Here is a 72,089-nt window from a genome sequence, read left to right on the forward strand (position 1 = left end):
TCCGACAGGCGTAAGTCTCTTACGCCGTCGGATCTTAACTGCATTTTTTTTTTGATCGCTAGGTGGCGCTTCCGTCTAATTCCGCGTCGAGTATGCAAATTAGCTAGATACGCAAATTCCCGAACGTACGCGCGGCCGACGCCGCAAAGTTACGACGTTTACATTAGGCTTTTACCGGCGTAAAGTTGCCCCTGCTATATGAGGCGCAGCCAATGTCAAGTATGGCCGTCGTTCCCACGGCATGCGCCGTTCCACAAAAATGTCAATCACGTCGGGTGACAGTAGTTTTACATAAAACACGACCCCATGATACAAATTTTAATTAGACAGGCTTACGCTGGCCAATTTACGCTACGCCGCCGCAACTTACGGAGCAAGTGCTTTGAGAATACAGCACTTGCCCGTCTAAGTTGCAGCGGCGTAACGTAAATCGGATACGTTACGCCGCCGCAGAGATACGCCGCTGGACGTGAATCTGGGCCTAAGTGTATATCTGATGAGAGTTCCACTTTAGGGCAAACAACTACTTTCCCTTTAACGACACCAATCAGTAGGTAAGGTCCACCATCCTGCCGGCATTCATACAAAAGGTGCCAATTAACTCCTCGTTTGTTTTTCTGGAAACTTCTTGGAGACTTCTCTGCTGATTTTGCCATTTTGGCCAGATACTCTAATGACAATTTATTTTTTTTCCCCAAGGTTAACGAGCTGATCCCTTCATCCAATATTTATTTAACCGAGATGACGGAAGCTTCAACATCTTCTTTGCCTTCTTATCCCTGTAAAGTCATTTTCTTCATCAAAGTGACAAGGACGCCGTCCGATCGGATAGCGGCCTGATTCATCAGGAATTAAAAACGAGCATTATTAATCAGGAGGTGCTCATTAATTATTATTAAACTTTGCTTATACATTATAGAACGTTTTCATAATTCCTGCGCCAAGCCAACATTGTCTTCCGTACACTTTTTATTTTTTTTACAAAAAAAAAAAAATTCTTGCAAAGTCACAATAACTCTTGCAAGGATAGTCCTGTTTTTTTTTTTTCTATCAATCTGTCAGAGAAGGAAAAGCGTCTTCCCCCCCCCCGCCCCAGAATTTCTCATTTATAATTTATCATTTGCATACAAAGTAAGGAAGAGGAATTGGCAGGCTCATCAGTTTTCAGAATACCAGGGGACCCCAGTGTGATTAATAGCAGCTTGTGTTATCTAGTTCATAAAAGTGAGGAAGAGAGATTTATTAAGCAGCAATTGTTTGGTCTTGGAAATTTCAGCTGCTGCGACTCCAGCTCCCGCCCCCCCGACAACGCACAGCGAGGATAAAGGAAGCATAGCCCACGGAGGAGCGAGGCATCTTTGCTTTGCCACACGTGTGTACTTTAGGTGGCCCGGCGTGCTAGGATTGGCTTGCCTGGTTGGTTTTGGGTCTCGTACAGTCCAACCCAATCCTTTGGGATGGGGACTTTCATCTTTCAACTAGATTTTTTTATTCCGCCACTTGCACAAATGAATGGATATTGGGCAATGAAGCTGATTTCACCCCATACATATGTAGATTACCAACATGTAAAAGCAACCCTATCAGTCACATATGAAAATCCAATTGGAAGTTCCCTGCGGTAGAAGAGGTGTTCTACTCATCTCTCTTGTGTCCATTCCAGCATGGCAGCTCCCACTAGACTCTTGGACATTCAACACTTCCGGAGGTGTCAGATGCCACTGGAACCTTCTTTTAACCCCTAGACCAGTGGTTTCCAAAATGTGGCCCTTTGCTTTCCTTTATCTGGCCCTCCCACTGACACCAATGATGGGCACTATTCCTCCCACTGACGCCAATAATAGGGCACTATTCCTCCCACTGACACCAACGATTGGGCACTATTTCTCACTGACACCGATGACGGGGCACTATTCCTCCCACTGATACAATAATTAGGGCACTGACACCAATGATGGGGAACAATTCCTCCCACTATAACCAACAATGGGGCTACTGGAGACCACGGTGAGTAAGCTGAAGCCAGTACCAGAGCAGACTTCTCGCCAACCGGGGACAGTGAATAGGTGGGAAAGCATCAGTGAGTGCCAGCGGGACAGCAGAGGTGACGCTTGTGGAGTGCCAAGCTAAGGACCTAATGTGTCAGCAGGGGTGAAGCTTGAGAAGTATCCGTGACTGCCAAGCCAGGGATCCAGCGGGGAAGCAGGGGTGACGCTTGAACAAGATACTGAGTGCTACAGTGGAAGAGCTCAGGGGATCTAGTGGCTATTGGATTTGAAGTCTAATGAGAGAGAATGGGAGCTCATTGAGTGAAGACCCACAGAGAGCGAGTGTGGGGTAAAAAGAGAACTGTTCGTGTTGCAGAAAGTTGAATACTTTTACCGTTAATAACATCAAGATTGTTACCAAAGGAGACAGCGATCCTACCTATACAGAAGTGGTGTCCAGCTGGAGGCCTTCACCTGTATAGCTGTCTACCTATAGAAGTCTCAGAGTCTGACAATTAACATTGCATCTCCCTAAGGGTGTCCTGGCCCTAATCCTCTCTCCCACAGTTCTGTTTAAGAGACAATAAATCTCTTTGCATTCAAAAAGTGTCTGGCGCAAAGCTATTCATCTTGCATTACACCCACCATGCCTTGTAACCCACTCTACACTGAAGGATGTCAGCTCTCCTCAACTCTGGAGGTCACCATTGGGCTTCAGGGGCCCCGGGACTTGGCTACATAAAGTATTTAAATATTCTAATGTCCTAATTTTATTATTTTTTATTTTGACTTGTGCTTGACTGCTGTAAGGTGTCTTGCTTAGCTAATACTGGTGTCTTTTTTTTTTTTTTTTAAATGCACTGAACCTACTCTATGTGGCCAGTTTAGACGCAAACAACACTCAGCGCCTTTCTTAAAGTCATCCTTTTGTTCAGTCATCTGGTGGTAGCCTCGCCATCTTCTAAAATAGAAAACCCGTAATGAGGATTAGAAAGTGGTGGGAAACATTCAGAATTCAGATAGCTGGAATCATCCTAAAAAAATAAAATTTAACTTCGAAGTGGGGGGGGGGGGGGGGTCTCTCGGTTCTGGGGAAATCGCTAGCGCTCCAGGTAAACAGCTAATGAGACGCCTGCCAGCTTCGTTCATATCAGGAGACCTTGGAGACCGTTCCAAGCCATTTCATAAAATATGCAGATGATTGTAGAAGGAGAATGGCAAGGGCTTTGAAAATGATTCGCACAACCTGAAAATGATGTTGAAAAGGAGGGAATTAAATATTCACAAAGTGAGAGAAATTAAGGCATGTTAACCGTTTGAATGTGGTGATCTGAGGAGCTTGGTTGGGAAGGCGATGATTAGAGAGGGCACCGAGTGCTCGGAGTCAAGGTGCTAAGCCGGGGTAGGAAAGGGGCGTATAGGCGGTGTATACATGGCACAGGCCGCGCAGGATCAGAGCCGGTGCCAGGGAGGCAGTGTAGTCATTATCCCCGGGTCCTCGTGATGCTGGCTAGGTGAACGCACGTTTCATTCCGAATGTTAATCCAGGCGGCTTCGGAAAACAGGGAGAGGAGGGCGCAATTCCTGAGTGCATTCTATGAGAATGCAGCAATTACTGTGTGCCAGCTATTATTCTCATCTTCATTTTTCCCGGGCAGAGAACACGGAGGGAGACGGTAATATGCTGCACGGGTAACAATCGTCAGGAGTGCGATTCAACTTCCCCCGTCTTACCGTGGGCTGAGAGTCTTGCTAATTATATTACACGGAAAATGCAATTATGGGGGATTTCTGAGAATTCTTGTTGCTCCTCAATAATCGGAAGACTGTTCGTCGCTCTCTGTGGTGTCTGATATCATTCGAAACAACATTCCAGTATCTGCCAAACAATTTTATATTAACTTAGGCATTCGATCTCTGTCTTTCTTGGCGCATGAAAACAACATATAATCTATGTTCCTATACCTGTACTCTCTTGCCAGTACCACTTATTGTGCCCGTATCCCTTGACCTTGAGCATGTTCCAGTCCAATATGAATATATTAACTCAAATATCTACCAATATTCTGTATATAAGATTTATTCATTGGTAAAGTACTTCTAATCCACCAGAATAACCCTGAAGTGCTTGTACTACTGGTTGGGCGTCTTGCTTGTAGCACCTGAGACAAATACCAGTAGCAGAATGAATCACCCTATAAGTGCGGTCATTGCTGTATGCTGTAGTGGTTGTCTCCAGTTATGGCACCTCCAGCAGTGAATGTATGTGTTGGCAAGGGGCACTTGGTCTATTAATGCCGACTACTGGGGGATATATTGTTGCTAGGGAAGATCTACTGTTGTGGGAGGGGGACCTACGGTTTAGGAAGGGGGCCTATTGATCTGTTGCTGGTGTGGATCTATTGTTGCTGGTGGGGGGATCAATTACTGCTGGGGGAGAATGTTATTCCTAGGGGGGTGGTGTCATTTTGCTGGGGGCGTCTACTGTTCAGGAAAGGGGTCTTGCTTCTGGTGGAGGATCGACTATTGCTGGGGCTAATGTTAAGAGCTTCTAGCTTCTGCTCCTCATTCCAGCATCCTGGTTATCGCTGTGGCATTCTCCTTGTCTGTCTGTCCACCTGCAAGCTGATTAATGTGGCCAGTCTCTGGGTAAAGACCAAACCTGATTTAAGCCAGCCATACCTGCAGTCTCATGCTTATGGTAGTGTTTGTTACACGTGTTGCAAGCTCCCCGTTTGTCTGCACTGCTAGACTGGATTCCCTCGTTGAAGACCTCTGATCGGATATCGACTATCCTCTAAACTCTGCCTGCCTTTTGATTATGGATTGACCCCGACTATTCTGAACCTTGCCTGCGTTGTACCTGCACTGTCATTAAACGCCTTTGCCTGTCTGCCAACCGCAAGTACCTGTTTGCTTTGCTCAGTTTGCGCCTGCCCCAGCATGGTGGCCAGGCACTATACCATTGTGCATAAGTCCTGGGGGAAACCGCGTACCAGTAGGCCTGCTGGCCTTATGGGAAAGGGGGCTGCTATAGGTGAAGAACACAGAAGCTAGCCATAGTGTCTGACCACCTGCATTAGGGGAAAGCATTACAGTGGGTACCGCATTTATCGGGGTATATGGCACGCCGGTGTATAACGAGCACCCCAAACTTTGGAAGGTATTTTTAGGGAAAAAAAAACAACTTACATTTTTGTCCTGCGTCCATCGGCGGCCTTGTCCGTGACGTAATGCATAAGGTTAGATGTGACCGGAAGTGACGTGACACCCTGACCGTCCACCGGAAGTGCCGCTGTTTGGCGTTTTATTCGTTTTTTCAATGTAAGCACATTTTTACCTTTATTAAATTTTAAAGTGCTTGCATACTTCACCATGAGAGCTTTTTATTTCTACATTTGCTCCTGATACACCTTGTGGCTATCCTGTGGAGTCGACTTCGCTGCGCCTGGACCTATACTGGTATTGGATACAGAGAACGCCCCTCGATTCTATCTCAGCACTGGGAAGATTCCGTGCAACACGTGTTACCCACTGTTTGGATTCTGTTCCAGTTTTGGGAGGATTTCATTGACACGCATGACCTAGTGTCTGGAGGTAAGCGCACTGTGAGCCCAGGCTAAGCAAAGAGTTATCAAGATTGTCCACATTGATGCCCGAAGTGCAGAAGTTTTGTTTATCACTGGCACACTAGATTGATTTATCCAAACTTTGATTTATATATTTGGACTTTTATTTTTGGATTTATTATCAGTTTTGGGTTATTTCACTAATTTTTTTAATTCACTGCATATCTTTATTGATTGTTATCAGTCCCCTATGGACTGTCTTTATATTCACTTTTAGATTTTCAGTTTGCGCTCATCATTCTTTATTCAGACCTGTTTGCTTTGCTCAGTTTGCGCCTGCCCCAGCATGGTGGCCAGGCACTATACCATTGTGCATAAGTCCTGGGGGAAACCGCGTACTAGTAGGCCTGCTGGCCTTATGGGAAAGGGGGCTGCTATAGGTGAAGAACACAGAAGCTAGCCATAGTGTCTGACCACCTGCATTAGGGGAAAGCATTACAGTGGGTACCGTATTTATCGGGGTATATGGCACGCCGGTGTATAACGAGCACCCCAAACTTTGGAAGGTATTTTTAGGGGAAAAAAAACAACTTACATTTTTGTCCTGCGTCCATCGGTGGCCTTGTCCGGCGGCCTTGTCCGGCGTCCGTCTGCGGCTTTGCGCGGGGTCCTGTTCAGCCTTGTGGGTGTCCGTCTGCGGCTTCCTTGCGCGGGGTCCGTCCAGCCTTGTGGGTGTCCGTCTGCGGCTTTGGAGGTGTCCGTCTGCGGCTTCCTCGTGGGGTCCATCCAGTCCATCTGCACCTTGCCCGGGGTTGCAGCGGTGTTTGTTTTTGGATTTGGCGCCGAGAGGAGCCGGATTTCCTGTGTGTTTGGCTCCTCTTGCATGGCTGCGCTCGGCTCTCTGCTGCGGCGCGTGGCTGCAGGCGTGGCTCGGTATATTTCGGCGGCGCCCAGGAACAGCAGTATCGCCGTATATCGCGCACCCGCGATTTCCCCCTGATTTTTAGGGGAAAAAAGTGCGCGTATACGCCGATAAATACGGTATATTGTTTCATGGGGGTGGTCTATTTTTGCCATGGGGGGGGTTATTGTTGCTGGCTGCAGGGGATCTATTTTATTCTTGTAATTACCAAATTCCATACTACCTAGCAACACCAAATTAATTCTTGCTTCTATGTTCTGTAAAGGGGGTGGTACTGGGAGATGGGTAGGGAACGGAGAAAAGGGATGGTGCTCAGAGGTGGGTGGGAACAAGGGGGTGACTCTGGGAAATACCTGCACATATTCTCTGAGAAAAAAGCCTTAGTTGTATGTCTACAATCCTGATGGCACCTGCACCACCCCACAGAAAACCAACCTTCTGAATCTGGTTTCCCCGGAACCCAAATTAGACAGGATGTTGTAGCACACTTTCCCGTATTTACAGCTGGATTTTGTGTTTTACCCGGGGGTTGCCCACTAATGATAAGAAAAAAATTCCAGCGTTAAAGCCTGCAGCAGCTGAAGGTTTTCCTCTGCTACTCCAACATTTTAATCTGAGCTGTTACTAACAGGCTAACATGTTAACCATCCCGCCAGCAGGTTTAATCCCTGGATAGATTACTAGGCTGTACGGATGAGACAGAAAGGCAAATCCAGGCTAAAATTACATGCAATTATTATGTGATACGTAATTACAGTGCTGAATGGGAGATGCCTTCTCTGGGCTCGTATCATTTAGAGATGGCATGAATTAAGAAGCTGAATTAATCTTCTTGCAGGCGGCTAAATGTAGTCACGTGACTAAGCCTGACAAAGTCATCAAGCCTTTGGAATTGAAACAAAAGTTGAGCATGCATTCTAGGTTGGGCGGAAGGTGCAGCTTGGTGAATAGCATGTATAGCCATAGCAGTACAAAAGGCTAATCGTTTTTGTACCCGGTAATGAACAATTCGTACCAAATAATGGGCACCTGTGGATGTCAAGTACACATCACCACATTTCTGAGAACAGATTAGATCTGATGGGTTGGATGATAAATGAGCAGTTACTGCCGCTTTAAGAAAGGGCACAACTCGCCCCCCAGTAATGGCACAGCTTTCGCAATGATGAGACAACTTACCCCAATGATGGCAAATCTCCCCCCCAATGACGGAACATCTTACACAAGTGATGGATCGGCTCTCCCATCAACAATGGCACCACTTTCCCCGATAACGACACAACTTTCCCCAAAATGGTACTTGCACTGTCCCCTCTCCACCAGAACCTTTTCCTATGGTACGCACACTGTCCCTCATCAGCAGGTTCCTGTTCCTGACTTTGCCGCTTCGCAAACGCAAGCCAACTACAGTGGGGCGGTGCTATTTATTAACACTGCCCTCACTAAAGATGGCCACGGAGGTCATTCAGCACACCAAAATCCATCCAACAGGTTTATTGAAAGACTGCCACCAGGACTACATGGTTTGAAGAAGCACTTGGGGCCAGATTCACAGAAGAAATACGCCGGAGTATCTGCTGATACTCTGGCGTATTTTCAAATTTGCCGCGTCGTATCTTTATTTGTGATTCACAAACAAGATACGACGGCATTTGGCTAGGATCCGACAAGCTTCCGGCTTCGTACGCCTTCGGATCTTAGGCTGCAATACTTCGGCCGCCGCTGGGTGGAGTTTGCGTCCTTTTCCAGCGACGGGTATGCAAATGAGATTTTACGGCGATCCACGAAGCTACTCACGTGCGTTACGTCGTCGCTCGTCGTTTTTTCCCGTCGCAAAGTTAAGCCTGCTTTTTCATGGCTTAAGTTTAGACGAGCCATGTTAAAGTATGGCCGTCGTTCCCGCGTCGAATTTGAATTTTTTTTTTTGCGCAAGTACGTTACGCACGTCGCCATTCACAAACACGTCGGGGCGCCGTAATTTTGCGCAAAGCACGGCGGGAAATTTCCAAACGGAGCATGCTCAGAACGTTCAGCGTGGGAACACGCCTAATTTAAATGGTACATGCCCCATTTGAATTAGGCGGGCTTGCGCCGGACAGCTTTACGCTACGCCGCAGAAAGTTTACTCGCAAGTGCTTGGTGAATCAGGCACTTGCGCTGAAAACTTGCGGCGGTGTAACGTAAAGACGATACGTTACGCCGCCGCATTTGTACCTGAATCTGGCCCTATGTATGTGTAAAACGTTGTCATCCCTTGGTCCATTGTCATAGTCCTAGTGGCAGTCTTTCAATAAACCTGTTGGACGGATGTTGGTGTGCTGAATGACCTCCGTGGCCATCTTTAGCGAGGGCAGTGCTAATAAATAGCACCATCCCACTGTAGTTGGCTTGCGTTTGCGAAGCGGCTAGGTCAGGAACAGGAACCTGCTGGTGAGGGACAGTGTGTGTACCATAGGAAAAGGTTCTGGTGGAGGGGGGACAGTGCAGGGACCTGTGGGTGTGCAGTTAATTTTTTCCAATTTTGTCTACATGTTCATGGTTGCAAGACAGTGCTAGCACCCTGCCCTTCCTTTCTGGTGGATCATCATACTCACCTGGAGCAGCGATTCATTCCATTGTTCCATTCTGCACAGCAGCGTCCAATTTGACCTTTGCTCCGCTAATGACGCCTAGAGGCCTCAGGAGGTCCTCTTCGCCTCCATTCTCTCCATATAGCGGTTGCCGTAACAGCGCCACCTGTGCACGGAGGCTGAACTACACCTGCTTAGACATCAGGAGTCTGTAAGCCACATTTTTTAAGACTGCTGGGGTATTATGGGAAAACCTACATTATTCACCAACCAGAAGCAATTGATGCCAAATAATGCAACATTAAATTGTATTTTCAGCACAAGGATGCCCTTGGTTTTCGATGGGGGATTTCACTTTTTTATACGGTTTATATTGCCCCGATGTTGATCGGAATAAAAGGGGTCAATCATTTTTTCTTTTTGGGGCTCCCAGAGCTCACCCATGTATGCATTTACTCGACTTGACCTACTTTCCTAAACCGGCGGTACCTTCTGGGGGTAAACCAGGACAACAGATTCTTGGCTCATTCTTACAGCAAAGTAAGTCTCTTTAACATCTCCGACTGGCAATTTAGCCGACTCTGCATTTTCCCAAGGCTTCAATTTCTGTGCGTTTCCACCTGCATTTCACTCACTTTTGTTTTAACCCGGAGACATGAACCCTCAGTGTACGACGTATTTGTCACACCGCCTTTTTTTTTTTATTATTATTTTTTTTTGGATTTAAGGCGCATGTAGCGAACGCTATTAAAATAGCCATGCAAATAGGTGTAATCTCCACTTTCCTAAACAATCTATCAAAAGGCGATCATCTTCTCAGCGATGAGTAATGATGCCGCTTGCTCCAATTCCCAGTAACATATGCTCGGCGTGGTCTGATCTGTATTAACAAGGCGTTTGGTGTACTTTTCTGACCGATTTCAGACACCGCTTTACCATAATTGTATGGGCGGCATCTGCTTTGCTGCGGATTGTCCTGTTTTTTTTTTTTTACAAGGCTCCGGAACAATCTGTACGTCCACAGCGGATGGTTTAAACTCTTTTAACCACTTCAACCCCAAGAAGGATTTACCCACTTTCTAAACAAGGCCATTTTTTGCGATACGGCACTGCCTCTCTTTAACCGAATTGCGCGGTCGTGCGTCAATTTATCCAAACAAAATGTATCCCCACAAATAGAGATTTATTTTGGTGGTATTTGATCACCTCTGTGGTTTTTACTTTTTGCGCTATAAACAAAAAAAGACAGGACAATTTCTGAAAAAAAATAAAACAAAAATATCCCAAAAAATAAATAAAATTAGGTAGATTCAGTAAGAGTTAGGCCGACTTATCAGTAGATAAGCCGGCCTAACTCAGAATCTACGCCGACTTATGTTTAAGTGTATTCTCAATCAGAGATACGCTTAAACATATCTAAGATAAGACGGCTTGCGCCGTCCTATCTTAGATTGCAATTTTTTGGATTGCCGCTAGGTGCCGCTTCCATTCCGGTCGGCGTAGAATATGTAAATGAGTTGGTACGCCGATTCACGAACGTACGTCCGGCCGGCGCAGTAGTTTAACGCCGTTTCCGTAAGGCATTAGCAGGCCTAAAGTTATTCCACCTATTAGGTGGAATAACAATGTTAAAGTATGGCCGCCGTTCCCGCCGCGAGATTCCAATTTTTTACGCCGTTTGCATAATTCGTCCGCGAATCGGGATTTACGTCGTTTACGTCCACGTCGAAATCAATAGGCCCGCGTGGCGTACTTAGCCGCAATGCACACTGGGAAATGTAGGCGCCCAGCGCATGCGCATTAAAAAAAAAACTTGAGGACAAGCCTCATTACCATCAAACACACCCCCTCCAACACATTTGAATTCGGCGCCCTTACGCCCGTCCACTTTAGGCTACGCCGCCGTATATTAGCAGGCAAGTACATTGAGAATCATGTACTTGCCTAGCTAACTTACGGCGGCGTAGCCTAAACAGGCTAAGCTACGCCGCCGCAAGTTTAAGCCTTCGTACCTGAATCTACCTAAATGTCTTCCTCAGTTTAGGCCAATATATATTCTGCTACATATTTTTGGTAAAAAAATAAAATAAAAATTGCAATAAATGAATATTGATTGATTTGCGCAAAAGTTATAGCATCTACAAAACAGGGAATAGATTAATGGCATTTTTATTATTATTTTTTTTTTTTACTAGTAATGGCAGGGATCAGCGATTTTTGGCGGGACTGCGACATTGCGGCAGACAGATCATACACCTTTTTGGGACCAGTGACATTTATACAGTGATCAGTGCTATAAAAATGCAATGATCACTGTATAGATGACACTGACAGGGAAGGGGATAACACTAGGGGGCGATCAAGGGGTTAAATGTGTTCCCTAGGGAGTGTTTCTAACTGTGGGGGGAGGGAACTGCCTGGAGGAGGAGAGAGATCGCTGTTCCTAAGCATTGCTGTCTCCTCACCCCTGATAGAATGAAGATCTGTCTGTTTACATTGACTGATCTCTGTTCTGTCTCTGTCAGGAGCAATCACAGTCGCCGGGCACACACAGTAGCTCCTACGTCACGCGGCAGGTGCTTTATGGAGGTATAGGCTACAGCGATAGAGGAGATCTCCCGAACAATTGTGGGTCTTAGCAGACATTGCGTCCACCAGATCCGCTGACTGTCCAATCACAGCAGGAGCGGGTCACCGGCGGCGCACTTGCGCGCTTCAGACCTGGAAGTGCAGAATCAAGTACAGGTATGTGATTCTGCCCATTGCGGCCGCACTGCCGCAGTAAATGTACGTGGGGAGGTCATCATCTGGCTAGATGCCTAAATGAGCCATGATTAAGCACCAACTCCAGTGTGAAACGCGTAGGCTGCTATCTCCATTTTTTTGCTGTACCTTCTAGTGCATTTGACATCGGTTTTAAAATAAAAACAACCCAAGTTTTTTTTAAATGCGTCTCTCCATTCTTCTAGCCTCTACTAGTTGCTGCCATGTGATTGGCAGTTAAACATCAGGGGCGATCAAAGAGTTAAATGTGTTCCTAGGGAGTGCTTGCTAACTGCGTGTGTGTGTGTGGGGGGGGGGGTTTGCTTGTACTGTGGAAAGGTCAGAGATCCAGAAACACAGGATCACAGCTTTCCCTTGTCACAGAACGGCGATCTGCTTTGTTTACATAGACAAATTGCGGTTCTGCCTGTCTCTCGAATGATCTGTGGGTCTTGGTGGATTGGCTCCTGCTGTGTTCAATCACAGCAAGATCGGAGCGCCGGTGGTGCGCAGGTGCGCGCCCCAGACCCCAAAGTGCAGAATCACGTACAGGTACATGATCCTGCCCAGAGCTGCAATAAATGTACGGGGGGGGGGAGCCCTCAGCATCTGGCTAGCATACCTCCCAACATTTTGAGATGGGAATGAGGGACACCTACATGCAAAACGTATGTAGGCATAGGACACCCCCCCTCGACACACCCCCTTAAAGGAGAATTAACCCAGAAAAGTAAATAAAATCCATAAGCATTTTTGTTTTTTACCACTACTATTCCTTTTTATTGATTTTTAAAATTTACAAATGCAGCAATTTATAAATTTGGATGAAAGGTTTAGCTCTGGGAAACATTTTTTGATAGATAAAAAGGGCATTTTATATACAACTATATAGATCAGACCAAAATGAGGGACAAATGAGGGGGGGAAAGGGACGTTGCTCCAAATCAGGGACAGTCCCTCGAAGTCAGGGACAGTTGGGAGCTATGGTGTCAGGTCACCTGTGGCCAGGTGACAAGTGCACCCCGTTGGGGTCAGGGATGCGCCACAGGGTAGTGAAACCTATGACCGACTGCTGCGATAAGAGAGGAAGTGTGAACCCAAGATCGCCCAGGGCGCGGAGTCCAAGACCCAGGTTTGTGTTCACCAGAGCCTCTAGTGGTGAGGATGGCCATAAGAAACGCCATAAGTTTGAGCCGCAGGTCCTGTATTCACAAAGAACTTGCGCTGAAACTTACGGCGGCGCAGTGTAACTGGGCCAGCGTAAGCCTGCCTAATTCAAAATAGGCTGGTTGGGGGCGTGTTCTATGTAAAATACTAGTGACCCCATGTATTTTAAGTTTTTAACGAACGGCGCATCCCAGTGCGCATGCTCCAAATGATGTCGGCAAATCGTCATGCTTTCGACGTGAACGTAAATTACAGCCAGCCCCATTCACGGACGAGTTACGCAAACGACGTAAAATTTGACGCGGTTCCGACGTCTATACTTAACATTGGCTGCGCCATGTTTTTGGTGGTTTATCTTTACGCCGGAAAAAGCCTAACGTAAACGGCGTATCTGTACTGTGACGGCCGGGCGTACGTTCGTGAATAGGCGTATCTAGCTGATTTACATATTCTAGGCGTAAATCAGCGTACGCGCCCCTAGCGGCCAGCGTAAATATGCAGTTAAGATACGACGGCGTAGGAGACTTACGCCGGTCGTATCTTAGCAATATTTAATCGTATCTCAGTTTGAGAATACGCTTAAATATACGACGGCGGGGATTCGGACTTACGACGCCCGTCGCGAGTCTTAGTGAATCTACCCCACAGTGCTTAAAATGTTATTTTCAGAGTGGAAATGAACCTTCTCCTCTCCCACCAGAAAGGCCTTTTAATTTGAATCTGAGTCTTTAATTGGAGACGCCTCGTCTCTCTCGCGAGTCACGCCGCGGCACAGAAAAAAAAAAAAAAAAACGCCACAAACTCTCTCCAGGAAAACAAAAGCTTCTCCTGTGATGTTGATAAGAAACAGGACAGTCACTCTTCCTTGACATATCTGTTCTTTAAAAAAAAAAAAGAAAAAAGAAAAAACAAATCAATAGTCGTGCGGTCTGGCACCTGCATACAGAACAACGGCTGATGGAGCAAAGATTGTCTTCATTAAATTCATTAATATTCATAGAGAGTAGAAAATCTGACACCGTCGAGGACTCACTAACCTTTCCTCATATTAGATTTTTACTTCTTAACACAATTACAGTCCGGCAATGACTTAATTAATGCTGCTTTTCGTCAGCTGCTTTAAAGAGCTGTCAATTCGCTCGTGCCGCGGCTGTCATTGAAAGAGAAAGACAGTCATCCGGGCTAAAGAGAAACAGGACGGAATTCAAACACTTAATAAGATTCAAAGTGCCATGAAACCACATATCAAATCGCATTAGGTGCCCCCCTCCCTTCTCCGCTTTATAAATACATTGCTGCCACAATGAGTATGTTTCCTGTACCGGAGAGGTAAAACTGTTATTAGTTGTATGGAGGGAGGGGGTGGGGGTGGGGGGGGGCCCTTCTCTGGGGATACATTGTGGAAGAATGTGATCAACCCAAAACACCGACAACTCAACATGCCGTTACACACGTTCCCGTAATGTCAAAAACGTGTTGAAAAACCCCCATGTTTACCTTTTTTCCTGCAAACCAGTCCAGTAAGGTCACAGGTTTTCATAGGCATTCACACAGGGCAAGCACTGAAACGCGTTGCGTCCTGACGTCACTCCGCCTCAAGCTGCGTCCCAGCATAGACCTGCCGCTTGCGTCCCGGCCCTCTGTCCGGTAGCCGCAGTGACACCCGGAAACCATCGCTTGGATAGTGTACCGGTGACTTGTCGGTATGGTTCCCCTATCGAGATGATTCCTGTAAGGAATCAACATGCCGTTACACACGTTCCCGTAATGTCAAAAACGTGTTGAAAAACCCCCATGTTTACCTTTTTTTTCCTGCAAACCAGTCCGGTAAGGTCACAGGTTTTAATAGGCATTCACACAGGGCAAGCACTGAAACACGTTGCGTCCTGACGTCACCCCCCCTCACAACGCGTCCCAGCATAGACCTGCCGCTTGCGTTCCAACAGCCCAAACCATGGCTTGGATAGTGTACCGGTGACTTGACGGTATGGTTGCCCTATCGAGATGATTCCTGTAAGGACTGCGCAGGCGCAATCCTTGCCGACGGAAATCTCCGAACCTAGTCCGGCATCCAGGCTCATTCCTTAACATCCCCGTGGATTGGAGGATGCGAGGACGTGAGGCCGACTGGCCACTTACCTCAAATTCCTGGAGGTTCGGTGATCTCCGTCGGCAAGGATTGCGCCTGAGCAGTCCTTACAGCATGGGTGCTCAACCTGTGGCCCTCCAGCTGTTGCAAAACTACAATTCCCATCATGCCTCTGCCTTTAAGAGTCATGCTTGTAACTGTCAGTGACTTGCAATGCATCATGGGACTTGTAGTTTCGCAACAGCTGGAGGGCCACAGGTTGAGCACCCATGCCTTACAGGAACCATCTCGATAGCCGGAACCATATCGTCAGATCACCGGCACACCCACATGCAGCGGAGCAAGCATCTACACCTACAGGGACCATCCACACGAGCTGAGGACTGACTTCCACACATGCCTGCATACAGAAACCAATATGTGAGTGCTTTAATACTATTTTATTATTAAAGTGTACAGTTTTATCTAAGTGGCATCCGCTCTTTGTTTTTCTCTTGTTACACAGGGTGTGCCGGCTGTGCCTGGGCACCCCCCTAATCATCCTGTGCAGTGCCCATTTCCCCTACTTCCTGGCACCCCCCCCCCCCCCCGTCTCTCCCCTGCACTGCTGCCAGCTTCAGGGATGTTTCAGGACAGAGAATGGGGGAAGGGGCCGGTAAATGTTTAATTTACCGGTACCTTCCTTTTCTGAACGAACACAGTGAGTGATCTTTACCATTCTGTTCATTCTTAAAGGGGTTGTAAAAGGTACAATTTTATTTTTCCTAAATAGCTTCCTTTACCTTAGTGCTGTCCTCCTTCACTTACCTCATCCTTCCATTTTGCTTTTAAATGTCCTTATTTCTTCTGAGAAATCCTCACTTCCTGTTCTTCTGTCTGTAACTCCACACCGTAATGCGAGGCTTTCTCCCTGGTGTGGAGTGTCGTGCTCGCCCCCCTCCCTTGGACTACAGGAGAGAGTCAGGACGCCCACTAACACAGCTCCTTTCTCTATCTGCAATGTAGAGAGCGTCCTGACTCTCCTTCAGTCCAAGGGAGGGGGCGAGCACGACACTCCACACCAGGGAGAAAGCATTACTGTGTGGAGTTACAGACAGAAGGACAGGAAGTGAGGATTTCTCAGAAGAAATAAGGACATTTAAAAGCTGGTCAAGCTTCACCATGTTCCAGTTCCTGGGTCCTGTCTGGTGATTCACAGTCATCCGTTTCCTGCAAACCTCAGCTTGTGCTACCTGTCATACCGGCCCCTTGTGCCACTCTGTGTCCTCACACCTCCTGTCATCACTACCAGGGGTGTTGGACAAGAGGTGCAAGAGAACCCCCCTCTACAGCTCAATCTCCATTAGGTATGTGACAACTATGCTTCAGTTTGTGAATGAACAGGAAGCCTCTCGGCACAGAGCACTTTGCATTAGTTCACTGTCCAGTGCAGCTGAGGCTGCGGAGAAAGGGACTGGGGAAGCTCTATCCTCAATCCCTTGATCTGTCTCAAAAGTGAGATATCAAAGAGGTCTGTTTAGACTCTTGCTGTTTCAGGAAAGCCCCCAAATGGGGCTCCCAATTAAAAAATAAAAAAAAAACTAAAAAAAATGTAATTGTAAAAAATATTTCAAAAACTACTGGTCAGTGGTCACCAATCTCTGCTCTACTGACACCGTTCACTGCTCTGCTGATATGCACACCCCAATGCAACAGGCTGCGCACACCAATGCTGGTCCTTCAGCTTCTTCCTGGGTGGCAGCAGTAGGCAGGACTTCTGGGAGCCCTGGGTCCTGGGCTTGTGATGATCAAATTGAGAACCACAGCAATGCTAGCCAATTAAGCCTCGTGCCTATCAAAAAAGATGCCGCCCACCACTATCCATGTGGATGGGTACATAAGCCAGTGTTGTCTGAACATCACTTCGATGACTATGGCAGAATGTGTCACGTTGCTCAGACAACGCTGGCTTATGTACCCATCCACATGGACAGTGGTGGGCGGCATCTTTTTTGATAGTCACCAGCCCTAATCTGTTAACATTGCTGTGGTGCTCCATTTGATCATCACAAGCCGAGGGCTCTGGACTTTTGATCTTTCTGACTACACTGCTCTGTATTCTATTATTCTATTCTTGATTCTGACCCTAACTAGCCTGTTCCTGGATTACGCTCTAGTCTGCTGCCTACCCTGACTTCAACCTGTGCCTGGATTACTCTGTTGTCTGCTGCCTGCTCTGACCTGAGCCAGTCCTGACCTTTGCTTGCCTCTAGATTACATTTACTGTCTTACTGCCTGCTCTGAGCCTCTAGCTGGATTAGTCTCTTGTCCTCTGCCTACCCTGACCTTAGCCTGTCTCCAAATTACTCCCTTGTCTGCTGCCCGCCCTGATCTTTGCCCATCTCTAAATTGCACTGTCTATTGCCTGCACTGATCTCTATCAGTCCCTGTGTCACAGTCAGGGGTCAGGCTTGGAGACCAGTAGCTACAGTAGTAGAGAGGCTTCCACTGACCAACAGGATAAGTACATCAGCAGGTCACCCTGGTAGTTGACGTGGGCTCAACAGAAGAGCAGAGTTTAAGCACTAACCGACTTTCACCAAAGCTCCTGATGGTAGAGATGGGGTTGGCTGCGTATTAGTAACAGGTCATGGTCCTCAAGAATGCCCCGCCAGGAGATGAAAAGGCTGGGGTCTACTAGCAGATATCGCTGGTAGGGCTCATGCAGAAGAGTAGTCAGTAAACAAGCCAAAAGGTCGGTAACAAGTGGTTGCAGATTTGGATCAAGCAGAAGCGTAGTGAAGGAACAAGCAATGGTCAGTAACGAGTGTTATTGAAGATACAGACGGCAGCAGGATGGGAAGGAGCAGGATATTGGCTAGAGAAGAGCACAATAATCTGACAAACAGGAAGTGCAAAGGCATGGCTAAAAAATAGGAAGTTCATGAAAGGAGCCAAGAGTTCAAGGTTCACCAGAAACAAGATGGAAAGCATGTTTGTCCAAGGCATTAGGTCAAGAGTTGACCAGCAACTTAGGTGGCGCAGCAAGAAGATCTACAGTCAGATGCAGCAGAGGTCATGGATTCAGATCCTGGTCACTCTGGATGGCGCTACCGACACTGGATTTTGTCATTTACTGGGCTCTTTTCTTCTGCTGCCGACGTCTGACACCCCCGATTATCATAGATATCCCTTGAATCTTGGTCTACCTTTAATGTTGATTGGCCAGGGATTATAACATTGTGTAACAAGTCCTGGAGGCAACCAAGTACGGGTATACCTACTTGCTTGGAATAGGGGCTGCCAAAAGTGAAGATATGCTCACCACCTATAGTCCCTGACCTTTTGTGCTGGAACGAGCATTACAGTCAGGCCTTTTCATCAGGAGAAGAGGTGTCAGGTATTTTGTCTCATACCTACATGCACTTGTCTTTACCTGTCCTTACCAAAGATACTATCAATGCTCCATAGACTGAAAACGATGCTTAATGCCTTAAACAAACAAAATTTTTTCATTCCCAGAAACTGTGGCTGATTCTTGCTATTGCAGAGGTAAACATATTTGCACCGTTTCTACACTTTGACCAATCCTACCCATCCCCTGCACTATCCTTGGATTTATGTGCATCTCAAAACATTTGAATATCAAAAAGTTTATTTCAGTAATTCGATTCAAAAAGTGAAACCATATATTATATAGATTCATTACACACAGAGCGATATATTTCAAGCATTTCTTCCTTTAAATTTTGATGATTATGGCTTACAGCGAGTGAAAACCCCAAATTCTGTATCTCAGAAAATCTGAATATTACAGAAAAACAATAAAAACAAGGATTTTTGATACAGAAATGTTGGCCTACTGAAAAGCATGTCCATGTACACTCAATACTTGGTCGGGGTCCTTGTGCATGAATTACGGCATCAATGCAGCGTGGCATGGTGGTGATCAGCCTGTGGCACTTCTGAGGTGTTATGGAAGTCCAAGTTGCTTTGATAGCTTTGTTGGGTCTGGTGTCTCTCATCTTCCACTTGACAATACCCCACATATTCTCTATGGGGTTTGGATCAGGCAAGTTTACTGGCCAATCAAACACAGCGATCCCATGATCATGTGACCAGGTATTGGTACTTTTGGCAGTGTGGGCAGGCACCAAGTCTTGCTGGAAAATGAAATCAGCATCTCCATAAAGCTGGTCAGCAGATAGAAGCATGAAGAGCTCTAGAATTTCCTGGTAGAGGACTGCGTTGACTTTGGACTTAAAAACGTATAAAACACAGTGGACCAACACTAGCAGATGACATGTCTCCGCAAATCATCACTGACTGTGGAAACGTCACACTGGACCTCATGAAACTTGGATTCTGTGCCTCTCCACTCTTTCTCCGGACTCTGGGACCTTGATTTACAAATGAAATGCAATTACTTTCATCCGAAAAGAGGACTTTGGACCACGGAGCAACAGTCCAGTCCTTTTTCTCCTTAGCCCAGGCAAGACGCTTCTGACGTTGTCTCTGGTTCAGGAGTGGCTTAACACAAGGAATGTGACAGTTGTAGCCCATGTCCTGGATACGTCTGTGTGTGGTGGCTCTTGAAGCACTGACACCAGCCATAGTCCACTCCTTGTATATCTCCCCCAAATTTTTTAATGGCCTTTGCTTCACAATCCTCTCAAGGCTGCGGTTATCCCTATTGCGTGTGCACCTTTTTCTACCACAATTTTTCCCTCCAGTCAACTGTCCATTAATATGCTTGGATACAGCACTCTGTGAACAGCCAGCTTCCTTAGCAATGGCCTTTTGTGACTTGCGGAGGGTGCCAATGACTGTCTTCTGGACAACTGTCAAGTCAGCAGTCTTCCCCATGATTGTGTAACCTACTAAACCCGAATGAGAGACCATTTAAAGGCTCAAGAAACCTTTACAGGTGTTTTGAGTTAAAAGGGTTGTAAAGGTTTGTGTTTTTTCACCTTAATGCATCCTATTCAATAAGTTGAAAAAACACCTGGCAAACACGGGCCTCCCAGCCCCCCCCCCCCATTTTACTTACCTGAGCCCGTTCACCTGCTCTGCACGTCCCCGGCATCCTCTTCTCCACGGAGTCGCGGTGTTGATTGGATAGATTGATGGCAGAGCAGCCATTGGCTGCTGTCAATCAAATCCAATGACGTGGCCGCCAGGGGGTGGGGCCGAGTCATACACTCAGCAGCTATCGGGAGTGCGCCCACAAGGTAACCCCTTCAGGAGAGAGGGGGTTAGCTATTGCGGGGAGGAGCCATCGTGGGACCTCAGAACAGGAGGATCGGGGCCACTCTGTGCAAAACGAACTGCACAGTGGAGGCAAGTTTGTTATTTTTTTTTAAATGAACCTTTACAACCCCTTTAACTACAACATTCAACTTTTTCACAATATTCTGATTTTCTGAGATACTGAATTCTGGGTTTTCACTAGCTTTAAGTCATAATCATCAAAATTAAATAAACTTTTTGATGATATTAAAAAATGTTTGGCTCAGGGTATATACCCTATATATTATATGTTAGGGTTGAAATCTGGTGCCGCTGTCCATGGTAACCAATCAGCCTCTAAAGCCCTGTACACACGATCGGTTTGTCTGATGAAAACGGACTGATGATTTCATTGGACAAACCTATCGTATGTGGGCCCCATCGGTTTGTTTTCTATCGGTGAAAAAAAAATAGAACACGTTTTAAAATTTTCCTATGGATAAAAAAAACGATAGAAAAAAACGATCGTCTGTGTGGAAGTCCATCGGTCAAAAATCCACGCATGCTCAGAATCAAGTGGACGCATGCTCGGAAGCATTGAACTTCATTTTTCTCAGCACGTCGTAGTGTTTTACGTCAACGCGTTAGGACACAGTCGGATTTTTGACCGATGGTGTGTAGGCAAGACTGATGAAAGTCAGCTTCATCGGATATCCGACTAAAAAATCCATCGGATTAGATTCCATCAGATATCTGATCGTGTGTACAGGGCTTAACTTTAGCTTCACAAAAAAGTGCTGCCGTCTTATTATTTCACTGATCGCCACACTTTCTTATATTTTTCAGCACTAATCGCAGTTTTTTTTTTAACCACTTAAGGACCGCGCCTCCTGCACATTTACGTCGGCAGAATGGCACGGCTGGGCACAAGCATGTACAGGTACGTCCTCTTTAAGTGCCCAGCCGTGGGTCGCAGGCACGCACCCGCGACCCGGTCCGAAGCTCCGTGACCGCGGCTGCGGGACCCGATCGCCGCCGGAGTCCCGCGATCGGTCCCCGGAGCTGAAGAACGGGGAGAGCTGTGTGTAAACATAGCTTCCCCGTTCTTCACAGTGGCGCTGTGATCGATCGTGTGTTCCCTTTTATAGGGAAACACAATCTCTGACGTCACACCTACAGCCACACCCCCCTACAGTTGTAAACACACATGAGGTCACACAACCCCTTCAGCGCCCCCTTGTGGTTAACTCCCAAACTGCAATTGTCATTTTCACAGTAAACAATGCATTTTTAATGCATTTTTTGCTGTGAAAATGACAACGGTCCCAAAAATGTCAAAATTGGCCGAAGTGTCCGCCATAATGTCGCAGTCACGAAAAAAATTGCTGATTGCCGCCATTAGTAGTAAAAAAAAATAATAATAATAATAAAAATGCAATAAAACTATCCCCTGTTTTGTAAATGCTATAAATTTTGCGCAAACCAACCGATAAAAACGCTTATTGCGATTTTTTTTACCAGAAATAGGTAGAAGAATACGTATCAGCCTAAACTGAGGAATATTTTTTTTTTTCATATATATTATTTTTGGGGGATATTATAAGAAATAGTAGGAAATCTAAATAAATGCGCCCTTCTGATTGCCCACCGCTGCGCTAGTTGGAAGATATTGACTGGATAAACCTAGCTGCTGCTATATTTATTATAGCAAAAAGTAAAAAATAGATTTTTTTTCAAAATTGTCGCTCTATTTTTGTTTATAGCGCGAAAAATAAAAACCGCAGAGGTGATCAAATACCACCAAAAGAAAGCTCTATTTGTGGGAAAAAAAGGACGCCAGTTTTGTTTGGGAGCCACGTCGCACGACCGCGCAATTGTCAGTTAAAGCGACGCAGTGCCGAATCACAAAAAGGGGCAAGGTCCTTTAGCTGCATTTTGGTCCATGTCTTAAGTGGTTAAAGAAGCCCATGCTCCATCTGGTCCTACCCAAAGAGGACGGTTACAGAATTACGTTAGAGGCTAAAAATGTAAGTTTGCCGCAGCTGAGTATAGCAAACAAAGGCTAGAAGAAGAAGGAGGGGCAGATGAAGAGATAAAAATATCAGAAAAAAAAAAGATTAGGGAAGATTGAAGAGAAGAAGGCACCGGGTCAAGAAGTGAGTGAGAGAGGAGGGGCGCACAGACGAGGGATGGTGCATTCAACACAATAAGCTCCTGACTTGCGAACAATAAAAAAAAAAAAGAAGAGGATTGTGACAAGTTTATAATGCGAACCTTGGAAGTGCATGACGAGTGCGCCGTACAATTGTCATAGTCTCCTGAGCTTCTCTTTTTCCATTAAAAGCTAATGTTCATCAGTCTACTAAACAAAATCAATGCGGAGAAACAGGCCTCCAGCAAATGTCGGTGTTTTATGTGCCTTGGATGGAGTTATACAATTAAAGTCAACTTGCCTCATTAAGGTGAAGGGAACAAATCCTTCCAATCTCAGAAGGGCTCCAGAGCCAACACATTTAACCAGCGACCATTTTTTATGTTGTAAACTGCAACAGTTTTCCATGTGGGAATTTATGCTCCCCCCCCCCCTCCTATATGCTAGGTGTTCAGCCCCACCTAGAAACTAAAATATAGATCTTAGAAATGCAAACTGATGCTCAGTATATTGAGTGTCACTGAGACAGATAGTGGTGAAGTTATCCAGGAGCCACTGGCAAATGTAATATGGAATAAAGCCTTTACTAGGCAGAAAGAATAGCAATAAAAGCTAATTTTCCCTATATGAGGTCTTCTAAAATTGCCTCCATCCCATTGCTTATTCAGAGAGAGCCTGGATCCCTCCTGGTGCCCAGCCTGTGGCCCTCTGGGCCCCTGCAGACACTAATCTTGGTTTCTCTATTACCCTATTATAGTAGTTGTAACGGTCAGGGGTTAACACCGTTTACGATAGTCCATTCCACCAACCCACGACAGCTTATCCGACACTCTGACAATCCAGCAGACAGGACCCATTCCATTCCCCAGAAAGACGAGACAGACAGCTCTGTCTCTGGTTCAAACGAATGAATGCTTTAATGGTAAACTCTCAGATTTTTATACAGTAAGAAAGCATGCTGCAGTAATCACAGGGACAATGAAACACTCCACCCAAAACATCACACAATGGGTGCTTAACGAGTCCCACTCAATCCGCATCTTAGACAGACATTCTGGCACAGAATCTAGAGGAGTTAATTACTATAGCTGACAAGTCACATTCCACATCTATTATCAATAGTATTTTCACACAAAACAGTGTCATTAGCATCACACAATGAAAGATCTTAGGAGCAGACTTAATCAGCACAATGGACAACAGAATGCAAATCACAGCAAGCCCCATCACTACAGCCAGGTGGACTTAATTAGCATCTCAACAGTCTATGTTACACATTGAATGAATCACTGTCCTATTGACCTGTTGGGGTCAGAATAAACAACCTTTAATATTCCAAGATCCTGCAATACATGAATCATCATTAATGTCCCATCTCATGTAATCCGAGATATCAGTTTTCAGTCTTCCTATGCCCCTAATGAACATAGGATGACCCAAGAGTCATTGGTGAAGCTGGCACAGGAGTACCCCTCATCCTTCACAAGTCTCTGGGTATCACAGGCCATTCCGTTACAGTAGTGATCTCCAGCAGCCTCATGTAGCGCGTCTTCAGTCTATGACGGTTTCCTGAAGCTTGTCCCCAGTCTCCAACAACATCTATAGCATGTCCACAGTCTCCTGCAGAATCTCCTGCAGCATGTCCACAATAGCAGCAAAAGCCTTGCTGAGGAACATATCTATATAAGTAGCTGTGGGAGATAACACTGTTAGGCTCTGAGGAAGAAGCTGACCCTTTCGAAACGCGTCAGCCAGCAGTGGCTCATACGTCCTCTCTTTAGGATCTGGAGACTGCTACCAGTAGACGGATCATCACAAACCAAAGATTGTTACATTGTGGTTTTCTTTCGATGCTTGTGAGCAGCTTTTAATTTTTATTTTAATAAATACATCAAAGGATAATGTACAAGGCTGGTGCGCCCTCTATTTTTTCTACTTCCTTTTCAGCATGTCCACAATCTCTGTCCATCGCCAGTACCATGTCCACAATCTCTGACCATCTCCAGTACCATGTCCACAATCTCTGACCATAGCCAGTACCATGTCCACAATCTCTGACCATCTCCAGTACCATGTCCACAATCTCTGACCATAGCCAGTACCATGTCCACAATCTCTGACCATCTCCAGTACCATGTTCACAATTTTTGACCATAGCCAGTACCATGACCACAATCTCTGACCATAGCCAGTACCATGTCCACAATCTCTGACCATAGCCAGTACCATGTCCACAATTTCTGACCATAGCCAGTACCATGTCCACAATCTCTGACCATAGCCAGTACCATGTGCACAATCTCTGACCATCGCCAGTACCATGTGCACAATCTCTGACCATCGCCAGTACCATGTGCACAATCTCTGACCATCGCCAGTACCATGTCCACAATCTCTGACCATCTCCAGTACCATGTCCACAATCTCTGACCATCTCCAGTACCATGTCCACAATCTCTGACCATCTCCAGTACCATGTCCACAATCTCTGACCATCTCCAGTACCATGTCCACAATCTCTGACCATCGCCAGTACCATGTCCACAATCTCTGACCATCGCCAGTACCATGTCCACAATCTCTGACCATCGCCAGTACCATGTCCACAATCTCTGACCTTAGCCAGTACCATGTCCACAATCTCTGACCATCGCCAGTACCATGTCCACAATCTCTGACCATCTCCTTTATTATGTCTGCAGTCTCTGACCATCTCCTTTATTATGTCTGCAGTCTCTGACCATCTCCTTTATTATGTCTGCAGTCTCTGACCATCTCCTTTATTATGTCTGCAGTCTCTGACCATCTCCTTTATTATGTCTGCAGTCTCTGACCATCTCTTGTATAATATCTGTAGTCTCTGGCCATGTGTTAAATTATGTCCACAGTCTCTGACCATCTGTTGCATCATGGCCGCAGTCTCTGACCATCTCCTATAAATATCATGTCCGCCATCTGTTATACAAGTTGTATTAGGTCTACAGTCTCTGACCATCTCTTGTATCACGTCCAGAGTCTTTGACTATATCTTCTTGTGTGTTTGTGGTCTCCGAGATTGAAAATGTATTGAATTTTGGGTGTGGCACCTTGGTGAAGATAATGATAAGAAACAAAGACAAACAACAACAGAATAGTAAATGCTGACTGAACCCTTAAATTGGTTCTTTGCTCCCAAGAAAACTTATTTTAAGCTTACATGAAATAGGGAAGGGCAGAGATGATGTCACAAGGTGGAATTATGTTCACGCTCCAGCATAGCCCTTATATTTTGCTATTTACTTTTTTGGTAAGGGAAATCAGGGATTCTATGTGACATCCCCTTCGTTAGACTGGCAAAAACATCATGATTACCAGTCTTCTTTTTTTGTTTTCAAAAAAGTTTTATTTATGATTACCAGTCTTCATATGTACCAGAAAGCACAAAGCTTGAATTACTTTATGTATGGATTGCTAAGAAAAAAACATCCCAAAAGATATACAAACTGTTTCTCAAACAGTCTGTATCCTCCACTGTAGGTGGCACTCAACAGAAGCAGCAAAGCAGAAGAGGAAGGAAGTTGTCATGAACTTGGTTTCTCTATGGACTTCCTGCGGTCACAAGGAGTCAGCTGTCCGACTGGATGCTGGTGCCCCCACTTGACCTCGGTGGCCATATTGGGTCAGGCAGAGTCTATTTAAGACTCCAACTCCCGGGTTTGGAATGCTCTATGCAAGTGGTTAGTGTAGGGACAGGTTCTCCGTCTGGCAGGGACGGTGCTTAGTGGTAGGGAAAGGTTCCTGATGAGTAGGGGGCTGGCCAATTTATGTAGGACATTTTATTTCATCCTTCTACTTCTTTATCACTACATAGAAAAAGTGCAGGGACTATTCCATCTTCTCGTAAAAAGCCTCCCATCAGGGTGTGGACCAGCCAGGCTGCCGTCATGCTCCTCGCTGAAGAAGCTGTCGGCATAATTTTAGGATTTTGATCCTCTGCTACTGTAAGAGGCCCCAGTTGGCTGTGCCTCTCCATTAGGCTTATTTGTACGTTGTTCGAACTCTCACAAAATAACGTTTTCATCCTCCTCAGCCTCGCCTCCGAGTGTATTTTTTTCCGGCAGCGCACCACACTGCTACCCTACCCATGCACCAAGCTTGCAGCATTGACACCAACCTTTATAATCCTGCATGGAGACATGGTTTCCTCCACCTATGGAAGGTTGTGTTTTTCTACCCTACAAAGTTACTGGAACCTCAACAAATATAAGTCCTATTTTGTTTAATCTAATGAATGACATTTTTTTTAGGTAATAACTATATTTAAGTCACTTACTACACCAGGGTTTCTTAACCCTAGGGTTCCTCCAGGAGGTTGCTAGAGGTTCCTTGAGCAGTGAGAACTATCTGCCTCTCAGATAAGTTCCCACTGACACCATTGAACATTTTAGCTATCTGCAATGCCTTGTACATATGATCGGTTTTCCCGGTGGTAAAAAGTCCACGAGAACCTGCTCGGTAGCTTTATCCCCCTACACACGGACGGTTTTCCCGACAGGAAAACTGCCATGACCGCTTTTGGCTGGGAAAACCGGCCATGTGTATGCTCCATCGTAGTTTTCCCCGACAGGAAAACTGCTGGGAATCCTGGCCGGAAAAATTAGGACATGTTCTTTTTTCCGCCAGGATTCCCAGCGTTTTTTAAGCCGGCAGTTTCCCTATGGGTGGAGCATACACAAAGCTGGGTTTCCTGACCAAAGCTCCCATGGTAGTTTTACTGTCGGGAAAACTGGCCGCGTGTAGGGGGGAAAGCTACCGAGGGGGAAAAGCTACCGAGCAGGTTCTCCCCTCGGTTTTCCTGGCGGAGTTTCCAACGCCGGGAAAAGCAATCATGTGTGCAAGGCATTAGAGGGTAATTCTTCCCACTGATCACAAGTATAAGGAGCATTCATCTCACTGACCATCACACTATGTCATGAGATGTAATATTATAATTTAATATTTATCTGGGGTTCCCTGAGAGCAGAAAGTTATTTCAAGGGTTCCTCTGTGTTGAAAAGGTTGAGTACGCCCATACTAAACACTATAAGAGCTCTACCACCTCCGTCTTTTCTTTTCTGGTGGACACCCTGAGCCTTCACATGGGTCTTTAACCAACTTTTGTGGCCGAACCACCATGGTCAGACTGGGACATACAACCCAAATAGGGGCTTGGAGTGGCTGGCTCAAGTTTTAAATGGGTCAGCTGTGCCTGTGATTGGCCAAATACAGATATTTGGTTCCTGAACTACATATCTGGGCTGTAGAGGCAGAAAATAAGTGGTGGTTTGCTGCCCCAATACATGAAGAAGATGAAAATTCCAATAATTGTACTCGACCCCCGAAATCAGAGGTTCAAGCTTCAGACAGCTCACTTGCACAGCAAACACCAGAACAGATTTGTATGCTGGAGATGTTTGGTACATCTAAGTGATGATTATTACTCACTTTTCAAGTTAAAGACTATTCAGTCATCGCAGGCAATGCTTGGACTGGATGCAGAAATAAAATAAAAACAAATCACACACTGCCCCTCTGGTAGGGAAAGCTGGCACTTGAATGGTTAACCGATTTTGCTAGCCGCCGGGCATAGAAACAAAAGAGCAGCCATAGGGAAAATTAGCCTCCTATAGGCGGCATTCATATTTATTTACCTAATAACCACCAGGAGCCGTACAAGGGAAGGAACAGCAATTAGTAAATAAATACACTTGTCTGTGTTTTCATCAATTAATTTACAGCATCAGTTGGGGGAAAGCAGTGAATTATGCTCCAGATGTTAATGAATCCCCGCCGAGTCTATAAGTCACACTCCCATTTTGTGGTGCCATTTTGGCTGTACGGTTTTTGTGTCTGTTAAACCATATTTATACGCTGAAACCCATTATTATTTCGAACAAGGTATAATTCAGTTGTCAAGCTGCAGCAATGGAAAGACTAGATTTAATCAGCTACTGCTACTTTGCTGCTGAGCATAAAACAATGCAGGTTTCATGAACCAATCACGCCAGTGTGGAAAAAATGGGATTAATTAGTATTGTACAGGAACAGGCTGCATGCTCATTAAAACCTTGTGAGCTGCCTCTTGATAAACTGCTGCTTGATGGGGCTGCATTAATGTGACAAGCCAAAGACTATATCCACAATCTTTACTGACTCTATCTCCGGTTTACCGGACGCCGTTGACCCTGGAAGGCTGCCTTACGTGCGGCGGGCCAGAACTGATGTTCTAGGATGTCCACCTTGTACAGTCACGTTCTGCTCGTTGGATGGTACATGAGTGAGTGCTGGGCTCTCTTCTAACCAGCCACACTATGGGCTCTGGGTTTTCTAATTAAGGAAGCTCAAAAGACGAATGATGATGTCTTGAGGTCAGGAATCCATAACAAACAGTCGGATTTCAGCTTTCATCAGTTACAGCAGGTTTTATAATGAAAGGTGACGTCTGATTGGTTGGCTGTGGTTCCTAGGGCACGCTTAGGTCCTCATTGAAGAAGGCAAGAAGTAGTGCATAGAATCCAAACAACCGCTTTTCAACATTCTACTGAAGTGGTGATCAACATAATGCAAATAGGGCCCTCAAATGTGGTCCCTGACAAGTTGTTCTGCACATAATATCATTGCGTTTAAAAAGGTACAAAACGTTTTCAGAGATTGTTGACATACTCATAGCTCCCAACTGCCCCCGATTTGGAGCAATGTCCTCTCTCCCCCTCTCCCCCTCATTTTGGTCTGATCTGTAAAGTTGTATATAAGATGCACATTTTATCTTTCAAAAAGTGTTTCCCGGCGCACACAACGGGAATGCGCACGTCGGGAGCGCGCGCGCGCGTTAATCCGGCTTGGCGCCAAATCACCATTAAAAGCCCACTAGTTCCTCCAGCACATTGCCGTCTGATCTGCAGCTTCTGAGTGATAACCTGTATCTGAACCTGATTGCCTGTTACCCTTCTGACCCGGCTTGTCTCACCATCCGTACCTCTCCAACCTCTGACCTTGGCTTACCGTTGACCCTGCTTCTCTGATTGATCCACTGCTGCCAGACCCTCCTGCCTGTACCCGTTGTGACCCGGCTTGTCTGACTCGGCTATTACCTGCTGTCCACTAATCAGCTTACCTTACCAGCTTGCTGCCGCTGTACCTGCACCTCCAGCTAGGGTCGCTGACCCACTTCCTCCGCTCCAGTGGTCTCCAGTTCCACTGCTCCAGAAGGGATCAGCTTCCTGCATCTACTACACACTACTCTGGCACTCCTACCTCGCTGCGCTCCTGAGTCCGCTGTTCCCATACCAGCGGCTCGCGAGCCAGGGCTGTAAGAGAGGCCTTCTCCTGTGACTAGGCTCTGGCTACCAGGTATATGGTACAGAACAGGAATAGTAGTGGTAAAAAAATAAAAAGTCCTTGTGGATTTAATTAACCTTTTTTTTGTTAATTCTCCTTTAAGGGGGTGTGGCAGGGGGGCGTGTCATATGCCTGCCTACATTTGTTAGTAGGTGTTCCTCATTCCCATCTCAAAATGTTGAGAGGTATGGACATACTACAGGTCAGGATCACTCTCTTTACAAATCATTGCTTCCCTATTTGCGCCCCCTACACAAATGATATTCCTCTCATCAACAGCCAAGATAAAAGATCATAGGGCAAAATGACTGTACATAAAAAGAAATAAGGGAATATGTAAAACAAAAAAAGCAAATTGTTAAAGAAATTAACCAAACTATCCAACTTGTAGATGCCAATCTAATGGATATTTTTTCTTTACTGGCCTCAGCTTTGGTACAGTGCAGTTCTGGCTAGCGCCAAGAGAGAGTCTTTCCTAATGTGTGTATGGTGTTATAAAGCCCAGGTTCACCCTGTGTCACAGGTCACATGACACAAACACCAAGAACATCTCTTATACTGTTCCATGTCATGTCATGGTCAGGTCTTGGTAACCGTCTAGACCAGTGGTCTCTGAACTGCAGCCCTTTACTTGCTTCTATCCGGCCCTTGGGGCACTATTTCATCCACTGACACCAAAAATGGGGCACAATTTCTTCCAATGACACCAAGGATAGGGCACAATTATTCCTAACGACACCAAAGATAAGGCACACTTCCTTCCATTGACTCCAATGATGGGGCACAAACCCCCTCCTAATGGCACCAATGACGGAGCACAATTCCTTTCACTAACAAAGATGGGGCACTGTTTTCTCCCACTGATGCCAGGACATTTTCTACTCCAGATGGCCACGGTTCCACCCCCCTACAGTCCGAGACAGTAAACTGGCCCTTTGGTTAGAAAGTTTGGAGACCTCTGGCCTAGACAGGGAAAATGTTAAATACGGCAATGCGATAAGTACCAGAGGGCCACAGGTTGGGCACCAGGAATCCAATAACACGTTATGGCTACAAAAGAATAGCAACCAATTGCACACAGGATGCCGACTCACTGTTAACCAAATTAAATCACGTAATGTAAGATGTCTTCAGCTCTGCTCTCCACCCACAAGAGAGGTCCTTTAGAGGCATTTTGCTCCCTAGTGGGCCTAATCGTTGAGGCACTTTATGACGGTGATGCCTTTATTATAAAGAAGTACATAAGTGATAAAGGTTAGAAAGACAAGTTTGGGACTGTAAAATTAAGTATATGACAGACCATAAAAAAAATGTACAAAGGTATTGGCTAGTGGCCTGTATACAGGCAGGGATGGACTGGCCATTGGGACTACATGGAGTTTCCCGGTGGGCCGATGGCTCAGTGGGCCGGCTTCAGTGACAGCGGACTGCTGCCACCCTCTGCTCCTCTGTCTCTCCCTTCCCACAGCGCTGACCTCTTCTCCCTGCCCACAGCGCTCACCTGGGGGGGAACAAAGAAGCAGGGGGAGGACCAGAGGAGCAGGGGGGAAGACAGACAGCTGACTCAACAGCTATGGCCTTGGTTTTTCTCACTTCTGCCTAATCTTGTCCCATAAGGGGGAGCACCAAACTGATTCTTTGCCCCAGGTGAAATAATGTCTAGCTTCCCCACTGGTACTGCCTATAGGAGTACCAGTACCAGCCGTTCTACTCTAATAAAGTAAAACGGCTAGTGAAGGGGGGGCTTTGGCGGCCGGGGAGGTGCAGGAGTTGTCCGGCTGCTGTGGGAGAGACCTGTCAAAGTGGGCCAGTCTGGATGAAGTCCAGGGCCAAATTTTTGTCCCAGTCCAGCCCTGTATACAGGGCTCCATATGATGAGTAAGATATGATAATAGTAAAAGCTATAAGGATATGGGAAGAACATGATGGATTGAAGACATGACTGCATCCTGAATAGGTCCGGCACGTTTCATGGTAAAAAACACTCATCAGGGGCGAATGCGTCAACATGTCTAAAAAAGACCAATAAATTTAATGGAGAACCTCAAGGGATAATGTAGATATGTATAATAGCAAGGAAGGAAAATATCCAATCCTACAAAACTTACATGGAGCTGATAAGCAAGACATTCGGTATGGTCCACCCAGGAACCCATCTGGTAGCCTGTCCTGGGAGCTAAGCTTTTCTTTCATAAGTGATAAAGGCCTTTCTTTCTATCTTTTCCACATATACTGTATGCATATCTGTAGGGTACACAAACTTTGTAATGGATAAAGTGATTATATTCCAGGAGCATGGTGACTCAATATCATTTGCAGCAATCAGGACCACAGACTGGACACATTATAACCAATTGCCAAGGGTGGGAGTGATTAAACTGGTCTTGCAACCTACCGGAAAGTCACAAGCAGACAACCATTGTATGACTTAAGACTTTTAGCTAGATTCAGAAGGAGTTAAGCCGGCGTATCAGTAGATACGACGTCGTAACTCTTAATCTAAGCCGTCGTACATTTAAGTGTATTCTAAGAATTGAGATACACTTAAATGTAGCCAAGATACATCTGCCTGCGCCATCGTATCGTAGCTATCTAGTTACGCCGGCTTTATGCCTAGAATGCGTAAATCAGCGAGATACGCCTATTCACGAACGTACGTACGCTTGCCCGTCGCAGTAAAGATACGCCGTTTACGTAAGGCGTTTTCAGGCGTAAAGTTAGTCGAAGAAATAGCTGGCCTAGCCAATGTTAAAGCGGGGGTTCACCCTTAGAGGGCACTTTTCCCCCTTAGATTCCTGCTCGTTATTACTAGGGGAATCGGCTATTTATTTTAAAATATGTGCAGTACTTACCCGTTTACGAGACGCATCCTCTCCGTCGCTTCCGGGTATGGGCTTCGGGAATGGGCGTTCCTTCTTGATTGACAGGTTTCCGAGAGGCTTCCGACGGTCGCATCCATCGCGTCACGATTTTCCGAAAGAAGCCGAACGTCGGTGCGCAGGCGCAGTATAGAGCCGCACCGACATTCGGCTTCTTTCGGCTACGAGTGACGCGATGGATGCGACCGTCGGAAGCCTCTCGGAAGAATGTCAATCAAGAAGGAACGCCCGCTCCCGAAGACCATACCCGGAAGCGACGGAAGAAGATGCAGCTCGAAAACGGGTAAGTACTGCACCTATTTTAATACAAATAGCCGATTCCCCTAGACCAAACGAGCAGGAATCTAGGGGAAGAAAAAAAAAAATTTTAGAAATGGGTGAACTCCCGCTTTAAGTATGGACGTCGTTCCCGCGTCGAATTTTGAAAATTTTACGTCGTTTGCGTAAGTCGTCCGTGAATGGAGCTGGACGTAATTTCCGTTCACGTCGAAACCAATAAGTCCTTGCAGCGTACTTTGGAGCAATGCACACTGGGATATGTCCACGGACGGCGCATGCACCGTTCGTTAAAAACGTCAATCACGTTGGGTCATGGTTTATTTACATAAAACACGCCCACCTCTTCACAATTTGAATTAGGCGCGCTTACGCCGGCCCATTTACGCTACGCCGCCGTAACTTAGGAGGCGAGTGCTTTGTGAAAACAGCACTTGCCTCTCTGACTTACGGCGGCGTATCGTAAATACGATACACTACGCTGGTTCAAAAATACGCCGCCCTATTTTTCTTTAGAATAGACATTTCAATAAGGCATTATGTCAATATATCATGGATAGACTTGATATGGAGAAATACATTTCATGTTGAACATTAATGGTGTTAGATTGATGTCTACATTGAAGTCATGTTTAGTGTTGGGATTGGAGAGTTGGCTTAGGGTTGATAATGTTCGCTCTTAGAGCTTTAGAGTTCGACTTTCATGAGACAATATCGGTCTATAGAAGGCCTTTTCACCTGACCGCAAGAGACAACCCGGAGATTTGATTGAAGTATTAAAGTGGTTTTACTTTACTCTGCAAGATTAATAAGCTCCCAAATGAAGACATTTGCAGTCAGCCCCATCTATCCACGATTAGTTGATATCTTTTTCTTAACTCTACCCTTCATCTTTAAAGCATGAGCATTTCCTCTTGACTCTCCTGGATGACACTCTATTATTTTGATAACCGGGATCGTCTTTGAATGGGCTTCGGCAATCGCTTTGGATGGCTCACTCGAGCTCAGTCGTTTATGTAAAAATCAATAGCTGCAAATGAAATGACTGCAAAGGTGTCGGATCTGCATATGTTCCCGGCAGCCGGGTGAGCAGCCTCTGATATGACAATTGGCAGAAGCATTTCATGAGGCAATGAAACACATTCTAATTCCGAGTTTGTTTACTGAGGCTTTCCATATGTTTTTTATGTAGATGTGAAAATTTTGAAACGCTCCTCTACCTCTGAATATTCATTTAGGTGTGGGAACGAGGAGGTAATGCATACAGGGAAAATCGCCATCCAATTGCTTTTCTAGATGAGGATGTGGGACCGTTGAGAGATTGTCGCTGTTCTCCAACAGCTCGAGATGTACATTCAGCAGTGATGAATGACTTTGTCGGACTCAAATGCGGCACTGTCTGATGGAGACAAGCGTCAGTAAGGGCCAGATTTCAATGAGATACCTCTGAAGGATGCTTTTCCTGATCGATCTCCAAGATCACACACATACAGTTCTGTGAACATATATTGCATAAAATATGTAAATCGTAAAAACCGAGTAACTCCTTAGTGCTTCATCAGTGTAGGAGAGAACTGTGATGAGAGTGGAAAGATCATCTCCAGTCAAAGGTGATATTTTCATTTTAAATGGCTGCCAGTGGCTTAAGTGACCCACCTACTTTTTAAATCTCTCTGAGACTACAATGGCAAGAGCTTCCCAAAGTGGGTTGTATTTGCCGTCTAGGTATGGCATTGTTTATTCTAAGAAAGACTCCTGAATTTATTATTGTTCATTGTGGAGAATCAGTTGAGAAAGGCTGGTTTAATGAGTTACCTTTTCAATAGAAACACGATGAGATGGAAAAGTAATCCTGGGAGGAGATCCCAGCTATGGAGCATCATCTGAAAAGTAAAAGGAGACAGAATGTTACTGAACTTGTAGGAAACCATATAAAACTGACACATCAGCTTCGGGAAGAGTTGGACCTTAATGGAAAAAGAGGGCAGTAAAACTGCAAAACTGTCTGTCTTTACTCTTATACACACGATCAGTCCATCCGATGAAAACGGTCTGAAGGACAGTAGTCTTAGGTTAACCGATGAAGCTGACTGATGGTCCGTCGCGCCTACACACCATAGGTTAAATAACCGATCGTGTCAGAATGCAGTGACGTAAAACACAACGACGTGCTGAAAAAAACGAAGTTCAATGCTTCGACTTGATTCTGAGCATGCGCAGGTTTTTAAACGATGGTTCTGACCTATCGGTTAGCAATCCATCGGTTACATTTTAAAGCAAGTTTGCTTTTTTTTAACCAAAGGTAAAATAACCTATGGTGCCCACACACGATCGGTTTGGACCAATGAAAACGGTCCATCAGACCGTTCTTATTGGTTAAACTGTACGCTGCCTTTCTCCACATTTAGGTCTGAAACTCATAACTCATAAAAAAAAAAAAAAGTTTCCTAAACAAATTTAATCTCGTAAAGACCTCTACGGTAATTCAGGGTGACTTGTGACCAGGCGTCCAGTAAGCTATGATTATATAGGTTGTAGCTGATTTACAATAGAAAAATGGCCACAAACCCAGCCCTGCCTGTGCGTACCATATTGGTCAAACCATGTCTTTATGGAGCCAGCTTTGTACAACGATAACTAATTCCAAAGGTGTTCAGTAGGGTTGAGGTCAGGGCTCTGTGTAGGCAACTCATGGTTCTTCACACCATACTCTTGTATGCAGTAGTACAAGTACCCTTCACTAGAAACACCTAAACTCTGTCATTTGGGCACTAGTGGACATGTTTGGTTATGTACTGTATACAACCCTCCTATCACTAAGAGTTGCCCCCCTTTTAAATCAAATGTGTAGATTTGGATTAAAAAAAAAAAAAAAAAAACAGCCCACTGGATAGTGCATTTAGGCTCCATTTTTTAATCTATTTGAACAGTGCCTCTCTTTCTCCACTCTTTTTTTTAACTATTTGTATCCCTCCATCTCAGTGCTGCCGATCTTCTCCAGCCCCTTCCAGCCACTTCCAGCCTATATGTACTCATTCCAGCACTGGCTGTACATAATTGCCCTGGACCAGATTTCTGATGACAACAGTGGACCATGCCCTTACAATGCGTGTCGGCACAGCTTAGGGATGCACGTGACAACGCAATCACACAACTGGAGGCCATATGTCACCCCATACAAGAACCTTAATGGCAGGATCACCAGGAATTATTTTTCTGAAAGCTGCAGATTCTATATATATATATTTTTTGAAATAGTGTTTCTAAAAGATTTTAGTGACTGGGTTTAGAATTTAAAAAACGAAACTCACTCCAACAACATTTATTTTATTTTATCCCTCCCCCTCAATCTTACACAAAACCCTAATGCCGCGTACACACGACCGTTTATTATGTCATGGAAAAAAGGGGAAGTTCCATTCAGATGGCGCCACCCTTTGGGCGGCTTTTGACAATTTTGCGTTAGTAAAAGTTTGGTGAGAGACGATTCGCGCTTTTAAGTCTGTTACAGCGTGACGAATGTGCAGGGGCGGACTGACCATTGGGACTCTCGGGCACTGCCCGAGGGCCCCATGCCACTAGGGGGCCCCTTCAGGGTTGCCAGGCTCAATAAAACCAGGGACAGTATGTAAAAACCTGTGTTTTTTTTACATCTGTCCCTGATATGTCTGAAACCAACATGCTTTTGATGTGAAAATCCTGAGATCTTAGCTGCCCCGCCTCTGCACTGCCTCCTGGCATGGTGGCCATCTGTAAGCCCGGGGGCCCCATAAACTTCTATTGCCCGGGGGCCCCATGAGTTGTCAGTCCACCCCTGCGAATGTGCCAACTCCATTACAAACGCTAGTTTTACCAGAATGAGTGCTCCCGTCTCTTAACTTGCTTCTGAGCATGCAAATTTTTTCCCCGTCGTTAAAGCCCACACACGACCATTTTTCACGACGTGAAAAACGACGAGAAAAATTAGAGCATGTTCTAAATTTTTTACGGGCATTTTTCACGTCGAGAAAAATGCTCTGGAGCCCACACACGATCGTTTTTAATGACCAATTAAAAAAAAATGCATTTTTCTCGTCATAAAAAACGGTCGTGTGTACGCGGCATAAAAGTTTTATTTTATAGTTTTACCTTTTTGTTTCTCATTTGTGCGGCAAAGTGCACTTCCAGGTTTCTGGCCTAGGAAGGGCCCTGCTGCCTCTTAAGATATCTATGCCACAGCTATGCCAAGAGGCAGTGTGTTACTAAGTCGCAACCTCACAGAGTGTTGGTGGGGCTTGGATTCACTGCACCCAGGGGAAGGAGATTCACACGGATGACCCAGTTGATACTGTAACATAATGCTGAGAAAGTACAACAAACTCTGTAGATACGGCGACACCAGACCGGAACACTTACAATAAACCAGGCAAGGGAAATCTGTGCACACGGTAGACACCCGACAGTATCTGGCAGAGGAGGTGGCTGGAAGGCAGACTGGCAACCGGTACTCCGAACGAAGAAGGCTACTGCTTGAGACATAGCGATGGACCATGCTCTGTCCTTCCTCTACAGCAAGCATGTCCGAAGTCCAGCCCGCGGGCCAATCTCGGCCCGCGTTCCGGTTTTGAACATGTTTGGACATATAAATCTTTTGTGGCCCCTGACGATCTCCCAGCGCCGGGGGGCCACAAAGATGTACATGCCTTGGAGGACAGGGACACATCCACAGGAGAATTTCCTGTTTACGGCCGGCCTCTGTAATAGGAAGTCCCATCTCCGGCGTTGCCATTGGACGACTGTTCTGTCCAAAGGAGGCGGGACTTTCTATTAAAGAGGCCGCCGTGTAAACAGGAGATTCTCCTGTAGATAATCTTTGGCGCTCGTGGGTGCATTCCTGGCAATGGTGCTGCATTCCTGGCAATGGTGAGTGCATTCCTGGCAAGGGTGGGTGTATTCCTGGCAAGGGTGGGGGGTGCATTCTTGGCAAGGGTGGGGGGTGCATTCCTGGCAATGGTGGGGGGTGCATTCCTAGCAATGGTGAGGCTACATTCATGGCAAATGGTGGATCTGCAGATGGGTACCTGTGAGGCTTCTTTATTTAAAAAAAAAAAAAAAAAATCACAAAAGTTTGTTTTTAAAGTGAAGGTGCGTGTTATACGCCAATAAATACGGTATATCCAAATAATACGACAGCTAATTTCTTTACTCACACAGCCACAATGGCAAGAGAATTCTTGTTGGTCAGTGTATTAGTGCTTGAACGAACACACTTAGACCGAATTTTCATGGTTCAAAGAATGTCGGGCAAAATGGTCGGCCCTCACGCATTTTCACTTCATCAAATCTGGCCCTCTTTGAAAAAAGTTTGGACACCCCTGCTCTATGGGAACCTGTTTCTCCTCCCCTAGAACCTGTCCTTATGCTAATCCTGCTGTCCCTAACCAGCGGGGGCTCGGTTACTGACCTTACCACTACGCCGAATGGGTGCCAACCCAAGGGGGGCAGTGCTATTTATTAGCTCTGCCCACACCAAAGATGGTCTCAGAGGTCAGTGTGGGCAGCAGTGTCCTTTGGGGCAGCTGCTCTCAGTAATGACACCTATGGAGGCCACAGAGGAACGTAGGTTCCTTTCTTGTCCTCTACCCTCTCGGCACGACGGCCGACGAACAGCGCCACCTTTGCAATCAGACCATAGGCGTGTGCACTGGGTGTGCACACCCTAATCACCCTGTGCAGCAAAGCATCCCCCTACTGCCCTGGTCCCCCCCCCCCGCAGTGCTTCTGGCTTTCTTACTCTCCTCTCCCTCCAGCTGTTGCTGTGGGGATGTTTTATGATGACTGGGGGGAAGGGGCCGGTGAATATGTAACTTACCAGCCCCTTCCATTTCATTGTGAGTAAATCGGCACTATGCGAGTGAGTGAGTGAGTGAGTGAGTGAGTGAAAAACTTATATAGCGCAACACATGCGAACTGAATCGCCTCTGGGCCTATGTGTTTGATCTTTGGGGTGCACACCCTAATGCAATAGGCTGCGCACACCTATGGATCAGACCAGGGGTGGACTAAAAACTCATAGGGCCCCCGGGCAATAGAAGATTATGGGGCCCCCGGGAGGCAGTGCAGCTAAAATCTCAGGCATTTTACATCAAAAGCATGTCGGTTTCGGACATATCAGAGACAGATGTAAAAAAAAAAAAAAACACAGATTTTTACATACTGTCCCTGGTTTTATTGAGCCTGGCAACCCTGATGGGGCCCCCTAGTGGCATAGGGCCCTCGGGCAGTGCCCAAGAGTCCCAATGGTCAGTCCGCCCCTGGATCAGACCAAAATGAGGGACAAATGAGGAGCAATAAGGGACAGAGGGACATCGTTCCAAATCAGGGACAGTCCCTCGAAATCAGGGACAGTTGGGAGCTACGAGTCAGGTATAGGGAGCGGTGTGGTATAGCAATGGTTGAGACTAAGTTGGGAATGGGAAGTATGACGACGTGTCACAGTCTCAGGAACGTTGAGAGTACATTGGGGGGCCGGGAGGGGCCATTACAGGGCCACACATGGACCCCGGGAAATCTGATTGGTCGATATGGACACAAAGAACATTTCTCCTTCCAGTCTCTTTAAGTCATTGCGGTGTCTATAGACTCCGGTGAAATGCAGCTACTCCTCTACAAGGGCTGTCACATGTTCTGCGTGGCTCTCCAGCGGGGTGATAAATTCCCGGCAATGAAAATCTCCTGCTGTGACTTTCTGGCGGATAACCTCCTGTACTCGGCACTATATTGATTGCCACACAAGCACTCAAGGGCAGGAAAATATTAGCACAATAAATACTTTTCTATCCAGATGTAATGTCACTTATAATGCTGCAGATCCACCCCCTGCGTTCTCTGCGACGGGGGGAGGGAGGCAGGATACGTCCGTACACTTCCTGTCACCTCACAGCGCTCCTGCAAATCCAATAGTTCAATTTCTCAGTGACAGCGCAGTAAATCAGATGTGTGTATTGAAATCCGAGCGTTTCCACAGTCAATATCCGTGTTCTGCAGTCTGCAAGCGACTTCTGCGGTACAGCGGCTTCTGCTTCTTAAAACCGGCGTGGTTGGGAACAATGAGAATGTGGACGGTGACCCCAAAATGTCAGAGCCTAATCGTCACACGTATCACGCCTGGGATTTATCTCTTTATCCACCAATTACTGGAAGCCACCAGCACTAGTATTAAACTGCTGGGGGGGGCGGGGGGCATGCATGTACTGTTGTAGTGGCCTGGATCCTGGGACTCCAGACAACCAGGTGTATGAGCACTGGTTTACCTGTCCTGTCTATATAAACATCAATTTTACCTGTCTTACCTACAATTATATTACCAAAAGTATTGGGACGCCTACCTAAAACGCATATGAACTTTAATGGCATCTCAGTGTCTGTAGTGTTCAATATTGAGTTGGCCCCGCCCTTTGCAGCCATAACAGCTTCAACTCTTCCTGGGAAGGCCGTCCACAAGGTTTAGGAGGGTGTCTATGGGAAAGTTTGACCGTTCTTCTAGGAACGCATTTGTGAGGTCAGACACTGATGTTGGATAAGAAGGCCTGGCTCGCAGTCTTCGCTCTAATTCATCCCAAAGGTGTTCTATCGGGTTGAGGTCAGGACTCCACTCAAGTTCCTCCACCCCAAACTCGCTCATCCATGTCTTTATGGACCTTGCTTTGTGCACTGATCCAGATCATTGGGTGGAGGGGGGATTATGGTGGGGGGATTGTTTTTCAGGGGTTGGGCTCGGCCATCCCAGAAGAGTTGAAGCTGTTATAGCTGCAAAGTGCGGAGCCAACTCAATATTGAACCCTACGGACTAAGACTGGGATGCCGTGAAAAGTTCATGTGCGTGTAAAGGCAGGCGTCCCAATACTTTTGGCAATACAGTGTATATATAAACACTGTTTTACCTGTCCTGCTCAAATGAACACAATTTTATCTGTACTGTCTATGTTCTGTACTCGCTACACGTTTGCCGCTGGCGTATATGTAGCTCAACATACAGCTTAAACTTTGCATCCTAAATAACCAGACTGTCTGTAACTTTGGATCTTTATTACGATGAACAGGAGGTGGCCAAATAAGAAGCGTATGAATAATGGTGAAACTAGAGTTAAACAAATAAAATGAACATATAAGAATTATATGAACGCAAACAAATGTCTACTAGGCATATAGATAAACAGTCTTTATCATACCAGCGATGCTGTCCTAGGAGAATCAAGACTTAGGAAACGTAGTGCAGGCTTGGCTGACTCCATGTGGACTGTGTCCAGTGGAAAAAGATGAAAGAGTGGTGATAGGAAGTGAAGACAGTTTTCAGTAACACGACAGGAAATGTACATTACCATAGAACATTGCCCATCAACAGTCCTTTGTTAAGAGTGACATCTAGTGGACAATTTTTGAATTACAAGTCCAAAAGATATTACTGTATTTCCTTGTAGGCATGACAGTCTATATGAAATGAACACTGTGAGTACCACACAGTTATAGCATGCACAAGAAGAAAGTCTATATGATGCAGGTATAAGAAGTCCTATGGCTCTATCCATGCAAAACAAAACTCCGGATAGGGCTGTGCCCAGATTAAAAGTGGTATAATCTACTGATGATCAACTTAAAGCGGTTCTCCACCCTAAAGTGGAGTCCCGCTGATCGGAACCCTCCCCCCCTCCGGTGTCACATTTGACACCTTTCAGGGGGGAGGGGGGTGCAGATACCTGTCTAAAGACAGGTATTTGCACCCACTTCCGGCCACACGCTACGGGCAAAAGACGGGCATTCCGTCACATCCCGTCTGTCGCCCATTGTGTGCTGGGAACACTCGGCTGGCGCGGCGCGACTCGCGCATGCGCCGTAGGGAACCAGGCAGTGAAGCCGCAGCGCTTCACTTCCTGGTTCCCTCAGCGTGGATGGCGGGGGGAGCAGCAGAGAGACGAGCGATCGCTCGTGCTCTGCTGCGATCAGCGCTGGACTCCAGGACAGGTAAGTGTCCTAATATTAAAAGTCAGCAGCTGCAGTATTTGTAGCTGCTGGCTTTTAATATTATTTTCCCGTGGCACATCCGCTTTAATGTAGCTTAACAAGTGCAACCAGGGATGGACTGGCCATAGGGACTACAGGGAGTTTCCCGGTGGGCCGATGGCTTAGTGGGCTGTATTTTAAAACAGAGATGCTGCTTGGAGGACTTTTTTTAACGCCCTGGCCGCGCCCCAGTGTGAAAGCACTCAGGCTTTCACACTGGGACTGCAGCGGAAGCATTTTTCAGTCGCTTTACAGGCGCTATTTTTAGCCCAAAAGGGCCTAAAAAACGCCTCAGTGTAAAAAAGGGGTCCTACACTTACCCCCTGTCTTTTACACTCACTCTCTTTTTCTTACACCCACCCCCCTCTCTCACCCACCCCCTCTCACCCCCTTTCCCTCAACCCTCCCTCTCTCTCTCATCCTCTCATGATATACAATAATGGATGTAGGGGCCTTTTGGTGGGCGTGATTTTTCGCGGGGGTGGGGGCAGCATTTTATTGAATTAAAGTGGGCCGGTCTGGATGAAGTCCAGGGTCAAATTTTTGTCCCAGTCCAGCCCTGAGTGCAACCTACACAGGGCCGTCTTTAATGTTGATTGCACCCTGGGCAAAAATCCCCCCCCCCCATGCAATTTTGCTCTCCACCTGCTCCGAGACATACAATAAATATCAGCTAAACTAAAAATCAGTTTACTGTATCAGATTGCGATTGGTTGCCAGAGGTTACAGCATATCATTACAACTTACTGACTGGTTGCTAGAGGTTACAGAATATCATCACCGCTTACTGACTGGTTGCTAGAGGTTACAGCACACATTACGGCTCACTGATTAGTTGCTAGAGGTTACAGCACATGATTTCTTCTCGTTGTGATTGGTTGCTAGAGATTACTTTACAGTAATACTGCTCACTGAATGGTTGCTAGAGGTTACAGCACATCATCTCTTCACTGCAGATACATATTAATGCCGCCAGCCTCCGCCATTTACATATGCATGCTGCCACTATTTACATATTAATGCACTTGTTATTTACATATGAATGACGGTTATTTACATGTAAACACAGGGTCTGCAGGTGAGTCATCTGTACACAACAATAGGGCAGAGCTGAGCAGCATTAGTAGCAGCACTTCACACTGAGATACCAGGATACAGCACAAGACTTAAACTTCAAGGGACAGGGGAGTTTAAACTGGGATAGTTGGCGTGTCACTCAGCTGCTTTGGGCCCCACAACAATGACAGGACCCAGGGCAGCTTCCCCTTTTGCCCTGCCTTAAAGACAGGCCTGAGCCTCCAGGGGATCATGTCCCATGAATTAAATCTCAAATACAAGGTACATGAAGCAGTGGGGAAGAGAAGAGAAAACAGCGGTCATTTTCCAAGGTCAGTATGAATCTTATCGGAGACTGTGAAACATCCCACAAAGCTGTTCAGCAAATACTGGGCTTCAAGGGCCTCCAATGGCCCTTCGGCCTCTTATTGGGCACCATGGATTAAGTGTCTAGGTTGCCTACAAAAAAACATCCATTCCAGATGTTCTTTTTGTCCCTTCATGAACCAGAATAAAAACAAGAGCTGCAATCCGATTTGATGGTACACAAACAGCTGTTGGTAACGATTGTCCAATCTCTGGTTGGATCAGGAGATCATTCTCTATCTCTTGGCGGATACCTCCACCACCCTCCAGGAGGAATATATCGGCTATGCTGGTTTTACATGGCCTGTCACTATAACCTCTCTAGTGGCGTGCTTCTCTTTCCCGAGGCTCGTGTCTCGCTCCACCTTTGCTCCTGCTGTCATTACTCCGCCATGATACCTCTGATAAAAGGCACCTGGTTTGACTCGATTGCAGCCCAGTAATTTTCCTGAACCGATCTGAAGAAAGAGACACGACTCAATTTGTGTCACTGTTCTGTGCTGTGCGGTGCGACTGGGGCAGCCATCATTTAAATGCGCCTTTATGAGCTGCAAGGTAATTGTGAAACTTATTGAAATCCCTTTGTAAATTGCTCAGTGTTTGTTCTATTGATTTGCTATCTAGGTGAGTCCTCTAATGTCAGAATACAGATGATGCTGTTACAGCGAGCCCAATAACAGTGGCCCAGCGTGTACAGTATGCCGCCATAAAGCAGAACAATCTAGAGAAATTGAGGGAAGACACTGAGATGCTGCAGTGAATGCAAATTCCAGTGTTTATAGAGTAATCTTCACCGGTGGCTCCGCTCTGATCTGAATATTAAACTCGGCACCGGGGACAGAACAAGATCTCCAGGGCCAAAAATAATAAGAGACAGTAAAATGACATCTGCAAGATGTGCCCACACCTGTGAGAGCTTCATATCACTAAAAGAGATCGCCCACTTTATACCCGATCATTGGTGGAGCCACAGTCACTTCCTTTCCTTTCGTACCCCAGTTATGGTTAGAAGTGATCCCCAGTTATCATTAAATGGTCAGTGTTTGTATGTTGCTAACTTATCATTATTTTAAAGATTTTTAGGTATAACCTTATAGGTCTGTTACTTGGGGGGTACTACTATTACATTGTGAGTGCTATAACTACCCTGAGAGGTCAACTATTGGGGGGGGAACTAGTATTGCATCATGAACGGTATAACCAACTGGAGAGGTCACCTATTGGGAGGAACTAGTATTGCATTATGGAAGGTATAACCACCTGGAGAGGTCACCTATTGGGGGGGAACTAGTATTGCATTATGGAAGGTATAACCACCCTGAGTGGTCAACTATTGGGAGGGGGGGGGGGAACTAGTATTCCATTATGGAAGGTATAACCACCTGGAGAGGTCACCTATTGGGAGGAACTAGTATTCCATTATGGAAGGTATAACCACCTGGAGAGGTCACCTATTGGAGGAACTAGTATTGCATTATGGAAGGTATAACCACCCGGAGAAGTCACCTATTGGGAGGAACTAGTATTGCATTATGGAAGGTATAACAACCCAGAGAGGTCACCTATTGGGGGGGAACTACTATTGCATTATGGAAGGTATAACCATCCTGAGTGGTCAACTATTTGGTGGAACTAGTATTGCATTATGGAAGGTATAACCATTCTGAGTGGTCAACTATTTGGTGGAACTAGTATTGCATTATGGAAGGTATAACCACCCAGAGAGGTCACCTATTGGGGGGGGGGAACTAGTATTGCATTATGGAAGGTATAACCACTCTGGGAGGTTACCTATTGGGGGAACTAATATTGCATTATGGAAGGTATAACCACCTGGAGTAGTCACCTATTGGGAGGAACTAGTATTGCATTATGGAAGGTATAACCACCTGGAGATGTCACCTATTGGGAGGAACTGGTATTGCCTCATGGGAGGTATGAACATCTAATGGGAGGAGCTAGTAATCCATCAGGGTGATGATAGTATCACCACCCTGGGAGGTTACCTATTGGGGGGGGGGGGGGGGACTAGTATAGCATCATGGAAGGTATAATCACCCTGAGTTGTTACCACATTGGGAGAAACGCTCACCCCTAGGTGTTGACCACCTATCGCTAGTATGGTCGGGTAAGCATGTGGGGATACCCCAAAACCAATTCCTTAGGATGGCGTCTGGAAGTTGAGATGAGCCTCATAGGATGGGGATGATAAGAACAAGGAGAGAGCCTCATTGCGCAATGCCATATAAATAAATTATTTATTCCACAAATATAAAAAATTCACACTTACATTGCTGAGTGCCTGATAGTCCTGGCACCCGGCGTGTATAGCAGGCGATTAAAATGAAGGGTAATCGGCCTTGAAACGAAATAGCCCCTGTATTCGGTGTCCTGGTGCACGATTCCCGGGTATGGTTGAATTGGGCGGAAGTAACGCAATGACGCGGTAATACCTCGACGTTTCGGCTAATCACAAAGTAATCATCAGGAAGTAGTCCTCGTGAGTATTGCCTCATGGGAGGCATGAACAACCCTCAGAGGTCATCTAGTGGGAGGAACTAGTAATCCATCAGGGTGATGATGGTATATCCACCCTGGGAGGTTATCTATTGGGAGAAACTAGTAACTAGTATAACCACCCTGGGCGGTCAGCTATTAAGGGGGAACTGGTATAGCATAATGGAAGGTATAACCACCCTGAGAGGTAAGCCATTAGGGGAAGCTAGTTATTGCATCATGGGAAGGATAAACCACCCGTAGAGGTCAGCTATTGGGGAGAACTAATTATTGCATCATGGGAGGTATGAATCACCCTGAGAGGTCAACTATTGGGGGAACTAGTAGGTCATCACATATGGTATAACCCCGCTGAGAAGTCAGCTATTGGGGAGAACTAGTAATTGCATCATGGGGGGGTAACAACCACCCTGAGAGGTCAGCTATTGGGGGAGCTAGTATTTCATCACATACGGTATAACCACCCTGAGAGGTCAGCTATTGGGGGAACTAGTATTTCATCACATACAGTATAGCCACCCTAAGAAGTCAACTATTGGGGAGAACTAGTAATTGCATCATGGGGGGGGGGGGGTATGAACCACCCTGAGTGGTCAGCTTTTGGGGGAACTAGTATTTCATCACATACAGTATAACCACCCTAAGAAGTCAGCTATTGGGGAGAACTAGTAATTGCATCATGGGGGGGTATGAACCACCCTGAGAGGTCAGCTATTGGGGGAGGGGGACTAGTATTACATCATGGGAGGTATGAACAGCCCTGGGAAGTCATCTCTTGGGGAGGAGCTAGTAATACATCATGGTGGTATAACCATCCTGGGACTGGGAGGAACTAGTATTGCATCATGGGAGGTATATCCACCCTGAGATGCCAGCTATTGGGAGGAAGTAGTACTGCACCATGAGTGGTGCTACTAACCACTTTTGGGAGGACAGTTAGGGTACCTGACACCCTTTACAGTTCTGCGTCTGTGCTCACACCCTCTGCAATGCACACTCATTGACAGCACAGAGCGAATCAGCTGAGGTCCCCAACTCTTCATGAGTGTCGATTTTTAATCTCCAATTGGCTGAATAAATAAAAAGAAGAAGTGTAAAGTACGTTGCCAAAGAAAACGCAGCTCCAATCATCATTTAGTTCTAGCCACGTTCCTGAAGGCCTAGGATTTTGATCACATGATCCCTGCAGATAAGGTGGATGAGGCCCATTAGATGGCGACCCTTCCCTTCAACAGAGATCACATGACCGGGTGCCTAGGCTTTTCACACATGTGAACGGCACTAAAGGGAAGCTGAAGAAATTCTCCTCAGAAAAGGTTAGCATTTCAGCACTGAATATTTATTTCACTTTATGTTAACATTTGAGTCCTTTATGCATGTCAAAATAATCTAGGTTGTGACAACATTTATAGAATTTGACCAGAACACTGACCCACATCTGCTGGAATCCACAGTCAACCTGGGTCACCTGACACATCTGAAGACCAGGCAGCCCCGCGGAGCGCCGGGACCTCTGCGGGATGAAAGGCGGCCAGTCTCAGATTTTGATGTCTGAGCTCTGATGTTCCCGGAATCACTTTATTTCTCTGCAGCCGCCTACGACAGATCGTCTGTTTTCCCTCCCTGTAATTCTATTTTGTTTGCTCTTTGTAAAAAAGAAAAAAAAAATTATATTTAGCGGCAGACAAAATTACAGGCATTTTCGTGCACCGAAAACACGGCGTGCACAAGCCGCACCGTGGAATATCGGCGAGGAACCGTTTTCCTTGTAACAACACGATCATCTTTTCAAAGACTTTTCCCGAGGCATGTAATTGCTGTTTTCTGCTCCTTAGAATAATGCTCTGCGGCTCCCAAGGGTGATATTGTATATACCAACCTGTGGCACGTTCGCTATATACATCTCATGAATACAGAGCACGTCGAAAATTGTTCTATTATGCGACTTTCTCAAAAGAAAGATCAGAAACTTGCAGCAAAGTGCGGCTGACAGGATGAAGCGATTGATAGGGGGATGTGAGGCGCAGCGTTGTGTCTGTGCGTGTGTTAGAAATGCACAGCTGATTAAAAACACCTCTTGTTTGTGTTTGGGCTCGACGTATTTACGCACAGAGTGAATTATACATAGGAAATAAAACAGATCAGGAATTCCTAACCCATCACAGGAAAAAATATAAAAAAAATATAAAAAAGGAAAAACAGTTACCCCGAGGTATGTCACCAGGACTAAAAATACGACCGATCCACAAGGGTGTCATCTGTCTGTTGATCATCTGTCTGCCGCCTGGCCCGACTCTGTTGATCATCTGTCTGCCGCCTGGCCCGACTCTGTTGATCATCTGTCTGCCGCCTGGCCCGACTCTGTTGATCATCTGTCTGCCGCCTGGCCCGACTCTGTTGATCATCTGTCTGCCGCCTGGCCCGACTCTGTTGATCATCTGTCTGCCGCCTGGCCCGACTCTGTTGATCATCTGTCCGCCGCCTGGCCCGACTCTGTTGATCATCTGTCCGCCGCCTGGCCCGACTCTGTTGATCATCTGTCCGCCGCCTGGCCCGACTCTGTTGATCATCTGTCCGCCGCCTGGCCCGACTCTGTTGATCATCTGTCTGCCGCCTGGCCCGACTCTGTTGATCATCTGTCTGCCGCCTGGCCCGACTCTGTTGATCATCTGTCTGCCGCCTGGCCCGACTCTGTTGATCATCTGTCTGCCGCCTGGCCCGACTCTGTTGATCATCTGTCTGCCGCCTGGCCCGACTCTGTTGATCATCTGTCTGCCGCCTGGCCCGACTCTGTTGATCATCTGTCCGCCGCCTGGCCCGACTCTGTTGATCATCTGTCCGCCGCCTGGCCCGACTCTGTTGATCATCTGCCTGCCGCCTGACCTGCTGATCATCTGCCTGCCGCCTCTCCTCAGTATTCTGATCATCTGGCTGATGCCCAGCCAGTCTCTGCTGATCATCACTGACCTGCACTGCACAGAATAGAGTGCGACATATCTTCAAACCAAGCCTAAGGTACATTTATGAGTTCAGGCACTAATGCTAAATAAGAAAACCTGGCATGCAATCAGCGTTCCAGTTCCTCTCAATGGATTGAGGTCCGGGTCCTCCACAACATTCTGGTCAAAACGTCTCTTTATGGAGCTGGCTTTATACACTGGGTCACAGTCATGCTGGAACAAAAAAGGGTCTTTACCAAACTATTACTGCAATTGTCTACTGTAGTATGTATTACCAGTACCCCTTACTTGGAACACCTGAACTAATCATTTGGATGGCTGTCCTAATACATTAGGCCATACAGTGCATCTCATAAATACCTGTAAAACTAAATCATATAAAATATCACTGCTATAACAGGCTTTAATCAAAATTTATCAGAAAAATTAGGAAGAAGAACAGGTGGGGAAAAGGTAGCTGATCCTTTAAAAGAAGCCCAAAATATCTGACCGCTCTATAATGCCCCTGAGGTTTTGTTCGGCTATTGAAGAACCCATCACATTGCCGTTCTGAATCAGATACCACAGAGAGGAAAATCTCTTCTATTTTCATTTCTGGGATTTTTTTTTTTCTTTTTTACTCCATGTTCATTTTGCTGGTCCGGGCCGGAATAAATTAAATCTATTTTTTTTTTTCTTGATTGCTTTGTCGTACCCATTTTTTCCCCCCTCTCGCTGCACTTTGTATTCCTTTCTGTTCAATACTTTTCAGAGTACTGAGACTTTAAAGAGGTACAATAAATCCCAGATCAGTTTTAATGACCATGGTAAGCCTGCTTGTAATATGTCAGTAAGCTGAGCCTATAAGCCAATGGGGAATAGACCATTTCTGCCTTAGTAATTGCCTACACCGAAAGATTTATAATGTCATTATCCGAATCTCCGAGAAATAACTCAGCTCAGAAATACCCTAAAAAAAAAACATATTACAATACTCTTCCAGTCTTGTCACTCATAAATGTTGCCGGATCCAACTTCCCACCAAGATCTTTATATATTAAAAATGGAAAACAGCTGAACGTAAAGAGCTTTTATTGGAAACAAGAAATCCCTCTTTGATGTCGGGACAGATAGCTCGGCGGATGTGGAATTAGAGGGTGATACGGAGCCAGCAGATACTGAGGTGAAACGCTAGACAAACATGAGCTCAATCCACATGAGTCACTCACACCTAGGTGTCTGCCCATTTTTATAATGGCGGGCAGATGATTGCATTGATTAAATGATTGCTTCAAGGGACTGGCCCTAAGCCACATCCACATCCACACTCCCAGGGCCTAATCTCCTGTCAGTCAGCAGCAAAATGGCGGCCTCAACTTATATGACCTCTCTTTGTTTTCCTTAAAGCAGATCTGTCAATTGCAAGACATTACCCAAATGATAGGAGAACCTCAATGCGTCTGAGAAGACATTACCCAAATGATAGGAGAACCTCAATGCGTCTGAGAAGACATTACCCAAATGATAAGAGAGCCTCAATGCGTCTGAGAAGACATTACCCAAATGATAGGAGAACCTCAATGCGTCTGAGAAGACATTACCCAAATGATAGGAGAACCTCAATGCATCTGAGAAGACATTACCCAAATGATATGAACTTCGAGGCGTCTGAGAAGACATTACCCAAATGATAGGAGAACCTCAATGCGTCTGAGAAGACATTACCCAAATGATAGGAGAACCTTGAGGCATCGGAGAAGACATTACCCAAATGATAGGAGAACCTCAATGCGTCTGAGAAGACATTACCCAAATGATAGGAGAACCTCAATGCGTCTGAGAAGACATTACCCAAATGATAGGAGAACCTTGAGGCATCCGAGAAGACATTACCCAAATGATAGGTGAACCTCAATGCGTCTGAGAAGACATTACCCAAATGATAGGAGAACCTCAAGGTGTCTGAGAAGATATTACCCAAATGATAGGAGAACCTCAATGCACCTGAGAAGACATTAAACCAAATGATAGGAGAACCTCAAGGCGTCTGAGAAGACATTACCCAAATGATAAGAGAACCTCAATGCGTCTGAGAAGACATTACCCAAATGATAGGAGAGCCTCAATGCGTCTGAGAAGACATTACCCAAATGATAGGTGAACCTCAAGGCGTCTGAGAAGACATTACCCAGATAATAGGAGAACCTCAATGCGTCGGAGAAGACATTACCCAAATGATAGGAGAACCTCAATGCGTCTGAGAAGACATTACCCAAATGATAGGAGAGCCTCAATGCGTCTGAGAAGACATTACCCAAATGATAGGTGAATCTCGAGGCATCTGAGAAGACATTACCCAAATGATAGGAGAACCTCAATGCGTCCGAGAAGACATTACCCAAATGATAGGAGAACCTCAATGCGTCTGAGAAGACATTACCCAAATGATAGGAGAACCTTGAGGCGTCTGAGAAGACATTACCCAAATGATAGGAGAACCTCAATGCGTCTGAGAAGACATTACCCAAATGATAGGAGAACCTCAATGCGTCTGAGAAGACATTACCCAAATGATAAGAGAACCTCAATGCGTCTGAGAAGACATTACCCAAATGATAGGAGAACCTCAATGCGTCTGAGAAGACATTACCCAAATGATAGGAGAACCTCGAGGCGTCTGAGAAGACATTACCCAGATGATAGGAGAACCTCAAGGCGTCTGAGAAGACATTACCCAGATGATAGGAGAACCTCAATGCGTCTGAGAAGACATTACCCAAATGATAGGAGAACCTCAAGGCGTCTGAGAAGACATTACCCAAATGATAGGAGAACCTCAAGGCGTCTGCGCGTACCCGCTTTGCAGGGGCCTAACTATATGTCATGGTGCCCCATAGCGAAATCTTTATAGGACACTATGGCTAACTCTCTGTAGCAGATGGCAATGTCAGCTGTGACAATTGATGTTAATTTAACTACTTGCCGACCAGCCGGCGTCATTATACGGCGGCAGGTTGGCTCCCCTGTGCGAAACGCCGTAGCAGTACCGCTGCAAGGGCTATAGGGGGCGTGCGCACCCATGGCACAACCCTGGAGGCGATGCGCGTGGCCGGGTGTCGCGATTGCTCCTCAGAGAGCCAGAACGGGGATCTGTCAATGTAAACAGACAGATCCCTGTCCTGACAGGAGAGAGACACCTACTGTTCCTAGTCAGTCCCCTCCCCCCACAGTTGGAAACACCACCCTAGGGAACATGTAACCCCTTGATCGCCCCCTAGTGTAAACCCCTTTCCTGCCAGAGACATTTACACATCATATCATACACATATTTTTTGCTCTGATCGCTGTATTTATATGTCAATGGTCCCAGAAAAAGTGTCAAACGTGTCCAATCTGTCCGCTGCAATGTCACAGTCCCGCAAAATAAAAAAGAAGAGAGGAGGTAATCCCTAAAGCCGCACACCAGTCTTATCTTGCACACACCAATGGTCAGGAGGTAGAACTACATGCAGGCATTACATAGAATCTGCAGAAGAAAGGAAATGATTGCATACCCAGCAGGAAGTGCCTATCATTCCTTCATTTGGACGAAGCCCCCCCAGAAAGCTCTAATGAAATGCTGTATATATAAACGGTCACCATCGCCGCCCAGCCACCAGAAATCGCTCCGGCTGAACATAAATAAACCTTTTCACACCGACTATTCCCCAGCCGCCCCCTTGGAAGAGAAGGCGTTAATGGAAACGATGCAGCGACACATTAACAGCGCGGGAAAGGAAATAATAAAAAAACCTGCCTTGCTCTTTGTTTAAAACTAATTTTATGTTTCCAAAAATACGGAGCGTTTTGCATATTAAGACCCAGCATTACCCGGTGCCAAAGGAAGCTTCCTTCAATTTGCGATGCTGCGATAATTACAGGCGCGCGGGATCCCGATGAGAAACCTTGAGACGCAGCAACCTTCCACAAAGAACTAATAAAAACACAATTAGCAGGCTGCTGCATCGCTGGCGTTGTGTGACGCGGGGGACGCAGGAAGTGCGTTGGTGGCTGCGTGTCCTCAGTGATGAAAGTTCATGCGTCGGGGGGGGGGGGGGGGCAGCTGTGTTAAGCAGCGGGTGCCGCACACCGGGGACGATATATAGACATAGGCAGAAGAAAAAGAACGCAAAGGCAATGCCTTCCACTTAGGTCATGGTGCCGCATCATATTCTAGCAATGCCACCCAGCGATAATACGGCACGTCCAGACACGCATCAATGCAGCTCTGTAATCATCAACACATCATACATTTACTTGTTTAAATACATGCAATGCAATTATCTGAACGTGACCTGGTATCAGCCTCTTGCAGTCACTGTACAGCAGAGCTCAGGCTGAATAAGAGGGAAGCAGCACAGGAAACCAATCAGTTGTAAGGGAGAAGGGAGCAGAGTGATGGAGAAATTAGCTCATCAGTCTGCTACTCCTCCTTTCAATGCCCAGTCATAGACTAGGCGACAGGCGGGACCTAAGGATCGTTTACATTTGCTTCAAAAGGTAGCATCAGACAGGCTTTTTTTTAAAGCACTCTGAATACCAATCAAAGCCCCCGTCACTAAAAAAAAAAAATGGCTGACTTACAGTCTTGTTCACACCGTTGTGTTTGCTTTACAAATTATACCCCAGAGCTTGGTGTTACTAAGTGGGGGGGGGGGGATCAGCAGAGTTGGGGGTTACTACAGTACCGAGTGAGGCATTAGAAGAGCTGGGGGTTACTAACAAGTGGGGGAACAGCAGAGGTGGGGGTTACTACTGAGTGGGGCATCAGAAAAGCTGGTGGTTACTAATAAGCAGGGGATCAGCAGAGCTGGAGGTTACTACTGAGTGGGGCATCAGCAGAGTTGGAGGTTACTACTGAGTGGGGCATCAGCAGAGCTGGAGGTTACTACTGAGTGGGGCATCAGCAGAGTTGGAGGTTACTACTGAGTGGGGCATCAGCAGAGTTGGAGGTTACTACTGAGTGGGGCATCAGCAGAGTTGGAGGTTACTACTGAGTGGGGCATCAGCAGAGTTGGAGGTTACTACTGAGTGGGGCATCAGCAGAGTTGGAGGTTACTACTGAGTGGGGCATCAGCAGAGCTGGGGGTTACTACTGAGTGGGGGGATCAGCAGAGGTGGGGGTTACTACTGAGTGGGGGATCAAAAAAGCAGGGGGCATTTGTAGGTGTGATTGCCCTCCCCATGGGGTACTTCGGAGTGCAGTGGGCATTTGTAGGTGTGATTGCCCCCCCATGGGGTTCTTCAGAGTGCAGGGGGAATTTGTAGGTGTGATTGCCCCCCCCCCATGGGGTTCTTCGGAGTGCAGGGGGCATTTGTATGTAAGATTGCTCCCCCCCATGGGGTTCTTCGGAGTGCAGAGGTCATATGTAGGTGTGATTGCCCCCCCCATGGGGTTCTTCGGAGTGCAGGGGGCATTTGTAGGTGTGATTGCCCCCCCCCCATGCGGTTCTTCGGAGTGCAGGGGGCATATGTAGGTGTGATTGCCCCCCCCATGGGGTTCTTCGGAGTGCAGGGGGCATTTGTATGTATGATTGCTCCCACCATGGGGTTCTTCGGAGTGCAGAGGGCATATGTAGGTGTGATTGCCCCCCCCCCCCCATGGGGTTCTTCGGAGTGCAGGGGGCATTTGTAGGTGTGATTGCTCCCTCCCATAGGGTTCTTTGGAGTGCAGGGCGCATTTGTAGGTGTGATTGCCCCCCCCCCCCCATGGGGTTCTTCGGAGTGCAGGGGGCATTTGTAGGTGTGATTGCCCCCCCCCATGGGGTTCTTCGGAGTGCAGGGGGCATTTGTAGGTGTGATTGCCCCCCCCATGGGGTTCTTCGGAGTGCAGGGGGCATTTGTAGGTGTGATTGCCCCCCCATGGGGTTCTTCGGAGTGCAGGGGGCATTTGTAGGTGTGATTGCCCCCCCCCATGGGGTTCTTCGGAGTGCAGGGGGGATTTGTAGGTGTGATTGCCCCCCCCCATGGGGTTCTTCGGAGTACAGGGGGCATTTGTAGGTGTGATTGCCCCCCCCCATGGGGTTCTTCGGAGTGCAGGGGGGCATTTGTAGGTGTGATTGCCCCCCCATGGGGTTCTTCGGAGTGCAGGGGGCATTTGGAGGTGTGATCGCCCCCCATGGGGTTCTTCGGAGTGCAGGGGGCATTTGTAGGTGTGATTGCCCCCCCCCCCATAGTGTCCCTTCATGATATGTAGAGTTTCATTACTGAACAATCTCTCTTCACGAAAAAATAAAAAATCTCTCTCTTGCCGAAGTTAAACTTTTATTTTTCCTCCAGATAGAAAGCAGAGAGCCGGAGAGGAAATCCTCTGTAATTAGGAGTTGGGTTGGAGTGTGAGAAGTATGCAGATTCCTTCATTATATCTCTTCATTATTTACAGAAATATTTCATAAAACAAAATCGCACAAATCACTGACAATAGTAATTATGTCATTTACGCTGACAGGGGAACGCGGGAAACGTGCCGCTTCAGATCTGTAGAAACATTCGGCAGCTTTATAAAAAAAGAAAATAAAGTCATTTGTGAAAACAATGGCGGCGTCTTGTGAATGGAAGTCTGCGGCACGCTGGGATTTCAATGGGGAGCGGAGCCAGGATCTTCTCCTTCACTCCCAGCTTTGTGTCTCCCGCTACGGATAGAAGTCGCCGCGAGATCTGCGCTAAACTCTTGGAAATAAACCCGAAAATGAATCACTTCAAAAGGCGATGCCAATTCATGACGCGGATTCCCGAGAAATGCATCTTATAGCAAAGCCGTCGCGGGGTCGCGGCTGATTTTTATTTTATTTTTCATTCAAATTTGGAAATTTTTTAAAAAACATCGGGAGGTTATAAATTCATAGAAACGGATGTTTGGCAATCATATATAAAATCGTTGTTGCCTACCGGGCACTTTTACCCTCCTTCCTGCCCAGGCCAATTTTCAGCGCTCTCACACTTTGAATGACAATTGCGCGGTCATGCAACACTGTACCCAAATTATTTTTAAGAAAAAAAAAATTCCCCACAAATGGAGCTTTGTTTTAGTGGTATTTAATCACTGCCAAGAAAAAAAGAAAAAAAGACAGGGAAAAAAAAAGTTTTTCTTTTGTAAATAAGTAATTTTTCTCCTTCACTGATGTGCGGTGATGAAGCTGCACTGATGAGGCACTGATAAGCAGCACTTATAGGCATTGATAGGTTGCATGGATAGGGCGGCACTTATGGGCACTGATGAGGTGGCACTGATGGGGGGCATTGATAGGTGGCACTTATGGGCATTGATAGGTTGCATGGATAGGCGGCACTTATGGGCACTGATGAGGCAACACTGATGGGGGGCATTGATAGGTTGCATGGATAGGCGGCACTTATGGGCACTGATGAGGTGGCACTGATGGGGGGCATTGATAGGTGGCAATTATGAGGCAACACAAAAAAAGACAGGGAAAAAAATAGTTTTTCTTTTGTAAATAAGTAATTTTTCTCCTTCACTGATGTGCGGTGATGAAGCTGCACTGATGAGGCACTGATAAGCAGCACTTATAGGCATTGATAGGTTGCATGGATAGGGCGGCACTTATGGGCACTGATGAGGTGGCACTGATGGGGGGCATTGATAGGTGGCACTTATGGGCATTGATAGGTTGCATGGATAGGCGGCACTTATGGGCACTGATGAGGCAACACTGATGGGGGCATTGATAGGTTGCATGGATAGGCGGCACTTATGGGCACTATTGATGGGGGGGGCATTGATAGGCAGCACTTATGGGCATTGATAGGTTGCTTGGATAGGCGGCACTGATGAGGCAACACTGATGGGGGGCATTGAAATGTGGCACTTATGGGCATTGATAGGTTGCATGGATAGGCGGCACTTATGGGCACTGAGGTGGCACTGATGGGCACTATTGATGGGGGGGCATTGATAGGTGGCACTTATGGGCATTGATAGGTTGCATGGATAGTGCGGCACTGATGAGGTGGCACTGAGGGGCATTGATGAAGCAGCACTTATGGGCACTGATAGGCAGCACTGATAGGGGGCATCAATAGGCGGCACTGATGGTCACTGAAAGGCAGCACTGACTTACACCACTGGACATGAACACAAAATGATCTCACTGATGGGCACAGACTGGCATCACTGCTGGGCAGGTAGAGGTTCCAGACAAGTAGGGAAAGGACAGGGACACGCCATCTTCCCTGGAGACCTCCCTATTTGGGCACAGACTAGCCAGGCAGCATTCAGACCCTAAAAACAGATGCCGTCAACATTCCCGAGACCTGCTCTGCTACACATCGATGTGCATCCCGGATGTTCCCGGTCGGGGGCTCCTGACCATCTTGTTGTGCTATATAGAACTTTAAAGCGGAGTCCCACCCAAAAATGGAACTTCCGCTTTTTGGAATCCCCCTCCGGTGTCACATTTGACACCTTTCAGGGGGGAGGAGGGAGCAGATACCTGTCAAATCCAGGAATTTGTTCCCATTTCCGAGCAAAGATCACCGCGGTGATCTACGCCACATCCAGCTCCTACTCCACCCCCCCCCCCGTTGTCTTCTGGGAGACACACAGGTCCCAGAAGACGGCAGGGATCATCAGTGGGATCACGCAGCGCGACTCACGCATGCGCAGTAGTATGGAACCAGGAAGTGAAGCCGCAAGGCTTCACTTCCTGATTCCCTTACCGAAGATGGCGGCGGCAGCACTGGAGAGCCCGAGGGACAGATCGTCTTCGTCTGCTGGCATCGCGGGCGCCCAGGACAGGTAAGTGTCCATATATTAAAAGTCAGCAGCTGCAGTATTTGTAGCTGCTGACTTTTTTTTTTTTTTCCGGCGGAACTCCGCTTTAATTTGAAAAATAAATAATTTTTCTGCAACTGGACTCTGAGTGTTTATTGCCGCTGCACCACCCCACAAGGCTGGCATGCACACTGCTCAGTGTTTGAGCAAAGGATCCACACACCCCCTGTGTTTTCATCTTCCTATTTCTCCCAGAGTGTTCCAGTCCTGTTCTCAGTATGTTCCAGCTTGCTACCAGCCTGTTGCTCCCAGTGTACCCCAGTCTGCTCCCAGTGTTGCACTCAGTGTGCCCCCACTTTGTGCCCCTCTGCTCGTCACTCCATGCACTCCTACCTGCATTCACCTTCATGTCTCTCTTTGTTCTTCACTCAGTATGTTAATTGTCTCTCTTCACCTGTCTGTTCCCCTTGTGTGTTCCAGCCTGCCTCGTTATCAACACCTGATCACTCCCAGCCTGGGTTTTCCATTTGTCTCTGAGGCTGGGTTCACACTACTACACTACTTTCATCCTACTTTGCTCTGTGTTCAATGTTTCCCTATGAGAGTGTCTTGTAGCGTCCTACACAAGTCGGTCCGACTTTGAAAATGCTCCCTGTACTACTTTTGGTCCTACATTGATCCTACTTCAGGCCCATTGAATATCATTGAAGTCGGACCAAAGTAGTATCCTGTTCATGAAAGTAGGATGGATGTAGGACCAATGTAGGATCAATGTAGCAGAGCAAAGTAGGATGAAAGTAGTGTAGTAGTGTGAACCCAGCCTGACACCTAGGTGAATTGTTTGCGGGTTTCTTCGCACATCTCCATTGCGGCTGCGGGGCGCACTGCACCGCGTCTTTGGCTCCGCCTCAGGGCCGAATTCAGGCAAAGATTTGGCCCGATCCATCCCTGAAATGGAGAGCGGGGACGCACATCATTCCTGTGCGATCCACAGCCGGTTCCAGTGTAAACCGAGCCTTAGTCTAGGTTCACATCTATGCGGTTTTCAAATGCGTTTTGCGATGCATTTTTAAACCTGCATTTTGTAAGTTTATTTGCATGCAGTTTTTTCCTCTTTAACCACTTCCCGCCCGGTCAATAGCATATTGACGTCCGGGAAGTGGTTTTGTTATCCTGACTGGACGTCTATTGACGTCCTGCAGGATAACAGCTGCCGCGCGCCCATAGGGGCGTGCATCGCGGCCATCGGTGGTGTGTCAGTCTGACACACCACACCACTGATCTCAGTAAAGAGCCTCCGGCGGAGGCTCTTTACCACGTGATCAGCCACAGAGCACAAGTTGCACCACAAGCCTTGGATGCGACTTCTATTTAAATGAAATCCGATGAAAGTCGGATCAGTTTGGACGGCTCTCATAAGGAGAAGGAGAAGGAGTGTGGCCATAGGCGTGCGCACAGGGTGTGCCAGATGTGCCTAGGCACACCCTAATCACCCTATGTGGTACAAATCTCCCCTGTTTAAACCCCTGATATTTCACCAAAGCCCCTAACTGGGCTCCTAAAAAAATTGTAAAATAATTATAGAAAAATAAATGGTAAAAAACAAATCTCTACCCTACTGATACCATCCACTGTCCTACTGACACCAATCTCTTCCCTACTGACACCGTCCACTGTCCTACCAATCTATTTTCCACTACACACATGCACACACACACACGTGTGTTTGAGATTTGAGGTGCACACCCTAATGCAATAGGCTGTGCACACCTATGAGTGTGGCCAGGGGAGGGCTGGGCCGGGTGGCAGGGTGGCAATTGCCTCCCAGGCCGCCCTGACTTATGGCCGGCAGCAGCTGCCCGCTACCATTTTCTTTTTTATTCTGGTCTAGGAAGTTGGGCTGGGGGCATGGCAACGGCGGCCGACCACTAGCTGTTGCATTTTGGGAGTTGTAGTCCACGCTCAAGCTCCCGGTGGGTGGAAAACAGAGCAGCGCAGAGGAAACTACAACTCCCGGAGACTGGATTCTTGGAAGCAGGGTGTGCCAGGGAGTTGGGATGCAGGGCTGTGTGCTGGCTGCAACTTGACCCCAGGACCAAGAGCATTACACCCCCAGGAGGCCGTGGCGTGCAAGGACCTGCTGAGATCAATGTGGTGAGGGACCCTGACACCCATAGCTGACCCCCCCCCATACACCCCATGTAACCTGCCCAATTATCAGGCTGCATTGATGGGCACTGGAGTTGACTGCACTGGTAAGGCTGCATTGAAAAACCAGATGGGCCATGGATGGCCATGCTGATTCGGCGGTTCAATGGGCCAATTGACTTAACCTGCCCCCCAGGCCTAAGGCTGCCAGCCCTCCCCTGAGTGTGGCATATACTCAGTGAAGAGTGGAGAGGTGCACCCAGGTTGTCCATGATCAGGAGACGCCGGTTTGGAGCGGAGCCATGGATCGGTGTGAGATTCTCAGAAGAATACATTAGTAGGTGCTAAACTTGGTGTACATGGATGGCTCACTGCTGGTGACTTTCCTTTGTGGAATATCGGATATTCCTTCTAGCCGTTCTGTTCTTCTATGCAGCTGCATTATCTCGATGGCATGGGAAAGGTTCCATATCAGGAATGGGCCCTCTGAGACACTAGGTCCAGTGACTACCGGGCCCTTCTCTAATAATGTCCACTGGCCAAAAGACGGGGCCGTATTTTTTGAAAAAAATTAAATAAAAATCTTTAGCAGAAAACAAAGGATACGGCCAATCAGCCCCTGGACCCTGTCCCAGGAAAATCCATGTATTATTTGCCTGGGAGGGACATTTGCGCAGCAATTCTTGTAAAAGGATTACTTTAACAATTTTTGGCGCAGCAGCTCTCTAGTTAGTAACTTGGGAGAATGAATATAATAAACCAATCCAGCGCTCACTGAGCTGCTTCCATTTTCCAGTCAGGTTTGTAAAGTGGACCTGTCATTTTGAGGCGGTTTTTATTGCCAGGCTGATAATGTTTAGGAAGGTGCGGCCTATAGTTTTGTAAGCTGAGCCAAAAATGTCAACACTCATGATGAATGGAATTTTGTGTCAGCAGTACTGTTAATCTCGCAACATTATAATAATGTATTTGTACACAGAACTAACATGTACTGATGTCAACGTACCATACAGCTGCCTAAGGCTGGAGAGGGCCCTGGAAATGGCTGCATTGTAGTCCACAGTAAGCACAGGAACCTGGCTATGCTGTCTGGCAGGGATACCTGGCTCAATTAACTGGTTGAACAAAATTACAACTCGTCTGGCTTGTAAAAGCGTTTACATATATCTCTTTCAGTTGTATATTAAGCTGTGTGGCAGGAGTCCAGCTCCAAGGCTCCCTTCCCTTAGCATTTTTGTATTACGTCCTACCTACAGAGAGATCTCTTCAAATCTTCCTAGTCCTGCCCTATGCACCCTTGTCTGCACATTCAGGGCCTGGCCGCCGTTGCTTTCCATGAACAGCTTATGCACATCCAAACAACCATTAATGTCTATGAAGTTCACACCCTGCATCCATGGGGGACACAGCGTAGGGCACATGTGTCAAACACAAGGCCTGGGGGCCAAATCCGGTCTGCCAGGCCATTTCATGTTGCCTTCGCACCTTTTTCTGCTTCTGCGGAACCCCCTAGAGTCTCTGCCTCGACGGAACTCCTCCTCTAGAGCCTGCACTTCTGAGTGTAGCCTGGAGAGGCTCGGCTCTGCCTCCCCTTCCCCTCCTTCTCAGCAGCAGAGAGGAAGACAGAACTCCTCCTACAGACCCTGTGCCTCTCTGTGCAGCCACAGCACCCCCTCATCTCCACCTCTCCTGGTCTAAGCAGACTCTGGCAGCCCTCCTCCAGACCCTGCAGTTTCTGCTTCACATCTCCACTCCCAGCTTCTTCCTGGCAATGTAAGTGGGATGCACTGTGATGTAAAGGGGGGGGGCAGGGCCGTTTGAAGAAATTTGGGGGCCCCAAGCAAAATGGATATGGAGGCCCCCCCAACCCGACCCACCACGCAAAGCCTACAGGAACCAGTAACTTACTCCCCTCCTCCCTATGTTCTTGGTGTATAGCCAGAAGTGTCAACTTCTGAGATACTATGGACTTTGGTTTTTGTAGGTCAAGCCCCTTTGTAGGTATCTCAATCACTTACATAGGTACAGTATATCCTAAACACTCACCCCAAAGCTTGATACTGGTAGTCAAGTACACCCTGGCAACTTTTTTGGTCCACCTTCTCGGTGTATAGCCAGAAGTGTCAACTTCTGAGATACTATGGACTTTGGTTTTTGTAGGTCATCAACTACAAGATGGGAAAAACTCTGTCCTGATGTCAAGAACCCCATTGCCTCCTATAAATGATTCAACTCCATCCCTTCGGAGCAATTGCAGCCAATCTGACAGCTCAGATCAAGCCCCTTTGTAGGTATCTCAATCACTCACATAGGTATATCCTCAACACTCACCCCAAAGCTTGATACTGGTAGTCAAGTACACCCTGGCAACTTTTTTGGTCCACCTTCTCGGTGTATAGCCAGAAGTGTCAACTTCTGAGATACTATGGACTTTGGTTTTTGTAGGTCATCAACTACAAGATGGGAAAAACTCTGTCCTGATGTCAAGAACCCCATTGCCTCCTATAAACGATTCAACTCCATCCCTTCGGTGCAATTGCAGCCAATCTGACAGCTCAGATCAAGCCCCTTTGTAGGTATCTCAATCACTTACATAGGTATATCCTCAACACTTACCCCAAAGCTTGATACTGGTAGTCAAGTACACCCTGGCAACTTCTTTGGTCCACCTTCTTGGTGTATAGCCAGAAGTGTCAACTTCTGAGATACTATGGACTTTGGTTTTTGTAGGTCAAGCCCCTTTGTAGGTATCTCAATCACTTACATAGGTACAGTATATCCTAAACACTCACCCCAAAGCTTGATACTGGTAGTCAAGTACACCCTGGCAACTTTTTTGGTCCACCTTCTTGGTGTATAGACAGAAGTGCCAACTTCTGAGATACTATGGACTTTGGTTTTTGTAGGTCAAGCCCCTGTGTAGGTATCCCAATCACTCACATAGGTATATCCTCAACACTCACCCCAAAGCTTGATACTGGTAGTCAAGTACACCCTGGCATCTTTTTTGGGCCACCTTCTTGGTGTATAGCCAGAAGTGTCAACTTCTGAGATACTATGGACTTTGGTTTTTGTAGGTCATCAACTACAAAATAGGGAAAATCTGTCCTGATGTCATGAGCCTCAGGAGCTCATTGCCTACTATAAACGATTCAACTCCATTCCTTCGGAGCAACTGCAACCAATCTGACAGTTCAGATCGAGCCCCTTTGTAGGTATCTCAATCACTCACCCCAAAAGTGAGTGATACTGGTATTCAAGCATGCCCTGGCACCTTTCTGGATCAGATGGAACCTTCCTGGTTATAGAGATCTTTTCTGTGCTGAGTTTTTTTATATTTCAGTCATGTTATTCGTGGAAGGAGTCGACTATACATCAATGCACATGGGAATCAAACCTAATTTACAAGTTTACAATTTACATTTGAAAATCATTTTCATTTGGGCCTTATTAAGCTGCGGAGGCTGCAATCTGCTTACCCGTTGTCAGTCATCCATGGAGCGGTGTGTGATTCTCCATGACAACTGACGTGGGACATATACAATATCGATTGTGCAAAGGGTTACTGAGCCATCTTTTTTGTCTGGAGAGGAATTTTTCTATTGTTTACAGCTGGGGAAATTCTGATGATGTGTGAAGAGTTCGGGATAAATCTTACTTTGCCATAAGCTCACTCTGGGGTGGAAAGAGAAAACCGAGAGTCAGGTTTGGCAGTGGGGAACGGCGCGGGGCGATGCGGATGATGTTATGTGATGACTTTAGCAGATGGATGCTTTTTTGTGTTTTGGAACTGGGAATATCCATCAGTTATTGCCGTTAACTGACCCAAGGGTCCGAAATCTGAATACTCCTATTACACCTTTCTTCCAAATTATATACTCCGTGGCAGTGACAGGCCAGATTAACTGTCGATCGCTGTTTTGGAGACAGTCGTGTAGCAATATTTTGCGTCTGCAGCTGCCAGAACAAGTGAGAAAAAGTTCTATTATGTGACAGATGACAGGACATGCAGAGGGCAGGAGTTTATCCTACAGAACAGAAAGTTATCGTAAACTTTTATTGTGTAAGTATTATGTTGCCTGCCTTTTAAAATCATCCTCCATCGCCGTAATTTCCAACTTCTGTTTCTGGTATTATATCTGAGCTCATTCCACAAGTCCTTCCTCAAAGCTCTGCATGGAGAAGAGCAGCAGGCACCAAGCAATGGCCGGATGGGAGATGCTCAGTTTAGAAGGCCAGTGGGCAGAATTTTCGATGTTGGAGGTCATCTGATATTCTAATGGAGGACACAAGGAGGATAATTGTTTATTGAAGGTACACTTTATGCAACATTGAAAACTTAAGCGCAACTCCAGATAAAACTTTTTTTTGTTTCAGCTTTGGATAGAGCAGGGGTGTCAAACTCAATTTCTTCGGAGGGCCGCATCAGCATAATGGTTGCTCTCAAAGGGCCAGTTGTATCTGTAAGACTATATAAAAGTATCTACTCTTTATCATATAAAATAATTACCTCTGCATTTGATTATAACTAGTTTTAGTAATAACTTAAGACTTAACACCCGCCCGCCGTCATTTGAAATGCTCTATTGTTCTGACAGGACGTCATACGACGTCCTGTCATTTAAAGCCGCTAGGGGGCACCCGTCGCGTCACTGGGAACACAATGCGCGTGCCCGGCGGCCGCGATGGCCACCGGGCACCCGCGTTCGCCCAGTAACTGAGCAGGGACGTGGAGCTCTGTGTGTAAACACAGAGATCCACGTCCTGTCAGGGAGAGGAGACCGATGCTGTGCCCCTTGTACATAGGGACACAGATCGGTCACCTCCCCCAGTCACCCCCCTCCCCCTACAGTTAGAACACTCACTAGGCTACACATTTAACCCCTTCCCCGCCCCCTAGTGGTTAACCCCTTCCCTGCCAGTCACATTTATACAGTAATCAATGCATATTTATAGCACTGTTCACTGTATAAATGTGAATGGTCCCAAAAATGTGTCAAAAGTATCCGATGTGTCCGCTATAATGTCGCAGTCCCGAAAAAAATAGCAGATCGCCGCCATTCCCAGTAAAAAAAAAAAATCATTATGTCCCCTATTTTGTAGGCAATATAACTTTTGCGCAAACAAGTCACTATATGGTTATTGCGATATTTATTTATTTTTTTACCAAAAATATGTAGAATAATACGGCCTAAACTGAGAAAAAAAATATATTTTTTTAAAAAATGGGATATTTATTATAGCAAAAAGTAAAAAATATTGTTTTTTTTTCAAAATTACGCTCTTTTTTTGTTTATAGCCCAAAAAATAAAAACCGTACAGGCGATCAAATACCACCAAAAGAAAGCTCTATTTGTGGGAAAAAAAGGATGTCAATTTTGTTTGGGAGCCACATAGCACGACCGCGCAATTGTCAGTTAAAGCGACGCAGTGCTGTAAGCTAAAATCTCGTCTGGGCAGGAAGGGGGTGTATGTGCACAGTAGGCAAGTGGTTAAAGTGGAGTTCCACCCAAGAATGGAACTTCGACTTTTTGGAATCCCCCTCCGGTGTCACATTTGGCACCTTTCAGGGAAGAGGAGGGAGCAGATACCTGTGTAATACAGGTATTTACTCCCACTTCCGGGCATAGGTCGCCTCCGCGATTGAGGTGACCTACGCCACTTCCGCTGCCTACTCTGTCCTCCCCCGCTGTCTTCTGGGAGACACACAGGTTCCAGAAGACAGCAGGGACCAGTGAGAACGCGCAGCGCAACTCGCGCATTCGCAGTAGGGAACCAGGAAGTGAGGCCGCAAGGCTTCACTTCCTGATTCCCTTACCAAGCATGGCAGCGGCAGCAGATGAGAGCCGAGCAACAGATCGGCTTCGGCTGCCGACATCGCGGGCACCCTGGACAGGTAAGTGTCCTAATATTAAAAGTCAGCAGCTGCTGTATTTGTAGCTGCTGGCTTTTAATATTATTTTTTTGGATGGACCTCTACTTTAAACTGTGAAGGGCGGGTGTAGACCAGCACAGAGCCCACCCACACTCCTGTAGCAGATGGTGCAATTGTAAAAACACACCCTCCCTTACAAGACAGTGCGCCCCCCTTACCTTGTGCTGCTGCTGGGAAGAAGCTGTGGGCGGAGATGGGAGGCAGAAAGTGCAGAGTCTGGAGGGGGACAAGAGGAGAGCTGGAGCCAGCTGCCAGAGTCTGCTGAATGCTGAGACCGGGGGAGGTGGAGTTGAGGAGGTGCTGCGGCTACACAGAGAGGATCAGGATCTGGCGGTGGGGTTCTGTCCTCTTCTCTGCTGCCGACTTGCTGGGACAAGGTGGGAGGGAGGAGATAAGGGGGGTCCCACAGTTGCAGGAGAATTGTGAAGGTATGAGGGCCACATGAAGAGGACTGGTGGACCGAGTTCGGCCCATGGGCCTTTGCCTGAAACATATAGGATAGAGTATGGAAAGGATAGAACCCCCAATGAGAATTTTGATTGTCATGTTCACATTTGGGAGATTTTTCCTAATTTCTTAAAGTGTTAGTTCACCTTTTCAGAAAAGATGCTGAGATGTCAGTGCCCACGCAGCTGGTCCAGTGGTCCGCAGATTTGAAATCCCTGTTCTTCTCCCTCTTTCCGAATGGACCAGAGCATTCACTATGCAGGCGCTGACCAATCAGAATCTCTCTGGTTTATTATACCTAGGGTTCCATTCGAGTAGCAAGTCTGAACGAAATTTTAAGGCCTTCCAAATGAAGTTGGTTGACTCAATGATGGCATGATGGAACACTTTGACAAAGTTTTTTGCTGAATTTCCCAACAAACGTTTGAACGAAATTCTGCCGCTGTATGACTTTGTGGTGGCTTCAAAGATCAACTTCTGAGATAGTGAGTGAGAAACTTATATAGCGCAACACATGCGAACTGAATCGCCTCTGGACGCTTTGGTATCCATTCCCTGGGCCCTCAGAAGAGATGGGTCTTGATCTTTCTCCTGAAGGCCAGGTGGTTTACCTCCAATCGGATGGCGGTTGGTAGAGCGTTCCATAGTCTTGGTCCTTGGACACTATGGAGATACTATGAACATTGGTTTTTGTAGGTCATCAACTACAAGATGGGGGGAAAAATCTGTCCTAATGCCAAGAGCCTCAGGAACTCATTGCCTTCTAAAAACAATTAAACTTCATCCCTACAGGCAATTCCATCGCTTTTTTGCTTAGCCCTGGCACCAAAACCGTTAAAATTCATACACAGTAATTAGTGAATCATCCCAGAACCTGTTGCCTGTGTAGGCCCAGCATATGCGCTGACCTTTCCAGAGTGAGAGAGTTGTTACTGTGGAGAGGATCATAATAAGTATGTTTGTTTCTGATGCCGAGGAGCTGAACAGAGAGCTAACACAATCCATCCTCCTAAAAAAAAAAACGTTTGTGTTCCTTTGTTCGGTTCCTGTGTAGCCCAATAATTAGTGCCAAATATAAAGATGTTTTCAGCTGAAGACGAAAATAAAACAGAGTCAGTGAACCCTACTTCAGGACTGCTGGAGAACCATCTGCGATAGCTTCATACTTCTGCAATTATATACGTTGATTAAAAAATAAATAAACGAGTTATGGCTGTTTCCCGGCCTTATATTTCAAGGGAAGGGGTTAAACCGTTCTCGGCTTGTCGGAGTGCCAATTCTAAACAGTCTTCATATTAATTAAGTAACCTTCCATAATAAGTTTACTTTTACAGGATTCTTTTTTTTGTTAGCCAGTTATTTGGGGTGAGCGGAGAAAAGGGGCTCTTAATTAAATCAGTGATAAAAACCTGAAGAGACTTTGTTTCTATATCGCAAGCAGCTGTGAATCTGAAAACGGAACGCTCCCAGCCATGGAGGAAAGATAGGTGGAAACTAGGGTTCACTACCATCAAGATAAAAAAGGAATCTCTTCGTATTTAACCTGCTGCCGGCCACATAACGCAAACGAGCATCGGCCAAATGGTGGCTGTGACGGGAGTCACTTTGGGCTGGGGGCTGGTGGAACCCAGCTTACCTTGGAGAGGTTGAGGAAACTCATTGTCCAGCTCCTCCGCCCCCTCCTATGTGTAAGTCAACCTGTGTCTATTAGGGGCGCAGGGTGACCGAGAACACAAGTTGAGTCTGCGCTAATCAAACCGTACAACCACACCGGACACTTTGGGCTGGGGGCTGATGGAACCCAGCTTATTTTAGAGAGGTTGAGGAAACTCATTGTCCAGCTCCCCCGCCCCCCCTCCGATCGGTAAGTTACCCTGTGTCTATTAGGGGCACAGGGTGACCGAGAACATCAGTTGAGGTGGGGCGGGGGTTGCTATGTGTTTGCTAAGTGGTTGTATCCCCTTAAAATCAGGGGAAAATTGTGGGTGCGCGATATACGCCGATCCTCGCTGTCTCTAAACGCCGCCGCCTAGAGCCGAGCCGAGTGTACTACGCACTCGGCTAGGCTCGGCCACGCTCGGCTCCGCCCACCGCAGCCTAGACCAGAGCCGAGTGTACTGCGCACTCGGCTAGGCTACGCTCGGCTCCGCCCGCAGCCACGCGAGAGGAGCCGAACACACAGGAAATCCGGCTCCTCGCGCTAAATCCAAAAACAAACAACGCTGCAACCCCCGGGCAAGGTGAGGATGAACTCGCAGACGGACACCCACAAGGCTGGACGGACCCCGCGCAAGGAAGCCGCAGACGGACCCCGCACAAGGAAGCCACAGACGGACACCCACAAGGCTAGACGGCCCCCGCGCAAGGCCGCAGACGGACGCCAAACCAGGCTGCCGATGGACGCAGGGCAAAAATGTACGTTTTTTCCCCCTTAAACTACCTTTCTAAGCTTGGGCGCGGTGTACCTCGATAAATATGGTACATTTTATTTACAATGTTGCAACATCCGTGCAATTGTCAGTTAAAGTAACGCAGTGCCGTATTGCAAAGCATGGCCTGGTCATGAATTGGGGGTAAATCTTCCGAAGGTCAAACCACCTATTGTTGCCTGTACCCTGATAAGAGTTGAACAATGATTGGTTTCTAGGGGTTTCCGTCCGATATTTATCTTTGTGTGAAAGCCAACACCCCCCCCCCCCCCCCCCCCGTGACATATTTCACTTACTGACCCCATGGAATGCTTCCCAACGATTTACTTATAAAACGAATGATATAAAAATACCTCCCGCTTCAAAGAGGAGAGCTGAGCTCCCGCTGTGTCCAGATGTTGTAAGAATGAAGTCCTCGCCCTCGCCTCCTCTAGAACTTGGAAGTGTACAGAAGTCATTTTATGGGATATACATATGGAGATTTCAAGGTAATATCCTGACCAAATCCCGGCCCTGACACAAATTCTCCATCATCCCTTGGATCGCGGCTCTCGCGGCCCTCGGGGACGGCCAACGTAGATCTGCTCCAGTCAGGCCTCTGTGATGAAGACACGTGTAATAACCCATGTGGAAAATGTCTTTTTAACTAGAGGTGAAAAGTAGGATGATGATATCATTAAATGTCACTTTCTGGCGTTCAGCTATCCTATGAAGCCAGAAAGGATATCTTATAGTTTAAATGAAAAAAAAAAAGAAATGGAGGGCTGCTAATGTGTTGCCAGGGGTCTAATACAAAAGCTCTAGTTTTGCAGAGAAGAAATCTTTTATTTTCTCATAGCCCACCATGATGGGGCTGGTACAGAGCTGACAAGGACGTCTAAGGGGACGGCATGAAGCACACTCCGGAGGAGGGAGGCATGGTTCACATGGGGCTGAATCCTAGTAATAGTCAGCCTTACGCTGGTCTTGCTCATCAACCCTCCTCTCGGAATATCTACTCAACTCTCATAGTGGCAGAGGATGTCAACGGTTCATAGAGGCTCTCAGGGCTGACCTCCTACTATTTACTAGCAGCTCTTTGCTTTCAGTGCACAAGGCTGCTCAGCTGTCAGTTAATTACCGTATATACTCGAGTATAATGCCGCGTACACACCATCACTTTATGTGATGAAAAAAAATGACGTTTTTAAAAACGTCACTTTAAATGACCGTGTGTGGGGGAAAACGTCGTTTTATGTCTTCTAAAAAACGACCAAAACAAATTGAAGCATGCTTCAATTTTATGTGTCGTTTTTCAAAACGTCAACTTTTACTTCACAGAAATTGACCGTGTGTAGTAAAAAACGTCGTTTAAAATGAAGTTTTTTCATCCGCGCATGCCCAGAAGCTAGTTATAAAGCGAGCTTCAATGGAAAAACGTGGTGGAACGTAACCTCGCTTTGCTAGAACATTGTGAGAAAAACGATGGTGTGTAGGCAACTTCGTCTTTGAAAATTGAAGTTTCAAAAACGTCATTTTTTACTTCACAGAAAATGTCGTTTTTTTTCATCACATAAAGTGATGGTGTGTACGGGGCATAAGCCAAGTTTTTCAGCACATTTTATTGTGCTGAAAATGCCCCCCTTGGCTTATCTCCCGGATTTGGGGACCCGGTACCGGCCAGCTGTAGGTCCCCAAACTTGGCACACATGTAGCGCCACTCTTCCTCTACAAGTGTACAAAGTTTGTTGTCTGGAGGATCTACGGCCGGGGAGCACCGATTTTTCAAATCCGGGCACCCCTTCCATAGACTCTCATGGCAAACGGTAATTTCTCCGGTGATTTTGGGGACCCGGTACCGGCCGGTCGTAGGTCCCCTAGACCCGGAACTTGGTACACATGTAGCCCCATTACTTCTCTACAAGTGTGCAAAGTTTGTTGTCTAAGGGGACCTATGACTGGGGAGCACCGATTTTTCAAAGCCGGGGCACCCTTTCAATAGATGTCAATGGTCCTAAAAATGTGTCAAAAGTGTCCGATCTGTCTGCCGCAATGTCGCATTCCCGATAAAAATCACAGATCACTGCCATTACTAGTAAAAAAAAAAAATAATAATAATAAAAATGCCTTAAATCTTTGCCAAAGTTTGTAGACACTATGGGCTAGATTCACGTAGCTGCGCCCCTTCTTACGGCGGCGCAGCGTATCGGATTTATGCTGCTCCGCCGTAAGTTTGAGAGGCAAGTGCTGTATTCACAAAGCACTTGCCTCCTAACTTACGGCGGCGTAGCATAAATGGGGCCGGCGTAAGCGTGCGTCATTCAAATGATGTTGAGGGGGCGTGTTTTACTTAAATTAGGTTGACCCCACGTATTCTACATTTTTTACGAAGGGTGCATGCGCCGTTCGTGAAAAAATCCCAGTGCGCATGCTCGAAATTCCGACGCAAATCGTCATTGCTTTCAACGTGAACGTAAATTACGTCCAGCCCTATTCGCGAACGACTTACGCAAACAACGTAATAAATTTAGAACCGGGAACGACGTCCATACTTATCATTGGCTGCGCCACCTAATAGCAGGAGCAGCGTTACGCCGAAAAAGCCTTACGCAAACTACGTAAAAAACTACCGCCGGGCGCACGTACGTTCGTGAATCGAGGTAACTAGGTAATTTGCATATTCTACGCCGAAAACAACGGAAGCGCCCCTAGCGGTCAACGTAATATTGCACACAATTATACGGCGCCGCATTCAAGTTACGTCGGCGGAGGAAGCCTATTTTTTAGACGTATCTGCCTTTAAGAATCGGCGTAACGATACGCCGACGCAGATTTGAAATTACGGCGGCATATCTGGAGATAAGCCGCCGTAATACTATGCTGAATCTAGCCCTATAACTTTTGCGGAAACCAATCAATATACGCCTATTGCGATTTTTATTACCAAAAATATGTAGAAGAATTCATATCGGCCTAAACTGAGGAAAAAATTCACTTTAAAAAAAAATGGGGATATTTATTAAAGTAAGTACAAAATATTTTTTTTTTTTTTCAAAATTGTTGAATTGTTAAAATTAGATTTTTTATATATATTTTTTACTAGATATGTTTTATAGCAGAAAGTAAAAAATATATATATATTTTTTCAAAATTGGCAGTATTTTTTTGTTCATAACGCAACAAATAAAAATCGCAGAGATGATCAAATACCACCAAAAGAAACTTCTATTTGTGGGGGGAAAAAAAAAGACATAAATTTTGTTTGGGTACAACGTTGCACGACCGCGCAATTGTCAGTTAAAGCGATGAAGTGCCGTATCACAAAAAATGGCCCGGTCAATCGTCCGGGGCGGAAGTGGTTAAATAGAAAACAATAGACAATAGAACAATATAATTTTTTTAATAAATTTGATAAAAATCCCAAAATATCCTTAATCCCAAAAATCTGTTTTAAATCCAATAATTTTTTTTTATTTTTTTATAAATCATTGATTTATATCCACCCTGCAAAGCAAAGACTCTAGG

This window comes from Rana temporaria, chromosome 12 (assembly GCF_905171775.1).
Source record: "Rana temporaria chromosome 12, aRanTem1.1, whole genome shotgun sequence".
Taxonomy (NCBI): Eukaryota; Metazoa; Chordata; class Amphibia; order Anura; family Ranidae; genus Rana; species Rana temporaria.